This window comes from Cyprinus carpio, chromosome A7, assembly GCF_018340385.1.
Source record: "Cyprinus carpio isolate SPL01 chromosome A7, ASM1834038v1, whole genome shotgun sequence".
Taxonomy (NCBI): Eukaryota; Metazoa; Chordata; class Actinopteri; order Cypriniformes; family Cyprinidae; genus Cyprinus; species Cyprinus carpio.
This window is the reverse complement of record NC_056578.1, coordinates 28,669,890-28,741,978: the sequence shown is the minus strand read 5'-3', so window position 1 is coordinate 28,741,978 and position 72,089 is coordinate 28,669,890. Positions and strand designations below refer to the sequence as shown.

The window sequence follows — 72,089 nt, the reverse complement described above, 5'->3', positions numbered from 1 at the left end:
TACTTGCCTGTCTGTACGAGCTAAAAGCTATTGTCCTTGAATACGCCCTGTAAAGCCCAGCGTTAAGATACAGTCACTTGTTGAATACTTACCTGTCTGTACGAGCTAAAAGCTATTGCCCTTGAATACGCTCTGTAAGCCCAGCGTGAAGATACAGTCACTTTGTTGAATACATACTTGTCTGTATGAGCTAGAAGCTATTGACCTTGAATACGCCCTGTAAAGCCCAGCGTGAAGATACAGTCACTTGTTGAATACTTACCTTGCTACATCCTTACCGTTGTTACTTACCTGTGCCCTCAGGGATTTGTGTGTCGCCTTATACTTACCTAGGAGGTCAATGGGAGTGGAGGAGCTGTCCAGACGCTGGTGAAGTGCAACCCAAAGAGCAAAGAAGCTAGGAACAAGGCATTCTTCTCCGCTTTATCTATTACTCATTGTGTGTTCTGTTGCCTTCAGGAGAAGAGAAGGGCGCCACGGGAAATCAAGCCGCTAAGGAAGGACTTAGGATTAGTCAGGAGACTGGTAGAAGTTCTGGGAAAGGACGAAAGAGCCCTTTGCCCCCCCCTCCCCTTGTGATTACTTACCAAAGACCTCCAGAGTTCTCAGGCTCAGTGCCCTCCTGCCAAGAGACGAAGATCAAAATTTTAGGTTCCCCTTTTCTCCTTTCCTAGATTACCTTTTTAAATAATTTAAATAAAGTTGTTTTAAATTACCCTTTACTTATCTTGTGTGTCTGGTCCTTGGGGTGATCTTGGGACCTCCTCGAGGTGGAAGTCGGGAAGGGGCGTGACTCGCAACACCTGTGGTCCGCTCCGACCTGTGACAGATTTTGGCGCAGTCGGCAGGATTCCACCTCGAGTGGAGCGATCAAGGTCCCCCAATGGCCGACGACGAGCTGCCAGGAGTCCCACCCCGAGTCATGCCTGTGTTTATGGGAAACCCATGGGTCCAGAAATATGGCGGCACCGAATCAGAGGTGAGACTATCTGAATGGAGAGCCCAGATTGAGTATTTGGCCGGGCTTCAAGGGTTGAGTGCAGTCCAACAGCTACAGTTTGTACTGAACTCCTTGGAAGGGGAAGCGCGGCGCGAAGTCCAGGCCGCCCCGGAAGCTGTGCGGGCTACGGCCCAGTCCGTCTTTAACTTCCTGTCCGAGCAATACGGAGATACCACCCCCGTTGCCGTCCTCCGAGCCCAGTTCTTTAGTTGTAAACAAGGACCCCCCGGCAGCCTATACGAGCCTATGCACTACGACTTCGGGAGCAGCTCACCAGATTGCAAAAATGTCCGGATCACGGCCTGGAGGACGGAGAGATCCTTCTGAGGGATCAGTTCCTACTAGGACTGCGGGAAGGCCCAGTGCGGCAGAGCCTACGGGTACAGTTCCGAAGAGATCCTGAACTGACGTTTGAAGATCTGAAGAAGGAGGCAGTTGCCTTAGAGCTCGACCAGGTCGAGGTTAAAGATTCCCCTGTGTGTGCGGCCGTAAGTAGTAGTGCAGCTGCCCCTCCCGAAGTGGATTGGAAACAGACATTAAGGACCGAGCTCATGAAGGATGTCCGTGAACAGATGAAAGATCTGTCTAAAACGCTGTTGGAGGAATTGCGGCAGGGGGCCCCTAGCCAGGAGGTAAGGCACGCCCCTCGAGAGCGAGCGTATTCCGATGGTGGCCGGGACCCGGGGAGACGATTGAGTCGGCCGGCTCGCCCACGCTTTGAATGGGACGAACAGGGGCGACCCATCTGCAACCGTTGTGGGGAGGCCGGACATTATAGCCGACAGTGCGGACCTCGAAGAGGCTCGATGGGGGGGTTTTTAGGACGACCGGCCACAGTGGGTCATGTGGTCGGGCCCCCTTTAGAAGACCCATCTCGAACAACGGATTCGAAGGGCGGATTGATTGGACGGAGTCCGGTGGTGGAAGCGAAGGTATGCGGTGTTAAAATATCCTGTTTGGTGGACACTGGATCCCAGGTCACCTTGTTTTCTGAAAGCCTGTCACGAGAAGTATTTGGCCAACGGAGTATGAAAGGAAGTGACCCCTCATGGCTGACCCTAAAGGGGGCAAATGGATTGGACATCCCGTACATCGGGTATGTTGTGGCTGATGTAGAGATTCGTGGAATCGTTGTACCCCAGAAGGGGATTGTGGTGGTCCAGGATCACTGCTTGGGGACTCATCGAGCCCTGCTGGGGATGAATGTGATCGCCGAGTGCTGGGAAGAATTGTTTCAGGCAAGGCCTGTGAAGACGATCCCCCTGGCAGAACAACAAGAATGGAGGCGAATTGTTGCTGACTGCCGTCGAATTCAGACGGCGAGGGTACGGATGGACCGAGAGGACATTGGTCGAGTGGCCTGCCGATATGTCCTCTCTATACCTGCGAGGAGTGAGGCCCTCGTATGGGTGAGGGTCCCCCAGCAAGATTATGGGCCTGAAGGCTGGGGTGTTAGTTGAGCCCCACCTAGACTGTCAGAATGTGGAGGTGGCCCGGGGATTGGCAGTGGTCCGCCGAGGAAGAGTCCCAGTGAAGGTGCGAAATGAGAGTCCTTACCCAATCCAGCTGCACCGGCATCAACGGTTAGCCAGAGTAACGACGGTCGGCCCCCATCAAGTGCGGGAAGAAAGGGACGTAAGTTTTCGACAGGTCTGCCCCACCTTGGTCGAGGTTGCCTTGACTCAGTCGGATGTACCCCCGAAGAAGGTGGGGGAGGGAATGCCTGGCCATCTCAGGAACGAGTCCTTAAGAGGGGAGGGGTTACAGGAAGCCCAGACTCGGAAGTTGGAGGAGCTTCTGACCCGATGGCAGCATGTGTTTTCAACACATGACGAGGATTACGGATGTACAGACGTAGTGAGGCATCAGATCCCCACTGGGGAGGCCGGACCCAGTCGTGAAAGGTATCGCCCTATTCCACCTACCCTGTATTCGGAAGTTCGTACCTTGCTACAAGGCATGCTGGATCAAGGGATTGTTCGGGAAAGTAGTAGTCCTTGGGCTGCGCCCATTGTGCTGGTCCAGAAGAAGAACGGAGCTTGGAGGTTCTGTGTAGATTATCGTAAGCTGAACCAGGTCACGAAGAAGGATGCCTTTCCCCTGCCCCGAATTGAAGACTCATTGGCCAGCCTAACCCGATCTGCCTGGTATTCAACCTTGGATTTGGCAAGTGGCTATTGGCAAGTGCGAGTGGAAGAGGCAGACCGGGAGAAAACTGCTTTCACCACACCATTAGGTCTATTTGAGTGGGACCGGATGCCCTTCGGGCTTTGCAACGCTCCCGCCACGTTTCCAGCGGCTCATGCAGAGGTGCCTGGGAGGCCGGCTGATGGAGTCAACGTTGGTATACCTTGACGACGTTATAGTTTACTCCCCCGACTTCGAGTCCCATCTACAACACCTCGAGGAGGTATTCCAGGCCATGGAACGGTACGGCCTTAAGCTGCAGCCTGACAAATGCCACCTGCTGAGGAGAGAAGTAAAGTTCCTGGGCCATTGTGTGAGCGCTGCGGGTGTGGCAGTGGACCCCGAGAAGGTCGCAGCGGTACGGGAGTGGAGTGCTCCGAAGACGGTGAGACAGGTCAGGTCCTTTTTAGGGTTCGTAGGATACTATCGTCGCTTCATTAAAGGATTCTCCAAAATCGCGAAGCCCCTTAACCAACTGCTGGCAGGGACAGGACGGCCCCGAGGCCGGGGGTCCCCATCCATCATGTGGGACCCCGAGTGTGAGGCAGCCTTCCAACAACTTAAACAGGAGTTATTGCAAGCACCGATACTGGCTTATGCAGATTTTAATCTACCCTTTATCCTGTATACAGATGCCAGTAATTTGGGTTTGGGAGCAGTATTGGCCCAGCGACAAGAAGGAGCGGAGCGAGTGATCGCCTACGCCAGCAGGAGCCTCCATCCCGCAGAGCGGAACGACGCAAACTATAGCTCATTCAAACTTGAGCTGTTGGCCTTGAAGTGGGCCTTGAGTGAGAAGTTTAAAGACTACCTGTGGGGAGCAAAGGTACAAGTAATTACTGATAATAATCCCCTTGTTCACTTACAGACGGCGAAGTTGGGAGCCGTATAGAGCAACGATGGGTGGCCCAACTAGCAAATTACGATTACCAGCTCCAGTATCGACCCGGAAGGGAGCACGTGAATGCGGACGTCTTGTCTAGGCTCCCGGAGGGACGGAATCGAGAGGAAGAGGTAACGGAGACGGGCCCTGTACAGGACGGAGGTTGCATGGTGGGTGTTGTTGAGGCACCAGGGAGCCAACAGGAGGTAATGCCGTTGAGCTGGGGCTGGGACCCCGACCGCTGGAGAGAGCGACAACAAGGTGACGACCGGGTGAAGGCCGTAAGCCGCTGGCTAGAGCAGGGCCAGGAGCCGACGCCAGCAGAGAGGCAAGCCCAGGGTGGAACGGGCCGCAAGTTGTTGGGACAATGGGGAAAAACTACGATTACGTGAGGGAGTACTGTGCAGGGTCACCCATGATCCTGGGATGGGCGACGAGATCTGCCAGGTCGTAGTGCCTGAAGACCAGGTACAGGCACTACTCGTGGCATATCACAATCAGTTGGGGCACCAGGGACAGGAGAAGACGGTGTCTTTGCTACGCAGACATTTCTACTGGCCTGGTCTGGAGGCTTCGGTGGGTGCCTTTATTCAAGCATGTCCCCGTTGTATGTTGTATAAGGCACGGAGAGAGCCTAAGGCCCCGTTGGTTCCGATAAAGGCTAGAGCCCCCTTGCACATTGTGGCTATGGACTTCCTGACCCTGGGCAGGCCTGCGGATCGGTATCAAAATATTCTGGTAGTCACAGACCTGTTTACGAAGTACTCTTGGGCTATCCCTACACTGGATCAAACTGCAAACACTACAGCGATGGCACTGTGGAGGACTGTCTTTCAGCCCTTTGGGTGTCCGGAATTTCTACACTCCGACCAAGGGCCCAACTTTGAGTCGCGAGTAGTGAAGGAGCTGTGCAACTTGTACGGATGCACCAAGACCCATACTACGTCCTACCACCACCAAGGAAATGGAGGGTGTGAAAGGTTCAATCAGACTCTGTTGGGTCTACTGGGTACTCTGGACCAGGAGCGACAAGGAGATTGGGTGAGTGCTTTACCTGCTTTGACCCAGGCATATAATAACAGTGTGCACAGTACTACGGGGTACGCCCCGACTTTCCTCATGTTTGGCAGGCATGTGAGGCTGCCGGTGGATCTGATGCTGGGGGCACCGACGAGGGGAGAGGAGGTGAGCTTAACGGAGTGGGTGGACCGTCACCACCAACATCTGCAGTTTGCATATGGGCAAGTGACTAAGCGGATACAGGTGGCTGCAGATAAAAGTTAAGAGGATATATGATCGTACTGCCAGGGAAGCTCCTCTACTCCCTGGAGAACGAGTCCTGGTGCGGGATAACCGGCGACAGGGCAAAGGCAAGTTGAGTGACCGATGGGAAGCCGCCCCCTTTGTGGTAGTAGTACAGCAGCGGCCGGGCCAACCAGTCTATACTATTCGGCCCGAGGGGAAGGCAGGACCAGAGCGTACAGTCCATCGGAACATGATTCGACCTTGCCCAAATTATCCCAGACCCAGGGAGGAGACTCCGAGGCAGCCTGTGCCTGTGGCACCATGGGTGAGTGGATGGGCTGTAGTCCCAAGAGAAGGGGCGAATGTGCCTGCCCGGGTTGATCCTGTGTCCCCGCCCCGTCGGTCCCAACGAGAGAACCGGGGACGTCCCCCTGCGAGGTACGGGGACTGGACAGGAGAAGGACGTTCTAGGGACTAGAACGGATTGGCGGGGGAGGATGTCACGAAGTGACTTTGAGGGCGGAACCAAAATGAGAGGAGAAGTTCCGCCCGGACCGGAAATGTGTAAGCCCTTGTCACTTCCGGAAACCCCGAACGCCTCAAATCAAGGGAAATCTGCAGCAGCTGTGTCCAATGATGTGGCGATTGCAGACGGGGCAGTTCATGGGTATAAAAGAGGGCATCGAGGATACAGGAGGGTGTGTTTTTTTTTTGGCCTCCCAAGGAACGCCACGAGTGAGACGGAGTGTTTTGGGCGCTGGAGTAGGGCGAAGCAGATGAGAGTAATTGTGGAGTCGCTAAGCGAATTGGAGGATTTGAAAACGGCCACTGGAACAGGTTTGCCAAAGTGAAGTTTATGGAGAGAAGTCGTACTCACTCGTGTCTGTTGTACGAAGGTGCCGTAGAGAAATAGTGACATTGTGGAACAACGAAGACCTTTCTGGGCGTTTGCACGAAGCTGGGGAGAGAAAGAGAGAGCGGGAGGAGACCAGTATTACGAAGACTGTGAGTACATTGGATTGCTTAGATTGTTGTGTATATCTGGATGAGAAAGAGAGCGGGAGAGGACCAGTATCACGAAGATTGTGAGTACATTGGATTGTTTACATGTTCCTTGCTCATACTTGGATGTGGATAACCAATACCTGTTGGAGTGATTAACAGCTTGTTGAGCGGCCCCATCGTTGGAGGACGAGACGAGTGGGTGAGCCGAAGTAGAGCGTGGGTGAATGGATGTTATTTGGCTGTGGCCACACCGTAAAGTTTGGAACACTTACCGTGACAGCGACTGCAAATTCCTCCAGGACGAAATCCGACCGGGTGTGGAGTACCGACCTTAAAAAATCACTGAAGTGTGTGTAGTGCAGTGGGTGAGTCTGTCTTTGACGTGTGTGCACTAAAGCTTTGCAGTGCTGTGCCGTGTCCCTGTTGTCTGTACTTGCCCTCCAGGCCGAGAAGACAAGGTTCCTGTTGGAAAGAACGTAGGCTGCCGTGGCGGTGCCCACCTATTCCACCTACGCCCGCCTATAACTCCGTTCTCTGGACCCAGCTTGAAGGTGAAGTGCGAAAGCAAACACAAGGTATTGTGCGGATATTGTGGGAAAAGCTATTGTCCTTGAATACGCTTTGTGAAGCCCAGTGTGAAGATACAGTCACTTGTTGAGTACTTACCTGTCTGTACGAGCTAAAAGCTATTGTCCTTGAATACGCCCTGTAAAGCCCAGCGTGAAGATACAGTCACTTGTTGAATACTTGCCTGTCTGTACGAGCTAAAAGCTATTGTCCTTGAATACGCCCTGTAAAGCCCAGCGTGAAGATACAGTCACTTGTTGAATACTTACCTGTCTGTACGAGCTAAAAGCTATTGTCCTTGAATACGCCCTGTAAAGCCCAGCGTGAAGATACAGTCACTTGTTGAATACTTACCTGTCTGTACGAGCTAAAAGCTATTGTCCTTGAATACGCCCTGTAAAGCCCAGCGTGAAGAGTACAGTCACTTGTTGAATACTTACCTTGCTCCATCCTTACCGTTGTTACTTACCTGTGCCCTCAGGGATTTGTGTGTCGCCTTATACTTACCTAGGAGGTCAATGGGAGTGGAGGAGCTGTCCAGACGCTGGTGAAGTGCAACCCAAAGAGCAAAGAAGCTAGGAACAAGGCATTCTTCTCCGCTTTATCTATTACTCATTGTGTGTTCTGTTGCCTTCAGGAGAAGAGAAGGGCGCCACGGGAAATCAAGCCGCTAAGGAAGGACTTAGGATTAGTCAGGAGACTGGTAGAAGTTCTGGGAAAGGACGAAAGAGCCCTTTGCCCCCCCCTCCCCTTGTGATTACTTACCAAAGACCTCCAGAGTTCTCAGGCTCAGTGCCCTCCTGCCAAGAGACGAAGATCAATTTTAGATTCCCCTTTTCTCCTTTCCTAGATTACCTTTTTAAATAATTTAAATAAAGTTGTTTTAAATTACCCTTAACTTATCTTGTGTGTCTGGTCCTTGGGGTGATCTTGGGACCTCCTCGAGGTGGAAGTCGGGAAGGGGCGTGACTCGCAACACCTGTGGTCCGCTCCGACCTGTGACATCAGTATCTTTTTGCTGAGGCAATTAAAACCCAAATGGTACCTCAGCCAAATTTTAATGGAGACTAATTTGAGTTGGGTTTTCAGACTGTAATTCCAGTTTATTATCATTTACTCGACACAATCAGTACCTCAAAACAACAACAACAAAATAAGATTGTGCTTTAAATGATTTTTTACCAGGGACATGCTCATTGGGACGGCTGCTAATTTACCTAAGTATCTTTGGTTATTTCTAAACAAGGACATTTCATGATCCTGCTTTTGTATTTATTATGGTTCTCCCAGTTGGCAAAAAGGTTGGATCTAATTGATCTCATTGGAGCACAAGGTCCTGCCTCCTCTTTGTTGTAAAAAGCAGAGGAAAAAGCATTAAGGCTTACAAGCTTTTATAGGATTAAGCATCATACGCTTTTACCTCTGCTGCTCATATTAAATAGTATTGAACAGTTGAAAGACAGACATTTCAGAGGATTACGCAAAAGAAACAGTAAATGTCCATGTTATTCTCTAAATGGCTGTTTAGCTAGCTGTGTCTAATTGCTTTGCAGAACAGTCAGTTTGGCTCCTCTGATCCAAGGGGGTTTAAACTTTCTGTGTAGGGGTCTAAAAAGTGTTTTTTTTTTTTTATTTTGGAAACAATTTTAGAGTATGTTATATTTTTTGTGTATATAGTATGAGAAAACGTATTTGTCCTATAGGATCTTTAGGTTTAAATGAATTGCAATCTAATTCATTCTTTCAAAGACCTAAAAAAACAACCAAACAAAAAAACAACAACATAATTTTAAACAACAATTAAACTGGAGCTGTTCCAAACTTGCAATAACATTTCAAATGTGTTTTTTTGTAAATCCCATAAACAGAATTTTACCATAGTAACCATAATTTCTGTCTTCAATACCAATGCAACTGCAGTTATTGTATTGTGGAGATGTGAATTTGTAGTTATGTGAAGTTAGTTAGTATGATTTGCTTGCCATTATTCCCACATTCCTAACAGATATTACATGCCAAAAATATGACTCAAACCTTTGCAGTGAACTCTGCAAAAACTTGATTTGCGATCAGTCCTCATCTAAGTTCTTTGCATGGTCAAGATGTATGACTTCAGCTCCAGGTTTCATCAGACTGGTAACAGGCAGAAGAGTGGCAGCTACAGTAATACCCTTGGGGTTTCTCTGCTCATCTCAGGGCACTATTGCTGTCTCTCGCAGAGTTTACCGTGCACAATTCCATTAAACTGTCACATCTTTCCAAATGACTTTCCTCTGTCCAAGGAAAAAGACCCATATCTTCACTGGCACAGTACTGAGCGAGAGCAAAATAAACCTTAGTAGCTCAGTTTTAGCATGATCACAACAAAATAAAATAAAGGTCACCTGATTTGAATGCATGCTTTAAGTATGCAGAATATGCAAAGTGGTTTGACTTCATTTGCCGTTTTTGCATCACTTGTTTTCTTAAAAACTTCAGCCATAAGCCTTGTAACTCCCTGTTATTAGATATTCAGGGACATGATTCTGCAGCTGTTGGAAACACATCCAACTCAATAAATAGGGCTTTTACAAAATGAAGAGAGAGACATCTACAGTTTGTAGCCGACCATGCTGATCTCATTCATATTGAAATGTAGTCATGTGTAAAGTGTATACATGTAATGCACTGACAACATCTTGAACCCTTTTACACATGTACAGCTTTAGAAATGTGCAAATCCTTTCTGATCTCCTGAGGATTTTAAATTGTTAGAACTGGAGCCGCTGTGGATGTTATAGTGGTGTGATTCACTCATTTATTGATTTGTGTGCTGTCACAATAGTTCAACTAGTCGGCATAAATTGCAGAATGAAACTGTATTGATGTCAAATTAGTCTGATGGATTAACTGTGTTAAGTAAATGTGATGCTGTTAAATATATTTTAATATTTAAAATCACATTGGGCAGACAGACGCCAAGGTGACAAGAAGCAGTTGGAGTCCATTATTTTGTCCCTCAAAATGAGTTTACTGTATGACCTAGCAGCTGGAAACACTCCTCATGTGTTGTGTGTTACAGAGGAACAGTCTCTTTTATACAGTCATTTCTGCCAAACAAAATCTTGTAGTAATGACAGTTGGTTGTTACAGCAACAGCTGTTATTTACCATCCTCGAGTCTTGGAAACTTACTAATGTCATGTGGAGCATGAATTAACTGACAGTATCAAGTGAAATATAGTTGTCTTTAGTCAATGGCAAACAGACTGAGTTGATCAAACGCTTAGCTATATTTGGGCATCAGAGCCTGACAATATAAGGATTGCCGCTGTTCAAGCTTTTGACATTTGCTGTAGATGCACTAAAATACTGATTATAGGCAGGGTATTCATGTTTTTCAAACCATGAAATCTTCAAAGATTTAAAAGTACCAAATAGGGCTTGCTTTACTTTTTGCTTGACAGTAAAATTACATTTAGTATTATAATCATGTGTAACAAAATCATTACATTAGACAAGACAATGTCTCGGAAAGTTACAGTTGCCAAAGATAGGCTCAAGTCATATGAGTTTAATTTGCAAAGTACATCTGACTAATCCCATGAAACACTTGCAAAAAAAAAAAAAAAAAAAAAAAAAAAAAATTCAAATAATCGGCATTGTATGAGTCTCTAAAGCACAATTAATATTAACACTCAAGTCAAGGCTACTAGTATAAATTTTGAAGTGCAACCATTTCCCTAATCGCATCTCTTCCTCACAGACATGTTGTTATTGGATAAGCACTGAATATCTAGTTTTACTCAGTCTTTCAAAATAGCTGTAGGGTGAGACATCCAAAGATATTGGTCTCTGTGCCTTGGAGTGGCACTCAAATATTCCAGTTCTACTGTATACTGAAATCAAATAAGTCTACAGATACTGCATGTGTTGTTCATTCTAATGCAAATTAGCATGGAAAGCATGAAAATGAATTTAATTACAGGCAGGGAAACAGTCCAGTGGTCGTATTCAGTTCCAAACAATTCCAAGATAATTGTATTATCATACTGATTTCCATCATAATTTCCAGCCCCATTCATCTCATCTAGTAGAGGATTTCATCTACTTCTGCTGGTCTCTGTTTCTACATATGTAAAGTTTGATGGCCATTTCAGACTTCACGTTATTACGTCATGTTTCCGACAGATAATTGCAACTTTTTATCTCACAGTTCAGACCCCCCCCCCCCCCCCCACAATTCTGAGAATCAAAGTTGGAATCACAAGACATAAACTTACAATTCTGACTTTTTTACAAGATAAAAACTGACTTCTCAGAGTAAATTCTGACTTATTATGAGTTTACATGTTGCAATTCTGACTTTTTCCTCAGAATTGCGAGTTTATGTCTTGCAAAAACTCATATTTGTGAGATTCGTGTCAGAAACAAGCTAGCCTTTCAAAGCACAAATAACTTTATTTGTATATGAGAGCAGTTCTGGCAGCTGACAGGTCATAAAAGTGAACTGTTCCTTCCTTCTCAAATTGCATAGTCTTATTGATGACGGAGATTGTGCTGTTTATCATCTTGTGACCTGGATTTTCTGCTGAGTAAGACTCATTCCACCCTGCACTTCACTGAACACGAATAATACGTAATAGTACCCTTTCCCTTCTTCTATTAAGCTAATATTGAAAAGTGACATCTGTACCACATAAACATTGCACAATGAATACAACATCTGCCCTACTGGATTCATGTCCTATTGAATTAATTCTTGTTTATTTCACTCAAAAGCAAAAGAAAATAAACTCAATGCATATTACGCAGACATAAAATGATGCAGGGTCCTATCAGGCTGGTAAGTGATACATGTCCATTCTCTGTTTTTCATAACTGGATTATGAATCATCATGACACCTACAAAGGAGCATCGTCTTTGCTTGTTCATTTGTTTTGCTCTGGTACATATTTCATATAAATGGAGAGTGATGAGAGTGCAGAATTTCACAATTGAGATATCCATTTCAAATGACAACACTGCACGCTCTGAAGGGCCCTTTAATTTTTCTCTAGCCTCTGCAAACCAATGAAGGGTGAAAATAATAAAGAATTCAGCAGAGGCCCCAGGTCAGTGTGTTGCGGCAGCACAGTTTGCGGGCACATTGTTGACCCACCTTCAAAAGGAGCTGTCAGGCTATTGCTAGCAGACACTGTGAGCGACTAGCTGTTACACTCTTCACTGATAATATTTCATGAGCCAAGGATCATAAACAACTGTAAGCTTCTGTCAAGCAACCAAGGTTAACATAACTTTTTTTTCAATTCAAAATGGTTTAGAGTTGCCATCACCAGATATACAGCTTGACCGTTTTACATAAGAAACAACTGGCCTTTAAAATTATTCTAAAGCATTATTAAAGCATTGTTTCATTCATCATCTTTGGGAGCAAAGGTGTTTAAAATATTAATTCCCTTTAGTTTAATCTAAAGGAATGACTGTTATAGTTAATTTGTTAATCATTAATTATTATTATTTTAAGCTTTGAAACATATTGAGGCTTTTAGATTCTTTGGGGCTTTCAAAAGAATTTTGCTAACTATAAAAGCCCGTTTCTGGCACAAAAAAAAAAAGGAATTGTGACTTTTTTTTTTACTTCAAAAAAAAAAATTCTATTGATTTTATATCTCACAATTCTGAGAAAAAAGTTACAATTTCATGATATAAACTTGCACTTGAGAGAAAAAAGTTCTGAGAAAAAAGTCTGAATTGTCAGATATAAAAAAGTCAGAAATAAAAAGTTCAAGGTACCTTTTAAAACAGAATTGTTAGATGTAAACTAGAAATTGTGAGAAAAAAAAGTCAGAATTCCGAGTTTATATTGAGATATATCTTGCAATCTCTCTCTCTCTCTCTCTCTCTCTCTCTCTCTCTCTCTGTCTGTCTCTCTTTTTAAATTCAGTGACAGAAATGGGCTTCCATACATAACAGATAAAGTAACTCATTTACGGTTTCCACAATGCCCTCCTTTACGGGCCTCTGTATTCATAAAAACTATGAATAGACGTCACTTTAATATTCTTTATTCCTAAAGCCTTTTGTATCTCTCACACATCTCTTTCAAAAGAAATGAAAGCGCCAGTGACACCTCTTGACATGTCCCAGATATTTTTTCAGGCAATGTGTGGCACTGCAGGCGACTCACTCCCCAGCGTTGACAATACTGTCTAAAACTGCCACTTCCATATGTCCATTGGACCCACTGCGAAATGAGGCCTGAGTGTCTTGGCTCACAATGTGGATGTTCACACATTAATGCCAAAAACTCTTAAGAGGTTGTCGAGGGATAGTGTGATGGGGGCTAAGGGTTGAAAAGGAGAAAATGGATGTATGTATTTAAAGGAACCATTTCCAGAGCTCTTTTGACATGACCTGCTTGAGTGGCTGTCATGTTGAGACTGTTTTTGTGTTTTTTTGTTTTTGTTTTTGGACAGCCCACCAAGCCACTTGCAGATCTAGGTCTCTTCTAGTGTGCATGAATTTGCTGCCAATTCTGTGGTTTTTACACAAACTTGGGCACCATTTGAGCCACATCAGCAAAGTCTGTTGATGTTAGAAGATGAGCAGTAATACCATATGTTACAAGACCGATGGGCAGAAAATACAATCACATATTTACCTTCAGCTGGTAGTATCCAGATACTATTCAATTAGGCAATGTACACCATTGATCAAAAGATTCTAATAATTGAGATTTTTTTAAAAGAAGTCTCTTATACTTTCTAAAGATGCATTTATTTGACCAAAAAATGCATTATATTGTGAAATTTAAAAGAACTGGTTTCTATTTGAAAATATTTTACAATGCAATTTATTCTTGTGAATGTGATGGCAAAGCTGAATTTTCAGCAGCTATTTCTCCAGTTTCCAGTGACACGTGATCCTTCAGAAATCATTCTAAAATGCTGATTTGCCGAATCTTCTTATCGATGTTGTGTTGCTTAATGTTTTCTGTGATACACTAGCATTAATGAAGAATCTTTTTAAAAAAGAAATAAATTAAAACTTTTATTAAGCAAGGGAGCATAAAGATAATGTTACAAAAGATTTCTATTTCAAATAAACGCTTTCAAATTTTCCATTATTCAAAGCGTCCTGTAAAAAATTTAGTTGTGCCATTATAGTATAAATTACTTTGTGAAATATATTCAAATAGAAAACAATTATTTTCAATTTTAATGTTCCACAATATTACTGTTTTTAACATATCTACCTTTAATAGTATACACAATCTGTAGGAAAACGAAAAAGCTACTGGTAATTTTCTGCCAGGACATTATCGTTTAAGTTTACAGACCTAACCCTAAAACACAATGCAGTGCAATGCATAATTTAAAATACAGGTAAAAACAACTGTCAAAAATATCTCTGCGGGTGTGTCTAGCAGCATCTGAACTTTGCAAACAACTAAACAGGTTTACAATGTCATGCAGAGTTGGTCTAAAAGATTTCTGCTTAGTAAATCAAAAAGAGATAAAAACAGTAAAAGGTGAGTTATGTGTAAACCATTTAACAAAGATAAATATGACACTGTAAATATGATACTGTTCCTCACTTTAAAAAATCTAATAAAATTAAAAGCTGTTTGTTCAATTTACCTAGCTTAAAATAAACTAATGCAGCAGCTTTTTTTTTACTTAATTTCATTGTGTGCAGTGCAAGTGAATGTGTAACATAAATGTTTAATTACTCCATTTGTGTTGAGACTACATGAATAATTTTGTTGGCATTAACTGAAATTGAGAAGGGTGTTTCCAGTTCCCAGCATGCTTTGCCTGAGACTGGATGTGGTAAATGTGTGAAATAATTGCATTCGTTTGAAAAAGGGGAAACTCAGTTAGTATTTATGCGTGAAATCGATTTTGTGATAGTATTTTCTTCCCTATTGAGGCATATAGATAAGTGAATCAAGAACAAGAAAAATGTAGGGAGTAGGACTTAATATTTTCCATCAGGGATTGATTGGATTGTTGTTTGCTGTGATCTTGTTTGAGTGACAGGTTGCTGGAGGGGATGGATGATTTGAGCCGCCTTCGCTCTGAGAAGAGATGTCATTGTGCTGATGTTAATGAAGATGATGTTTTGATTAAAGATTATGAGGGTGCATTAAAAAACTTAAAAATGAAATGAAATAAAATAAAATAAAGATGTGCATGGATAAATCATTTAAAATAATTGGCAATATTCTATAAAAATTAAAATTGTTAATTTCATGGTGATTTTAATATCCTAGTTATGTTGGCATTTTGAGGGTTACCATGCTGAGCTTGTGCTTAGGCTGAGAGTTATAAAGACTGTACCTAATAATGATTTACTGAGTGAGCAATTACTGTGCAAATGAGTACAATAAAGTACAATAGCCTATTTTTTTCTAGCAATCATACAGATAATCATTGAGTCACTTTAGCATTTCCTATTTTATTGGACTCAATTCAATAGTAAGTTTCTGCTATACATAGTAATTGATTTTACAAGGCAATTTCATGTAACGAAAACTCACTTTCAGCATGTGGAACCACGGTGCACAATTAAATTCAGTTCATCCAAAGACTAATTTCTGTTGCTTCTGTGAAAAACAGAAGAGATTAAGCCACTGTACAGGTGTACAAGCACTGTACAAGTGCTCTGTACTAGTACTAAACTCGCTTGGTGAAGCAGAACAATCACCCACTCAGTGAGATAGTTATTTTGGCTCAGTATGAGCCAAATAAATATATGGAAGGAAATCAAAAATGTATTTAGAGAAAGTCTGTCTGCACGGCACAGTGCATCGTTTACAGTGTACCTTTTTTGTCTGCAGTCATAAAGCAAAAATATATTGGCTGAGCTGACTGAATTTATGCTACTTGGGGAATCCAAAAATGTAAGTTATATTTTGTATGTACAGGTGAATCTCAATAAATTTGAATGTTTTGGAAAAGTTCATTTATTTCAGTAATTCAACTCAAATTGTGAAACTTGTGTATTAAGTAAATTCAATGCACACAGACTGAAGTAGTTTAAGTCTTTGGTTCTTTTAATTGTGATGATTTTGGCTCACATTTAACAAAAACACACCAATTCACTATCTCAACAAATTAGAATATGGTGACATGCCAATCGGATAATCAACTTAAAACACCTGCAAAGGTTTCCTGAGCCTTCAAGATGGTCTCTCAGTTTGGTTCACTAGGTTACACAATCATGGGGAAGACTGCTGATCTGACAGTTGTCCAGAAGACAATCATTGACATCCTTCACAAGGAGGGTAAGCCACAAACATTCATTGCCAAAGAAGCTAGCTGTTCACAGAGTGCTGTATCAAAGCATGTTAACAGAATGTTGAGTGGAAGGAAAAAGTGTGGAAGAAAAAGATGCACAACCAACCGAGAGAACCGCAGCCTTATGAGGATTGTCAAGCAAAATCGATTCAAGAATTTGAGTGAACTTCACAAGGAATGGACTGAGGCTGGGGTCAAGGCATCAAGAGCCACCACACACAGACGTGTCATGGAATTTGGCTACAGTTGTCGTATTCCTCTTGTTAAGCCACTCCTGAACCACAGATAACATCAGAGGCGTCTTACTTGGGCTAAGGAGAAGAAGAACTGGACTGTTGCCCAGTGGTCCAAAGTCCTCTTTTCAGATGAGAGCAAGTTTTGTATTTCATTTGGAAACCAAGGTCCTAGAGTCTGGAGGAAGGGTGGAGAAGATCATAGCCCAAGTTGCATGAAGTCCAGTGTTAAGTTTCTACAGTCTGTAATGATTTGGGGTGCAATGTCGTCTGCTGGTGTTGGTCCATTGTGTTTTTTGAAAACCAACGTCACTGCACCTGTTTACCAAAAAATTTTGGAGCACTTCATGCTTCCTTCTGTTGACCAGCTTTTTGAAGATGCTGATTTCATTTTCCAGCAGGATTTGGCACCTGCCCACACTGCCAAAAGCACCAAAAGTTGGTTAAATGACCATGGTGTTGGTGTGCTTGACTGGCCAGAAAACTCACCAGACCTGAACTGAATTGTCAAGAGGAAAATGAGAAACAAGAGACCAAAAAATGCAGATGAGCTGAAGGCCACTGTCAAAGAAACCTGGGCTTCCATACCACCTCAGCAGTGCCACGAATTGATCACCTCCATGCTATGCCGAATTGAGGCAGTAATTAAAGCAAAAGGAGCCTCTACCAGGTATTGAGTACATGTACAGTAAATGAACATAATTTCCAGAAGGCCAACAATTCACTAAAAAGTTTCACAATTTGAGTTGAATTACTGAAATAAATGAACTTTTCCACGACTTTCTAATTTATTGAGATGCACCTGTAGATTAAAGGGATAGTTTACCCCAAACTGAAAATTCTGTCATAATTCACTTACCCTCCACTTGTTCCAAACCTGTATATGTTTTTTTTCTTCTTCTGCTAAACACAAAAGAAAATATTTTGAAGAATGTTGGTAACCAAACAGTAGCGGTAGCCATAGACTTTTTATAGTATGAAAAAAAAAATGTTGGTTACCCACATTCTTCAAAACATCTTCTCATACAGAGTAAGTAAATGATGACAGAATTGTAATTTTTTTTGGGGTGAAAATTGACATTTTATCTTCAAACGTGTAATCGACAATGTTTTGAGACTGCTGTTGTTTATTCTTGTCCATTAGCATTTGATGAATGATATGCATTGTTAATTATTTCTCATAGGGTGCAAGCTTGTTTTATGTTTCATTCAACAGAAGAGGGTTGGTCAAGGCTGTTGATCTGAATATCATAATGACTGCCATGCACTGTGGGAGTAAGCAAACTTCTATAAAAGGCTGAAGCCAACAAACGACTGCCTGGGGCTTGAGAATTTTCACTCTGTAAAATGGCCTTTTTCTCAGATCTCAGAGGGCATTTGTATGTTCTCTTTTTGTAACATGTAGCCACAGGCGAGTTGAACTGTGAACCCAAGAAGAGATATTTATGATCTTTCAACATGGAATGTAAAAAATGGACAAGACAGAAAAAAAAGAAGAAAAAAAACTATAAAAACAAGATTCCACAAAAGACGAGGAATTGCAAAGCATAATGCAGATTAGATGTCAATGATATTGAACATTTTTGGTTCTTTGGTGTCATGAGGCAGGTGAATGAGAAATGACAGCTACTGTGGAGGGGTGGATTTTTAAATTTCCATTTATGTTGTGATTCATTATGAGTCACAAATCAATGTAAATGACAGTAGCAGGTGCCAGAATCTCAGCATGGTTAAAATACTGTTTGAACAGAGATTAATGACATGCAGTACCTAATATCAGCCTCGCCCTGTACTCCACAAACAAGCATGGGTGACAAATGCTCAGAGCACAAACCTTCATTTCTCATTCCAGTATCACATGTCCATTTCTTCCACAGTAAGAGATGTCATTGTGACAGCGCCACCATTGTTTCTGTGACAGACACCTCTCTTTGAACCTCCCAATCTTAGTGCTGAGGTGGATCTGTCCCACTCTTCTCTTGTTCAAATTGGATTTCTTCCCCCACTTTGTTCCTATGTAAGCTACAGGGGGTGATGTCTCAGGCCTGCTTTTGAAATAAATTCCTTGTCAGCTAAGCTTTTACACCCTGCCATTTTCAAGGACTGAAACGGAAGCTGTTTTGTTGTATGATACACACATTTCTTTTCTGTAGCAGGGCACTTAGTGCTTGAGCTCTTGCATATTTTATGTAGCGCATGTGTTTGGCTCCTCATTTGCAAATGTCACATGGAGACTGGATTTTTCATAGAATAGAATAGAATATATTATCAATAGCAATATCAAATAAGCTATTCTGCTGTTGTTATTTTAAATATCGACATATAAGTATATGATTTAGCCATGCTGGTATTCAGAACAACTGCCCGATTGGAAGTTTGATATTGTTTTTGTATAAAAGTTCCTGATAAACCGGCCCTAAATATTAAAATGGATAAAAAAAGGAAGTTGCTGCAACAGTCACTGTTTTTTTTTTCTTCATATATAATAAATTACTTGCACCTCACAGCATGCAGACGAAACGAAATTAACGCGGCCATGTTATCTTATGCTCTGATGTCTGATGTTTGGTAACGCAATTGTGTGAGATCTGTGAGGCAATTATAACAAATATTTTTGATGGTGGGCCTTGGCTCAGGCATTTCCAGAGCTCAGGCATTTGTATGAATACTGCATTTCTAAACACTTTTTTTTCAGTATGCGCCTCCTCTTTTTTTCTTTCATGTTACTGTAGCATTATTTATTTATTGTAGTAAAGTGCCAAGCCTTTGCACTCAACTAAATATCTGTTCCACATGAATGTGGTTTTATAATAAATTCTTCATTATCTTAGAAAAACCTGAACTAAAGTATGTAGTGCATAATTTTATTGACTGAAGACGTTTTCCTGCAACTACCCAGTTTTTACAGCTCTCATAAGTTCACAGTGTGATATTCCCAGCAAAGTGGATGAGGCAATCAAAAGCAGAAATGGAAGCCTAAATTATATTATATCCATACCTGACATTTACAAATGAATGCAATGGAGAAGTTCTTCTGTAATCTGGAGAGCACAGCAGGGGTTTCTATCTACACAGATGGCAAACACCCACTGTTGTCTCTGTAGTAAGCCTGGAACAAAAACACTCACAAAGAATGCCAATTCTGGGGGCAACACATCTTCAAGAATGCTTAAAGATTGCTTAAAGACACCACAAAGTGCCAGATAGTTTTCAACTCACTGTCTTATAACATCAAGTTGAATATGGTACAGAGCTATATTCATTACTCCATGCCTTGTGATCTCTCTTTTAATGAAGAAAGTCCCATATACAGTACACTGAGCTGAGGCTGTGAGTTGATGTTTGCCATCTGTGACCAAGAAAAAGTGATTACACTAAGATGCAATTAGAGGAGTGAAACAATGAATTAAGCAAGAACCCAGGCTCATGCAGAGTACAAAACAGGTAAACAGAAAAATAAACATATCAGTCAGTGGTGGAGTCTAGACAGTTTCCTGCTCCATGGGTCTGAGGAGTGATTCATAAATTATTATATTTCAAATAATCATACATTAAAATCAACTGTGTAAGAAAGTACAGATACTGAAGTTTCACAGCTTGTAAAAAGAATAGCAAATTATGGTAATTATTTGCTCTCTGTATTAAAAAAAATTAAAAATTAAAATATCAGTTTTATTTTCTTCAAACCAAAGCTCTTAACCTCTCAGGATCCTAGTAAATTAGCAAGGACTGTCAATGACTAAGCCTTTTCTTCTACTGTAGCTTTTGTCCCATAAATTGTAACTTTCCTCTCTGAAGAAGAGGATAGTTAAGAGGATAGTCACTGCATTTTGTGTAGGAGTGGCTTTGGTGCGTAATTCGGTTTGGATCAAAGTTGGTAAACGTCAAGCAAATTTCCCCTTAATGTCTTGGTGGTGCAATAGTTTGCGTACATCTGATGTGTTATATCAGAATGTAACACCATCAAACTGACTGAAATGCTCTCATCTTACTTTTCAGACCGCTGTATGAGAAATGCTAATTGCTTTGAATGCCCCCCTTGGAGTAATGGGAGTTGTAATTACAGTTTAGCACTAGACAGACTCTTCGTGCTAGCTGTTAATTACTCTCTGCTAAAGATGAAGAGACTGAAGATAAGCATCATAATCATAGCCGCTGTTTGAAGAAGGATGTTGTGACTTCAGAGAGCAGGGAACATCAGTTGCCCCATCCACCCCCCCGGGTCGCAGAGCAATCTCTGTGGATGTTCCAGGATGACCCTGGCCTCAAAACCCCCAAGCGCTCAACTAGAAGCTGCTCAGCATGGGACCTGTACAAATTACTCACATCAAATAATACGCAAATTGCTATGTCTGTTACTTAATCAAAGAGGTGGAAAACAGACCTTTGAATTTATGCAGCTGCAACAGCTTCAACTCTGAACAACAGAGTTTGTTCTCTGGCACTGAGGCAGCTTTTCGTCATTAAATAATAATGTCAAATAAATAAAAACAAAGCATTCAGAAAGTTGCCTACAGCAGTAATATCAGCATGGAGTTCTGTGGTATTTGAGCCAGTAAACTGATTTATTTATTTACTTTGGAATACTTGATTCTGATTGGTCATTTGCAGCATTCTGTGTCTTGAAATTTCCTAGAATTTGCTGTTGTCGTGGCAACAAAGTATATCAGCCCACTCTTCAGGGGGCGTATTACAGAAACTTCTTAAGTCTTAATTTAAAATATGATAATTTTAGGATTTTTCACAAAATGTGTATTACAGAAGCAAATATTAACTTGATTTAGGATTCTTCTCTTATTTGTCACAATTTTATGTCTAGTTAGGAAATCATAAACTGCTGCATCGAGTTCCATAATCAACTGTCAGGTCTGTTACCAAGCAACTACGCCCAAGATGCACACCACTATTTTATTTTTCTTCTAAGGCTACTTAGATGTCCTAATTGAATTATGGCTTAATCCTTAATCTATGCCCTGTCTGTGAAACCAGCCCTATATATATATATGCACACTACTGTATATATAGGCTATATCTATGCAGTTAATTTTTATAGGATTATATCTGTCTGTCTATGTAGCACTGTGGTCCTACAAGGCATGACATTTCATTCCTTTGTATGTTTTCACATAAAGCAGAATGACAAGAAACCTCACTTGAACTAACTGAAAAATCTGTAATTATTTATGAATATTTTATCATCACCTCATTTGGGCCCTAAATGTAATGCTATTCTTAAAAAATATAATGTGTTTTTTACAGTTGTAAAAGTTTTGAAGTTAGCACACCACTGTGGTTATCCTAAAGTTAAGACTATTAGACAAGATTATGCACTTTGGAAATGTTATTTTGTAATAGCTTTTGTCCTAAATTAGGTCCTAACTGAAATTGCCATGGTTATTTAACAGATAATATACTGTAGGATTCTAAAGTTAAGATCTCTCTGTAATATGCCCCCAGGTCACCGAAACTGGCTCTATTTTCATGTCTCTCATGTGTTAAACTGTGGTCTCATTCTCTCCCATTTCATTTAAATGGAATCTTACAACTCAGTTAGTGATTGTAGTGATAATGACTGCAGAGGGCTTATTGCTGTACATGGAACATTGTTGTGGTGTTTGTCTTTTTGCATCACTGATTGCTTTGTACATTGTAATGGACTATTTCTTTTGATAGCAAAAGCTTTAAAGGAATAATCCACCCAAAATTGAAAAATTGCTGAAAATGTTCTTGCCCTCAGGTCATCCAAGATGTATATGAATTAGCTGTATATGAATTAGAAATCTGAACAGATTTGGAGAAATTGAGCATTACATCACTTGCTCACCAGTGGATCCTCTGCAGTGAATGGGTGCCGTCAGAATGAGAGTCCGGACAGTGTCAGGGTTCTGCCACTTTGGTCTCATTTTCTTGTGGTTTACATGTGTCTTGAGTTGTTGCACGAAGCTTGTGTGCTTTCATGTTGTCATGTGTTGTGTGAACACGTGGCTTATGAGTATTCTCATTAGCTGTGTGTTCGTGTCTTGTTTGGTACATGGCTGGTGATTTTGTTTTGCTGGCCATATGCTTGTGTTTTTATTTTGTGTGAGCACATGGCTTATGTCTTTGTTTTCTGCATGCCATGTTCATTCATGTCAATTATCTTGACCCCACCCATCTTGTTACCTGGTTACTGGTTAATTTGCCCAACCTGTGCTCCCCCGTTTCCCTCCTCATTTGCTCCCTATTTATTGTCCTTGTGTTTGCAGTCCTGTGCCAGTTCGTCAACGATTGTTTTCTGTCATGTGCCTTGTCCTGCCAGCCGGTCAAGTTGCCAGCTGTGTTTCCTCCTATGGGGTAGTTTTTGTTTTGTTTTGTTTTATTGTAAAGAAGCTCATTCTTTCAGCATTATTGTGTCCTTGCTCCATCCTTCACCCCTAACCCTGACAGAAAACTGAAAAAAAATTACAATAATCCACACAACTCCACCAATCAGTCCATCAATTAGTCTAAACAGCTGTTAAATGCTAAATGAATTTATTTAAGTTTTTAGAGTATTGTAACCCATACTCGAAATTGGTGCTCTGCATTTAACCCATCCAAGTGCACACACACAGCAGTGAGAAGTGAACACACCGTGAAACACACACCCGGAGCAGTGGGCAGCTATATATCCAGCGCCCGGGGAGCAACTGGGGGTTCAGTGCCTTGCTCAAGGGCACTTCAGCCATGGGTATTGAGGGTGGAAGAGAGCGCTGTTCATTCACTCCCTCCCACCTACAACTCCTGCCAGCACCGAGACTCGAACCTGCAACATTCTGGTTACAAGTCCAAATCTCTAACCATTAGGCCACAGCTGCCCCAAAACAGTTGTGGGATATTGTGATGTTAAAAACATCACAATATCCCACAAGTAATTCACATGACTCCAGTCCATCAATTAACATCTTGTGAAGTCAAAAGCTGCTTATTTTTTAAGAAACAAATCATCATTAAGATTCTTTTATCTTTAAACCATTGCTTTTGGCTAAAATATGAGCCCTCTGTGCTTAATTCTCCAGTCAAAAAGTCATCTCATTGGAATCTGGAGAGAAATATGCACAGATCAAGCACTGTTTACAGAATAGCACTGTCCAGGGGCCTGATGTATAAACATTGTGTACGCACAAAATGGGCATGGAAATGTGCATACGCAATTTTCCACGCACATATCGGGATTTATAAAAAATTAACTAGGTGTAAATATGTGCACCATCGTATGGACAGTCTGTGTACCAACTCTTTAACTCGAGTGAGTAAAATAAGGAAGCAATCAGAATGATTTTAAAGTCTGTTTTATATTTGATATAGGCCTACACATTTAGATTAAATATGACACTCTGAATAATGAAATTAAGCACTGAAATTTCATGAAATTATAACATTTGTATATGAATTTAAACAGGAATTTTTGCAGTGGATGTACTGCTATTGAACAATTTTCCTGTGGTATGTGATTCAATGTTTTAATCACAGCGAGGATTGCTTGGTGTTTGACAAATCCGCTTTAAATTTTGTTCTAAATAGCAAAACTCATGTTCTGAGAAAATACTTTTGAACGAATAATGATCACGATGTGAACTTGACTTCGTCTGATGGCTTTGGAACATAGGCGGTAACGACAGACCTAAGGATGTGCTCGTTGATCAAACAGTCCATTGGCTGGTTTGTTTGATGACAGTATTATCTCTTTTCACAGGTGTTGCACACAGACAGTAGCCTAATGATAACCCCTTTTGTGCTCTTCCCAATATTGTGACAAACACCATATTTAAAAGATAGAATTTGAAGGAAACTGTAAAATATGCACGTTTTAGTTTTAAAATGTTGTTATTGATGCGGTGAGTCAGACAACTATTTACACTGCAAAAAATAAGGCCTATCTCTTTCCATAAAAATATATGCTATAAACATTCTAAAATTACCTTTTAAGCAAATTGCATAAATTAGAATAGTGATGTCCCAAAATGCATTTATAGTCCGTATCTCATATTTTCTTAACATATTGTAGGCTACTCTTAACTGCGTTAAAGAATTACTCCACCCCAAAATGAAAATTTTGTCATTAATCACTTACACCCATGTTATTCTAAACCCATAAAAGCTTAGTTCATCTTTGGAACACAATTTAAGATATTTTGGATGAAGACTTGTGACTGTCCCATAAATTAAGTTTATGGGACGGGAATACTTTTTGTACACGAAGAAAACAAAAATAATGACTTTATTCAACAATTCGTCTCCTCTGTGTCTCTCCATATCACCTTAGTGCCATTTTGGAGAATATGAGCTGAACGCAGGCAGCGTATGCTCTTCTGTGTCAGCCCCGCCACAAGGATACATTTTGTATGTGTAGTTATGGTTTGATTTGAAAGAAAACAACGCACCCTTGTATGGCGGTTGACACAGAAGAGCGTAAGCAGCCTGCGTTCAGCTCATATTCTCCAAAATGGCGCTAAGGTGATGCGGAGAGACACAGAGGAGACAAATTGTTGAATAAAGTCTTATTTTTGTTTTCTTGGCATACAAAATGTATTCTCATCGCTTCATAACATTACGGTTGAACCACTGATGGCAGATGGAATATTCTGGCGATGCTTTTCATACTTTTCTGGACCTTGAGTGTAATTTACTTGGCAGTCTATGGGATAGTCTCAAGCCTCCCAGTTTTCATCCAAAATATATTAAATTGTGTTCCAAAGATTAACAAAGCTTTTACGGGTTTGGAATGACATGGGGGTAAGTGATTAATGACAAAATTTTCATTTTGGGGTGGAGTATCCCTTTAAACATGGTGTCACGTGGATGGGAATATGCAAGGAAATGATATGCAGATGATGTTATGCATATTAAAACTAGGCGTTGTAAGCTCCATAAATGGCTATTTTGGGGAGGAGACGGGTGGATATTTATGTACGCATAATCTTCCACTGACAGGGTATTACAAAGGGAATTTTGCACTGGTTCTGGTGTACGTATGGCTTTATAAATCTGAACATTTTTGTATGTACGCAAAATCTAGCTTTCGTGTGAACGCACACATTTAGGATGAAATCTACATAAAGTTTTATACATGAGGCCCCCGAACAGTTCTAAACAAATATGTCAGTGGATTTTGATGTGAGAGGACAACAAGGGATGACCTTTTTCACTGCAGGAAGTGTTATGGATAATGGACTCAGATCCAGATCCATGGTCAGAAGTGTCGGTTTAAAGTTAAATGGCCTTAACAATGGATTTGTTCCTTTCAAAAATGCAGCTTTTCACTTCATAAGATGTTAATTTATGAACTACGTAGAGTCATGTGGATTACTTGTGAAGTATTGCAATGTTTTTTTCAGCTGTTTGGACTCTCATTCTGACGGCACCCATTTATTGCAGAGCAAATGATTGAATGAGCAAATGATGGAATGCAAAATTTCTCCAAATCTGTACTGATGAAGAGACAAACACATTGACGTCTTGGATGGCCTGAGGATGAGTACATTTTCAGCAAATTTTCATTTTTGGGAGAACTATTCTTTTGTGATAATGCATAAAGGTAAAATTATAAAAAATGTCAGCTCAAATATTTAATGTTCACATATATATTTATTTATTTGTTTGTTCGGTCAGTAGCTGTGCAATAGGCTAAGTATGAGTCCTGATCTCATTGTCAGTGTTTTGTGTTAATTATTGTACAGTACATTACCACTTATAAGCCATGAGATGTTTTTATTTTATTTTACATTCATAATTAGTTTTTGCCAGATTCTTCTATTCATATATCTTCTCCTCCAGCAGCCTAAAAATATGAGATGAAGATGAATTGATGTGATGCCTAAATGTTTCTGCTGAGAAAGGAGTAAGTGGACTTCCTGGCAGAGGCAAAGCTTTCCGTATTTCATCGCCTCTTCACTGCCAGTCGACCAGAATAGATCATAACTGCAGATAACTATATCAGCACTACTTAAAAGATAAAGATGCCAAAGTCTGCACAGTTTCTTTTTAAAGGAACCAGTCATTGCTCAAATGATATGTTGTTGTTGTAATTGATTCCTTCCATATCACAATAATTGCAGTGATGGGAGATACTGCTACCTGTAAATGTGAGGAGGGCTGCTGACAGCATGTGTGAATCACTGAAGAGATTAATTATTACAGGCGGCGCTGTGGGCTGGGACAGGCAGACACACAGACTGCACCTGTATTCTATTCCAACACACACACGTCCTCTTCCTGTGTGGCTAATGGCATTGTCCGGGCAAAATTAATTAACTGATGTACTTCCGTCTGTCAGGAGGCCCCTGTGCAATTAATCACGTGAGGAATGAGACAATGCAGGGCACCTATAAATTCAATACACAAGTTTCAAGCACTGCAAAGACCTCAGTCTAAACCTTATGGATTAGATGTCAAGTGGCTCATAACTCAACAGAAGGTGCTGTAAAATCAAGTTCATCTTAAACCTAAATATGCCTCTGGATGTCCCGGGGTCACTCGTCTCTCAATTTGATGTCGAGGCTATAAAGTGTTCAGTGTGAACCTGTGGCTTTGCTTCATGCAGGCTTCCTCATTTACATGAATTAATGCATGAAGACTTCTTAGCATGAAAACTATGTCCAAATGGGTTTGTGGATCCACGGGTGTTTCAAAATCATCCCATATGCGTATAAGTAACAACTTAAAATACACTTTCTATTTTTATTTTTATAAAATATACATTATTATTCTTAATATGTTTGCACGTCAATGGATATAATATCCAAACTTAAGGGGATAGTTCTCCCAAAAATGAAAAAAACAACCTCATTTACTAAACGCAGTGCTGTCCCTGATGTATATGACCTTTTTTTCTTCACACATCTTTTTGAACACATTTAATACAAATGTATGGGATCCCCAAAACTGATTCTTCCAAAATCACACAAAAGTGAACATGACAGTAATCCATACAAACAGTGTCTTCTGAAGCAATATGAAAGGTGTAAGAAAAATACTAACTAACTAATACCCACTGTTCTCTATTATAGATCAGTGCTAATACCACATTTTGAACTTTGAAAAATAAAATAATAATAATTTATGGCCAACTGTCCTAGACGACTTTGTTTCGGTTCAGAAGACATTGATTCATCAGGTGGGGTCATACAGATTACCATTGTGTTCCCTTTGTGTGGTTTTTGAAGCGTGAACTTTCATATGCTCAAAAACATGGATTTTATTTTCTAAAAATCTTTCTTTGTTCAACTGAAGAAAGAAAGTCATACACATCTTGAGGGTAATGTTGAAATGATGAGCTAATTTTCATTTATGGTTGGAGTATTCCTTCAAGTGCTTTTCAGAAGAAATAACTGATATTTTGCACCCAACTGCCTTCACCTCGTTTCCACAGATTCCACAGAACATAAATCTTTACCATAGACATGTGCTAAGATTTTATTATTAACATCTTTGACACCCCACCCACATACTGTACTGCCACTAGTTTCTAAACCTGTGTCTAATCTTTAAATGGAAATGCATTTATAGAGGACCAGGTATCAGCTATTGTGACCTTATTGTGGAAAAGTATATTTGTGATTGCACGTTTTAAATAGTCTAGGATTAACACAGGAAATCATGAACACATGGCTTTCTCCAAAGTCCCGCTATAACATGTCAGCTCACTTAGCAGCCATACTCTTAATGTCCACTGGCAGCTATTTCCAGCTTTGCAAGTTTAGCTAATATTTACTTGAATTGAAAAGGCAGAGAAATCTCTGCAATATTTTGTTGAAATCACATTTAAATAACATATTTCAAATCAGGAATCAAATCTAACAACATCATAAAATGTGCTTAAGAATTATTTCATTCATATTGTACAAGTGGACTGTCTCTGCTTTCTCAAACAGACAGGGCATCAATTAATTTTCTAGCTTGAAAGTTATTTATGAAAATTCGAAATCTGTTTAACACAGCAGCATTATTTAATGAATATTAATTTATTATATAGGGTTTAAAATGTAGTTCAAGGCTTAGACAAGGTTAACATCAACCCTAGAGACCGAATTACATTCTATTGCTGTTCTGAGTGTGAATGTTCTCCAGCTGTTATTGGTCTCAAATGATTTTTCCTTTGTATATAATATAGAAATATAGGAATTATACGTTTTGTGGAAATGAGCATTAACCCAAAACAAATAACGTAAATTACTGAAAAGCACAGTGTAAAACTCCCCACACTTCAGTTTAGAAAAAAAACCCAAACATTTTATTTACATTTTACAGCAGGTACTGTATGAACTACAATCTTGGGTATTTTATATATTCTTTCATGGTTAACGCTTAGTTAGCTGTATCCTCATATTGATCAGCAAATGTGTAGTTTGACAGAAATATTATTGACTATTTTTCAATAACAGTTCTTGTAGAAACATGTCAGTAAAGAGACATTCTCTTGCCAAAAAATCACTTCAGTTCAGCATAGAAATCTAAAATGAGTTACCAATAACAAACAAATCACCAGAAGAAAACAAAAGGGAATCCGCTTAGTCCAACACCACAGATTTTCTATGTAGGCCATGTAGGTATCAATCTAGTCATAGTAGCTTCTGTAACTGATGCAGTGCTCAGGAACACTGAAGCAGATAGCAGCAAGCTAGCATTCATATAGAGACCCTCTGAAAACAGAGACATTGTCATATTTTTTTTCAACAGCACAATGCTGTTTTTTTTTTTTTTTTTTTTTTTTTTTTTTTTTTTTTTTCTAGTGTCCCAATTTATCCCACCTATTATGTAAAATAAAAATAAAAATGGTAGGAACATTTTTGGTTTGAAATGGATACAAAAATTAATTATTAATAATAATAATAATAAAAATGATGGGAAGCTAATGTTTATCCTTTATGAAATGCTTGACATGTGGTTATAATTCATCTTCCATGTATGATTGGCAATAAGGGTGAAAGTAAAATGAAACATCAAATTAAATATAAAATTAATCATGTCAGATGAAATATGTCTTATCAAAATTTGTCACATTCAGTAGACAATTCTGTTAATTCAATGCTAAAATGTAAGATTAAAACCTTACATACACAATGTTGTGTGATGAATTCCCTGCTGGCAAACACATCTATTTAAAATGAAACTTGTCAGCACATGTGATGAATTAGAGATATATACTTTATGAACCGTTCTGATGCCTTTGACATATGAACCTATTAGGTTTACTTCAGCAGTTAACTGGGGAGACCAGTATCACATCTTCTTATCATGCTGTCCAAAATGATCAAAAAGGGGGGAGAGAGACATCACACATCAGCTTTTATGCCGACAAACATTTTGAGAAAGCAATACACAAGCTGATGAAAAACAGAGTTTCATGGCAGAGCATACAAACACGCAACCCTTTGCACATATGGACGCACAAATTCACACACTCATCATCATCATGTTAGGTGAGGTATGCAGTTGCCAGTCAAATAAACCATTCCAGAAAAAAAAGTGATTTTAAAATACATGACAGAATGAATGTAAAATTCTATAGACAACGGTAAAAATAATTACTCACATGGCCGATACAACACAAACATACAAAAGCACTGGGCTGCACTCTGATTTTGTCCAGTGTGTTTTTTTTTGTTTTTTTTTCAGTAGGTCATTGGTTTCCATAGTGACATTAGCTGGTTATTTTTTTATTTCATTATTTATTTCCTCATAGCCAATTTTGTCTGAAACTCGCACAGCAAAAGATCTTAGAAATCATATTCCCTTTTCCTCAGCCACTATAGGGGCTATAATTGTACTAGCCTGATGTTCACTGATGTATAGAATTCATTTTTAGATTCATAGGTTGTTGACATTTACAGTTGATTTAGTGGAAAATAGATTTTGTGAAAAAATGCTGAATTTCCAAAACCACATTTTAGATACTACCTTGACTTGAGGACTGCGATTCAAGGCAATTATGCAAACCTATTTTCTGAATTGAAGTTAATCGATGTGTGTTCAGAAAACTGGCTTCTATAAATACTAGAAATATTTCCTATCCCACAAGGTGCATTTGCAGAAGAATCCAGTCCCTTACAATGAAAGCTTTCCCTTTTTTTGTTTAGTAACAGGATTTTTCATAGGGAAATGTAACCGTTTATACACCTCTCTAGAGTCACTGCGTCCATCAGGCCCACCATTCATATCTAAGTGCTCCATGCGATATAAAGTCTGCCATTCATTCCCCCAGTTTACCTAGTTTAAAAATGTAGAAATGAAAAAGAAAAAAGAAGATATTAACTTTTTTTTTGTCTTGTGATTTTATGATTCAGTCACTTCACATATCTTTAAATAAATAAGATTTGTAAAGACACTTGTTAAAATAATTATACATACACCCTGGCTCTCACTGACATTGCTGAAGGTCTTAAAGCACACTGTCATCTTCATTATGACAGCATGTCCCAACCAAAATTTAAACAGCATTAGCAGAGTTCAATTCGTCCAACATTGTCAAATTTGCGTCTCCTGCACGTTATCCTTTGAGCTGGCTTGGATTAGTAAAGGTTCATGCACTGAACTATGCAGCGAGTTGAGAGCCGACATATGGTTATAAGCAGTTTTGTAGGAGGTATAGGAGGTATAGGAGTCAAAATGCTCATGCTCCAAGGGCGGAAGAGTCAGGTGACTCTCCATGGCCGGAACCCTCGTCAGCTCCTCGTGTACACTGATGATCTCGATGGAGCGGGTCGGCCCATCATGATCCTGCTGGTGGTGCTGCTTGCGCATCTTGTAGAAAATGATGAGCATGACGGCAGCCATGAGCGTGATGGCCACAAAGCAGCCAATGATGATCTTGGTGGTTTTCATCACCTCCTCCAAACCATTGAGAGCCCCATCAATGTCTATGTCAGTCACAGGAATGGTGTACGCTCTCTCTGTGGCAATAGGTGTTCCCCTTGTGGTTGAAGAGGAGGCCCAGCCAAAAGAAGGCTGCCCCAGTGTCCTACTCTCCCCATCGATAGAGGTTTCAACTGTCTCTACGGTGACCGTAGTGAAGTAACTAAAGCCAGTGTTGTCAACCGATGTCACGTTGAGGACAGCAGAGGCTGAAATGTTGCCTAGAGTGTTGCTTACCATGCAAGTGTAGGTTCCTGTGTCCTGTATGGTGACATTGGTGAAGTATAATGTTCCGTCGTTTTGGACAGAGATGCGCATCTTGAGAGCCCCATGTGTTATGATGGAGCCATTTGGAGTTAGCCAGCTGACTGAGGTCACCGAATTCGTCCGACATTTCAGCTTTGCCGTCATTCCTTCAGTCAAATTGAGGTCGGCAGGTGGCTCAGCAATAACGGGCGCGTAGCACTGAAAGTAGCTCTGGTCTAGCTCGCCGATGTAGCGCCCCTTGAGGCTGAGAGGGGAATTGCAGCGGGCGCAGCAGCTGGTGTTCGTAGGTACGGTCTCTCTCAGCCACCAGCTCAGCCAAAGAACATCACAGTTGCAATTCCAGGGATTGTGATGCAAATGCACTCGCTGCAGGTGGTGCAAAGGCGTGAAGAGATCATGGGGCAAAAAGGTAAGGTTATTGTGAGCCAGGTTGAGCTCTCGTAAAGAGTGCAGGTCATCAAAGGAGTTCCGCTCTATGGTTTGGACTTGGGCGTGCATCATCCACAGCTTCTGAAGATGAACGAGACCCTTAAAAGAACTGGGCTGAATGACGGTGAGCTGGTTTCCGGACATCTCGAGCTCATCCAAGCGAATCAAGGGCTGAATATTGGGGACCTCTTTGAGGTTACACATGCCCAGATTCAGGTACCGAAGGTTACTTAAGCCCTGAAATGCTCCACTCGAAATGTAGGAGAGACGCTTTAGCTCTCCCAAGTCCAACCGCCGCAGGGAGGGCAAGCGACTGAAGGCATCAGACGGTATGCTCTCAATAGGGTTATTCCTAAGCCACAGCTCTTTCAGTTTTGATAGATACTCAAAGGCGCCATTTGGGATGGTCGTGAGGCGATTGTCAAAAAGCTCCAGAGTGTTAAGGCTGGTCAGCCCATTGAAGGCGCCAATTTCAATGTTGCGGATGTGGTTTCTGCTAAGCTGAAGAATCTCAAGGTGTCGTAGATGCTTGAAACTGTCTACTTTGATGACTTGGATCTGATTGTCCTGAAGGTTTAGATACCGTGTATTGGTGGAGATGCCATCAGGGACATCCTTTAGCCCTCTGCGTGTGCAGATGACCTTACTAAATTGGTTACTGCAGGAACATACGGAAGGACAGGTTTGGGCTCGTACCAATCCAGCAACTACAAGCAACTGCAGGGCTAAAAGCAGGAGAAACAGGGGGTCAAACCAAGCCCCTTTCCATCTAGGACCTCTCAACATCTGGCGTGGATGGTAAGAGGTCATCTTGTTCAACATTCATAATTTAATGCCTGCTGATTTTCTCTTCCCAAAAATGTATTGGCAGTCTGAAAGAGAGGAAAGAGGAAAACAAATTTGTTAGCAGAGTATGTCATGTTGAATTGTCAGTGTAGCATGATGGCAGTCAAACAGAACATCAATTTTTGCTGATGTTCTGCAATTTATCAAGAAGAACATTCTTCTGTCAGATGGAAATGCATGTACATTTCTGATATTCTGATGATGTCAAAGAAAAACAAATATTGCTGTTAAGGCAATGCACATGCAAAATAGTTTTCCAATGTGATTGATGAATTGAGCATCATTACTGTCACAGCTGTTAAATGAGCCTGCACACAGAAGCCATTTCTTGGTTTCTTTTTGTTTTTGCACTGTATATAGCAGACCTGAGCTTAGTAGTTCACTTTGGTCTAACTATTTTCTGTCCCCACTTTCAAGACTTCCTGCAGTTAACATGGGAAAAAACTGTTTTAAAAGTTAATAATAATGTCAGTTTATTAGGAACATAATTTTCAAAGGAAAAACTAACCACACCGAGTAAAGAAAAACGTATGAGTGACGTTACTGTAATACTTAAGAACATGATATTTTTTTTGTACACTTATTTCATTAACATTATTAAGAGCCTTGAATTTGAAATTTACTAAACCACTCCTGAATCTTTTATGCTATGCACTAAAATAAGATATATGGGAACCCTGTCACAGCAAGCTGTCAGGGGAATGGATTAAGCTGCAGACAGGCCCATCACTAAGCATATCTAGGAGATAAGGTTGTGTAGTTGGCTTGTATATTCCACACAATGTGCTTGCACATGCTATGAAGATACATGGCAACCGAATTGTCAAAACCCACAAGAAATGTACCACTGCTACAGCACACACTAAATTTAAAATCCCTTCACCCTGCCAGTCTCTGCTCTCATTACCTGCTCAAGTGTTCTTATGAAAAATACGATGGCTTATTACCTACACTGTTTGCAAATAGGTTACTATAATCAGTATTGTTATAAATTATAGAGGGAAATAAAAGGATAGAGATATTCAGGACCCCTGAAACTCACTTTGACAAGCTAAATTGAATTTCAGTATATTATGAAGTGAAGCAATTGAGTATCCTGAAATACATAGAAATGCTTTCATTTATTAGATCAAGCAAACTATGTTATAATTACAGAATCTCTTAACACAGTAGGAAATGAAATAAAGTTTGAGACAGAGAGCTTTCCGATCAGCATGGCAACAGGCACTGTGGATTGAAGTTGCATGACACCAATAATTACAACAACCTCAATGCATGACTGGGATACATGTTGGTTGATATACAGTATTATACAGTTAAAAAAAAAGTTGCAGATAATTGTGAACAGCTCTTGTCAGTATTAGATTAGTCTGTTGTTAGACTGCTAGAAGTCTTTCACATATCTCAGTCTCCTTAGACTAAAATTAATAATTCAATTTTAATTATTTGTCTTTCTTGTCTGTCATATCCTATTATACTATGAAAAGTCTCAGATGGTCTCACTGTGCATCTGTGCTGCTGATCATCTTATAAAAATGATTAAAACTGATGACAGATTGATTTAGTTACAGTGGCTATGTTTACATGCACAATTTTTGGCTCAATCGGACTGAATTAATTCCGATTGATGAATCTGAATGTAGGGTTTACATGAATGCTAAATAAAGTGATCGGGTTGATGTGCGCATTTATATGTCACAAGCTTCGAATTGGAATTGTTTTTTTTTTTTTTGACATGCTCACACTGCACAAATATAGTTTCTCACACTGTTTGCACATAATAACCACTGTCCTACACAGTTTCTTTATTTGTTTTTAAAAGCAGAATTAATATTTATCCATTTATGGACGCATTTTTGGTGGGATTGAAGGCTCAGTCGGACTGAAAAGCCTTCATGTAATCACCTTAATTGATCCGATTGTGCTCGATCGGAATGAAATTTCGATCAAGCTCAATCGGATCAATTAATGTGTTTACATAAAGGCTTTTCAGTCCGATTGAGCCGTCAATCCGATTGCAAACTGATTATTTGGTTGCATGTAAATGTAGCCAGTGAGACATTAATCTTGCTTGTAGGCAATGAATGTTAGTTAGCAGCAGCATAATTGACAGCTTACTGTGAGAAGATTCCAATGAACACACATTTAATGGGATGCGTAAGGTAATCAGGGCATGTCCTAGCAGGAGCCTCTTTTTTTTCATTACCAAAAATAACCAAGGAATTTACAGAGAAAGCACACTCATCTCTCAGGCAGAGTGATTGGCTCGAGGCCTGCATCAAAAAAAAAAAAAAAAAAAACTATAAAAAGTAAAAATTAACATTTTTATCTTATTAATTATATAATAGTGATCCAAACATCTCAAATCAAATCAAATGTCTCTACTAATGAGCTAATGAGTGGAATCAGGTGTGTTAGATGAAGGAGACATTTAAAACATGCAGGGCTGGGGGTCCTCCAGGACACGTTTGAAAACCCTTGTTCTGACACAGACTTAAGATGACATTTTTTACAATTGTCACATTCAAACTCGCACGTATATGACATTTCAAACCAGTCTCCATCTTTCTGATTGTGGCCTCATTATACACTCAGAAAAAAAAGGTACATAATTGTCTCTGGGGACGAACCCTTTCAAATAGTACTAATATGTACACTGTAGGTATTAATATGAACCATTCAGGGTTAAACCATTTTTAAAGTACTAACATGTTCCTTATTGTGAGTGTATGTTGTTATATACTTAATATTTTTAGCAGAAGTTATATAATTAAGATATAAATAATGCTGCAGGGAAAAATTCAAAATGATGATTTTGCATAATATTCTGTTTCTTTGAAAACTGCTGCAATTTCCTATAGGAATCAATACTTTTTTAATCACAAGCAATAACAGCATTTTAATAATCTTAAACAATTTCATAATTGTTTGAATGGATATACAAGGCTGAATTTTTCCCTGCAGTACACTTTCCAAAGCCTGCATATTCCTTGAGGTCTCTTATGCCAATCAAATTAATTACTTAAGTGCTCCACAGATAAAACTTTAACACATAAATAATAACACACACGCACATGCGTGTGGCCAGGCGCACACACAAACACACATAAATAAATAAATAAAAAAGACAAATGTATTTTAATATTGTCTCAAACAGACAACCAAGTCTTGCTCAAACATTATGTTCACAGTGTTCACATGAGTGCTACAGTCTAAGCTCATTCGCAATCAAAAAGCACATCTGAAAGAGTCCTGTAAGTTCACTGGTGTCTATAACTTGCTCTCAGACATCCTCTGCATAACGATAATTTGTTCTCCATCAATCTGATAACTCTTTGAAATGCTAAGACATCAGCGAGGTTAAATAAGTGGACTGGCTAATGATGAATGTTTCTTTATTTAACAGCTCCTATAGGACACTAGGAGGGACATTATTTAAAGTCATTATACCAGCGGCACTCAATTGCACTATTGCTCATTATCATTTTATGTTGTTTATTCCCAAATTACAAAATAAATATTTTAAAAATAAATAAAAACATAGCTCATAAATAACTGAGATCTTTTTTTTTTTTAGCAGGGTTATGTATTTGGGGTTTAATCAGCCAATTAATATTCACAGAATCTTATAGCTCATCCTTGGACACAATCCTTCGGAGCACTGTGCTTCTCTGTTTGTTATCTCAGTAAAACTCAGTTTCATACATTAAGAATGCCAAGGGTCTCCACAAGGGCAACGATCGATTCAGTGTTATAGAATAATATACATCCAAATGCAGTCAAGCCATGGTTGTGTCGTGAGTACACAGCAGTGAACATCTAACAAATGTGCACCTAATAAAATGTGTGTGAAATATTTAATGCTCTTAACGGTAAATGGTATGTGCATAATTTCCCTTTTGCGTTTTCATTGTTTGGGTTAGAGGCAACATAAAATTACATAAGCAGTTATTAACTAAATCTAAATATTATGTAAAAACACTAAAATACACAGTACAATGTCCTGTAGTGTGCTCTGCTTATTTGCCCTAGAAGTATGAAAGGACAAACCAAACAACAAGCTAAAGTGAGTTCTCAGGAGACACTGTGTTGGCTCCTCAAGACTTGGAAACAATGGCTTACAGAAAGGATTTTGCTTACGGGATGCCTGCCAAGGTCTTTACTTAAATGGGGAGACTGTGTTGAAGCCAAAGAAGCTTTACAAATGGAAGCCCTCCATTTAAATGTACAAAGACTGAAGTGCACAATAAGTGCATGTCATGTTCACCTTGAGTAGACAATAATACCAAACAATGGGATAAAACTGACATTTTATTTTGCAAGAGTGTGATTTCAAAGTAACTGTGAAAAGTATGATCCTTCTGCAATTTATTTCACGCTCATTAAAATTATTGCAATGTCCCAGGTCAACGAAATACAACCAAAATCCTTTACTGCATTAAACAACAGAGTAATACAATTATTAGTAATAAAGCATCTGAACATCAGTATATTCATGAGCATCTAAACGGCAGTATATTCTAAAAAGAGTGATGCATATCTTTCAAATGATCGAAGCCCTATCCTACCGGTGTTTAAAACAAGTCAAAAATCAATACCTTACTTGCCTCTTAGAAGGGCTTTTCAAGCAGTTTAGTCAGAGAAAATAGATATAAAACGAGGGAGTAATGCAAATTACTCCCACATAGATCTTCCTCAGATTCCTCTGCGCATCCAGTAGGAGTCTAAGCCTGTAAAGTCATTTAGAATGAAGCATCTATAGCCAGGTATAATCGCCATAATCATTGGATTGTGCCAAAATAACTTATGCTGCCTTCATTATCATAATGACACTGATAAATAATCAGATGAAATGGCCGTAATCACTCTTTTTTTTTCTTCTCGCACTTCTCTGGTTGTGTGGGTGGATCAGGCTGCAGGGAGATGTTGTCCATAGATCTAATGTTCCCACCAAATATGTCTAAAGCCAAAATTTTATAATGTTAGTAATAGTGTTGTAGTACTCAAGACCAGTCTTGGTCTCAAGAAGTTTTCTGTCTTGTCACGGTATCGGTCACATTTGTTCATGGTCTTGTCTTGGTCTCAGATTAATGGCACCCATACACTACACAATTTTCAAAGTCGTCGGATCGCTGTTCCTTTCACAATACACAACTGTTCTTGAAGCTTCTCTGTTTGCATATTACATTATGGATTGGCAGCAAGGGGTTGCACATTACACAATATTATACTATAGGAAGAATCCTAGATTAGCATGAGCTAGAAGAAACTTGCAGTCTAGTTTTTCTGTGTGCTGATTTCTATCGTACAAAAGGTAAAAAAATTTTTTGCCTTGTATCCTGCACTCTCATTGGCTGTATGTCATAGCTGGTGTCATTTCCAGTCATAACACATTTTACACTGAAATGCTCAGAGACAGATGAATAGCCTGCTAATTATTTCCTAGGCACCTGCCATGCATTGCGCTTCTCTTAGATCACCTTTTTGATAATTCAAGTGATCTTCACTGATGTTAACCAGCACCGATTTGCCAAAGGTTTCGTGCGTTTATTTTCAGAAAACTGTAAGAGAGTGAAAAGCAACCTTAAATTGGGTAGTGTACACTCGGCTTAAGAGGACTTAGTATTTTATTTCAAATCACTAAATTGCTGGTGCATTGTCTGATTCATTTGTTTACATCATTACAGTGATTGGATGTAAAATTTACTTTAAATGCAGTCAACATGTTGTAAATAAATATATACAATTTGATTTCTTTTGTTACTGTTGTGCCAAATAAAAAAATTTCACCAAATTAATACAAATGGCCACAAAATTCAAGAAACGATGACCAAAAGTACTTGTATGAGATCTTTTTTTCTCTAACATATGATGTAATTAGGCAATATCATAAGAGGCAGAGAGCTGCTTTCGCACACCATCATGACTGCAACGTTTAGTAAGCAAGGACAAAACAAGTTTTTGCGCAGTTTTAAACCAATCCATAGTAGAACTGTGCTTTTCTGAGCGACACGCAGCAGTTTTGTTACTGAATGAATCCGCTCCTTTGAACAAATCGGTTGAATATATGTTTCTGTGACTCACTCATTAAGTGATTTGCCACCACCTATGTTGCTTTTAGTTACATATTATTTAGTAATACTTAGCTTTATATTCAAAATATTAATATCATAATATTGTTTACGCAGTTGTAATTGTGAAAATGTACAAAATGACATTATATTATTTTTTCAAGACCAGAAGTAAATGTGGATCTTTCAGATTAATTTAATGAGTGCTGGTCTGGTCTTGGTCTTGACCCGGTCTCACTCTGTCTTGGTCTTGTCTTGGTCTCGGTTAAGGTGGTCTTGACTACAAAACTAGTTAGTACTGGGATCTCCTTAAGGTATCCTACTAACATTCATCTACAATTATAGCCTTTAGTAATATGTTCATTGCTATTGACATTTGATCATTCTATTAGTCTTGCAGCTTTTAATATCACTACTAAGTAGCATCAATCTGATGAACTTGTTAAAGAAACCATCTCGGAATTATCATTAGCTCAGCCCAGATACCCTTGGGCTTTCAGATGAGAGCTCAAACTTTCAAAAGTTTAAATCTGTGAAGATAAACACAGGCACAAACAGAGAGAATCACTTGCAATTTAATTGTTTTTCCTCTGGCCTATTAAATCAAGAAAATGAAATTGCAATCATTACTTGTAAGCATGTTAGCAACCCTCACTTGGGAAATCATGACCTTCCACAGTTAATTTAGTCGCCTATTTATATTCACGGTAAAGAGAGTACTTGCATTCTCTAATGAGCAACACTCAACTGTGCAATACTACAGGGAAACTCACAGTTATAGAGGAGTAACAGATATTGACTTAAATCAAATTCGTTGTCTATATTTATGGCCAGTTGCTAAATCATTAGAGGACCTCATGCCGATGTGCAGTGCTGTATTAAACATGTGACTGCAAAATTCAGGCAGAGGCAGAAACCGTGGGGTAATTCATTGGCTGTGGGATGGTGCACCCCCATGTTTCCTGATGTCGTGAGGGCCTTGTTAGCAAAAATATTGGTGCACTTTTAAACTGTCAGGAATTCTGCCAAAACCACCTCCCACAGCACTGCAGCAGGTTAGTGAAAAAAAGCGTGTTAGTGAAGATTTAATCTCCATCTTGATCATATTCTTGTGCTGAAACCATAATGCCGCAGGAAATGAAACTAAAGCACGTATAGCACTGTTGCGCCAGTTAACGTGGTTACTGAAAGCAGCTCTCGACAAACTGATGTCTCTGCGGCACCTAACATTTCTGTGTAGCTATTCTGAACACACTACGTGGGAACATCAGGACCTTATCAGATTTGCTCATATAATGACATTAGTCATCTTCATCACTATAGACCCTAGCCGATAATCTTTCAGAGCTGAAGTGCTCGAACAACTCGTATGTGGTTCTCCAACCACATCCCTGGGAGAAAATCCATATTGTAATGGGCTAAGTTGTTGAGTAAGGATACAATTACTAGACTAAAAGAGTCTTGGCAGGAGTCTGCCTTGGTGGAAATACACAGCTGGAGGGATGAGGATCTCGCATATTTTCATTGTGTTTCAGAATTTTTTGAGTGAGATGTTCAGACCTTAATTGTCTGTGTGCGAAAACACAAAAATACATTACAAAAAAAAAAAGTCCAGAGAAAGGTTGAAGAAAAATTTGTTACACTAACACCTGATTAGTTATACACTTACTGTCCCAGCTGTTTCCCCCTGTGGTTAAGTCAAAGTACTTGTAATATCTGTAAGGGCAGAGCACAAGATGCTCTTCTTCCAGACTATGCGAGTGATAACTCCTGGGCCTGGCCCCTTCAGTTTACTTCAGTGTTCAAATTGAAAATCAGGGAGGCAGAGTGCTGACCATGCTAAAACACAGCAGACAGCAATCTTTAAAAGCACACTGCACTGATCCCTGAATGCAATATACAGTAAACGAATCCAGAATCACAGGTAATGTACCTCATGAAATATGAAATGTAAAATCAAGAGTCACCTTTCAACCTGCACCTGCAGTATTTTAGACCTCACACTATGCCCATGTACACAAAATATGCTGTACAATGAGAATTTTTAAATGTGGAAAATTTTTGCACCGAAATATCTAAAACAAAACAAAAAAGGAACTTTTTATAAAATGCATTAAAAGAAAATCTTTTTTTTTTTTTTAACTCCAATTGTAATGCAGCCAATCGATTTTTAATAATGAAAAAAAAAAACACTACAAAAATATATTTTTGTACCTGCTAGGCAGACAGTATACACTAATACTGGTTGGACCAGTCGTCTTTCATGCTTCCTTTTTTCTAAAAATTGTACTGTTCATATTCAATAGATTGATATGAAAACAACCATCTCTTAAAGCAGCGTGAGACTGTTTTGACAGTTCATCAATATCTAAATAAACAGAATAGCTTTAAATACTGTATTATGGCCTTAAATGGTATGTAGCAAGCTCTTTCTGTAATCTTGTTTCTGTGAAGAGGTGTTTTTACACATTATAAACGTGTTTAGTGATGAAGCGAAAATGGTTGCTGTGGTAACAAATGATGATACCTGCTTGTAGTAGTGAGGGAAAATAGAAAGTTTAAAACCGAATTGCTTACACTATTGTGTAGGCAACTACACAGAAAAATTTCCTAATGTCAAACCAGCACTAATACCAGTATAATCCATCCAAAGTGTGGAATCTGTTGTTGTTATATGTGTGGTTGAGGGTAAGCTGTAGCTTATCCCAGATTCTTGGGCCGAAGGTAACTTTATAGTTGTCTAGTATAATTGCAAAAGTCTAGTAACTGTAATACTAATGCCATGTATTACTGTGCTCTCAGTGGCGATATCTAGCTATGTATGCATATGTACAGTAGCATTTAGAGACTCATCTAAGAGTACGTTTAATAGCATCCTAGCTTAACCAACTGAATTTTCATTGGCCTAACTTAGATATTTTGGATGATATTTTGGATGAAAACCGGGAGGCTTGTGATAGTCCATTTACTGCCAAGTAAATTACCCTGTATGGAAGACATCGTTAGAATAATCCATCTGCCATCAGTGGTTCAACCGTAATGTAATGAAGCGACAAAAATACTTTTTGTATGCGAAGAAAACAAAAATAATGACTTTATTCAACAATTTGTCTCCTCTGTGTCTCTCTGCATCACTGTGGCACCATTTTGGAGAATATCTGCTGAATGCAGGCAGCGTACGCTGTTCTGTGTCAGCCTCTCTGCGCTGTTTTCACATCATATCCTTGTGGCGTGGCTGACACAGAAGAGTGTACGCTGCCTGCTTTCGGCGAATATTCTCCAAAATGGTATTACGGTGATGCAGATAGACACAGAGGAGACAAATTGTTAAATAAAGTCGTGGAAGGTGGAGTATCCCTTTAACGCCAGGCTGCCAGGCTTAGCTGCCAGGGCCAAGCATATCCACAAAGAAAATAACCAAAACAATCCAAGGTTTTTATTTAGCACAGTGGCTAGATTAATGAATAACCAGACACCAACCGATCTAAATATTCCCTCACAGTTTAATAGTAATGACTTTATGAATTTCTTCACTGATAAAATAGATAACATCAGAAATAATAACAAATAACAAATGCAGATTCTACAGCATCTAATACTTAAAACTGCAGAGCTTTACAAATATAGGGCAGGAAGAGCTAAATAAACTTATCACTGTATCTAAACCAACAACATGTTTATTAAATCCTGTACCCACTAAATTACTGAAAGAGTTATTACCTGTAGAAGAAGAACCGCTTCTCAATATTGTTAACTCGTTATCTCTAAGTCACATCCCAGAAGCATTCAAGCTGGCGGTTCTTAAGCCTCTTATTAAGAAACCACAACTAGATCCTAGTGAACTGGTAAATTACAGACCCATTTCAAATCTTCTGTTTATGTCTACAATTTTAGAAAAAGTTGTGTCTGCTCAACTGTGCTCCTTCCTGCAAAAAATTGATCTCTATGAAGAATTCCAGTCAGGTTTCAGACCCCACCATAGGACAGAAACTGCACTTGTTAAAATTACAAATGACTTGCTTCTTGCGTCAGACCAAGGCTGCATCTCATTGCTAGTTTTACTTGATCTTAGTGCTGCGTTTGACTCCATAGATCATGACATACTCATAGATCGATTACAAAACTATACAGGTATCCAAGGACAGGCTCTAAGATGGTTTAGATCCTACCTGTCCAATCGCTACCACTTTGTTTATTTAAATGGGGAGCCATCTCAATTATCACCAGTAAAGTATGGAGTGCCACAAGGATCTGTCCTAGGTCCTCTGCTATTTTCAATATGCATGTTGCCCCTTGATAATATTATTAGAAAATACGGGATTAGTTTCCACTGTTATGCTCATGATACTCAACTATATATCTCAACAAGACCACACTATTAAAAATCGCTGTAAAAAAACGGCCAAATTTTGACAGTAACATGCTGTTTTTCATTAAAACAATGCATTCTGGGTAATATTTGTCATTTTCGAGAAAGTAGCCTGCTGATATATATTGTGAATTAACAGCGTTTAAAGTTAACACTCAGACGCTGTGTTTCAAATCACACCCTACACCCTCATTCACTATTCCCTACATGAATTTACTAATATAGTCCACCTGACAGAGAGAATGAAAACTAATGAGTGAATTCAGACACTGATGAACACCTGCTGTTAACGAGCAGAATTAACACAAACAAGAAACAAGACACACACAAGAACTACAACTGACTTCAGCCACAGCCTTGGATGAAATCAACTGAAGATTTAAACAACTCAACAAACAGGTTTACTAGCTCATTACTAATCAGACTGACTTTATTTCTGTCAGATGTCTACAGAAGATCTCATTGGGAGTTACAGTGATTTAGATGATGATGTTTTATTGTTTCATTTGACGTTTCCATTGTGGAGATAAGTATTTGCTTTAGTTGGGCTCCTGACCCTTGACTTTTGAACATTAGCTTTTGTTTGGTTGCTATAACTGTTTCTTTAAGATGTATCTGTCATAGCAAAATTGTTGTGGTTGGCCAAATGTTGCTGGCTGTTTCTAATAGCCATCATCTACTAGGCTGACTTAGTGTGTTGCTGGATTCATTCAGAGTCTAGTTATATGAGTGTCTTATATATGTTTTTTTTTTTCTTGTGACTTTACAGTATAAGATTGATCAGTGATGTGACAACCAGAGCATAAGGATTTAAAACCAGCTTAGGTTTAAAACATTTTGAACTACCATATAATTGGCACTCAAAGAGTGACATCAACAATCAGCATATGAATCTCAACAATGGTAACAATCAAAAGCTTCGTGATGCAATGCATGCTGGGACCAGCACAGGACAAAACTCATCCATGACTCCCAGCATGCATTGTGGCATGAATAAATTATGCCACTGAATTGTCCACTTATTTTCTTGAATTCTAACCATGTGCTTGTATTTTTGCTTTTGTCTTGAGTTTTAGTAGCTTGTTTTGTGATGTACAGAACTGATCTGTTTATTTATTTTGTGGATTGTCACCATTGTTGTGATTCATACACTGATTCTTGATGTGTCTGTCTAAATGACATTGAAGCTTTTTTTTTAAATGAGTTAAATAACCTTGACAGTTATTTAATAACTGATAGCTCAGCAGTGTGTTCTTTTGCTCTAGTATCAATTTTCAGTGAGAGAAGAGACACTGGATAAAGTCAATGAATCAAAAATAAGAGAGTGATTGTTCTTCTCAATCTTTGAACTACAATAACAGATTTTTATTTCTTTGACTCTTTTTTTTTTTTTTTTTTTTTTGCTATAACAAACAAGTTTCAAAAACACATTGTTACAAAAAACCATGAATGTTAAAAAGTCATGGTTCAAGGGCAAAGTAAACACTGATCTCCATCATGGTAGTGAAAAAAATAAAAATAAAAAAACATCTTAACCTCTGCAACTCTCAATAAGATCTTCTGTAGACATCTGACAGAAATAAAGTCAGTCTGGTTAGTAATTGGTGAAGCTGTTTTAGGAGCTGTTTAATCAGATCTTGATAGATTTAATGACTTCTTTTATTTCAGTTGATTTCATCTAAGGCTGTGGCTGAAGTCAGTTGTAGTTCTTGTGTTTCTCTTTACTTCAGTGATTCTGCTTGTTAATAGCAGGTGTTCATCACTAATGCTCAATCATCAATTAATCACAGAATTATCTCATTAACGTCACTGATTCAGCGTTACTCTAACACTCTGTAGTGTGCATCCAAGTTTTCTTTTAAAACTGAGGATTTTGGTGTGGGGTTTAAAGGGTTAAAGATTTAAGATGAAGAAAAAACAGCATGAAATGTTATTTAACAGTAATAAACTTTCATTAATTTACGGCAAAAAATCTGTAGAAAAACAGTTATTTACTGGCAGCACGGTTGCCAGTAAATAACTGTTCTTCTACAGTTTGTTGCTATTAAGTCAAGGAAAAAAACAACAATATACTGTAAAATGTAAGAGCCAGATTTACCAAATGAAAAAAATAATAATTTGACTGAAATATTTGTGAATATCCATAGGAAAAAAGTTATGCAGGGTCATACACTGATAAGGAGAGTAAATACTGAACTCAACTGTATTAATGTGTTTTTGCACAAGAGAAATCTGTTAGTTTAATGTAGTTTTGTGGTTCACCATTGTGCTGGAGAGTAGAGCCTGTGCTTCAGTCTATGATGAGACACAAATACTGATTTATTTAAAGACAGTACTGTAACTGTGGAGTTGCTGATACAGTGATTATCTTTGTGTTAAATACTTCAGCACATACATGTGTGCTATAGCTAACAATGAACTGTAATGATTTGAGTAAAAGTCATGTTTTTAGTTACTTTATTATTACACATTAAGTGTTTGCAGTTTTATATTAATAAATATTCCTTCTTAGTGGATTCAAATGAAATAAGTTCACAGTACTAACGTTGTATGAATGCTAGTTTTTAAACTCTAACTGTTTGAAGCAGTGGGAGCGGAGTTAATTTCCATGGTAGAATTACGGTAAAACACTGTAAAAATTAAGAGTTGTAAATTAACGGTTGAGAGCTGTAAATTAACAGTACCTTACTGGCAACCCTACTGCCAGTAAATTACTATTATTTAACGGCACAATTTTTTTTTTACAGTGAGATGAAACTTCTAAGCTAACAAAGTGTGTTAAAAATGTAAAAGATTGGATGACCAATAGAGATATTACTTGATGGACCAAAAAACAGTACACAGAATCTCATGGATTACAATTTGCAACTAGACGGATGTACTGTAACATCCTTTACAGTCAGAAATCTGGGTGTTATAGTAGACAGCAACTTGTCTTTTGAAAATCATATTTCCCATGTTACAAAAATAGCATTCTTCCATCTTAGAAACATTGCCAAGCTACGAAGCATGTTAACGTTTCTGATGCAGAAAAGCTAGTTCATGTATTCATGACCTCTAGACTGGATTATTGTAATGCACTGCTAGGTGGTTGTCCTGCATGCATCCTCAATAAACAAGCTACAAGTAGTCCAAAATGCGGCAGCTAGAATCCTTACCAGGTCAAGAAAATATGATCTTATTACCCCAATTTTACAGTCTCTGCACTGGGTACCTAATAAGTTCTGTATCTGTTACAAAATATTATTACTAACCTATAAGACCCTTAAAGGGTTAGCACCCATGTACCTAACTAAACTTCTACCCTGCTACAATCCCTCACACTCCCTAAGGTCGCAAAACTCTGCACTTTTGGTAGTACCTTGGATAGCAAAGTCCAATAAAGGAGGTAGAGCTTTTTCGCATTTGGCTCCCAAACTCTGGAATAGCCTTCCTGATAACATTTGGGGTTCGGACACACTTCCTCTGTTTAAATCTAGATTAAAGACACATCTCTTTGGTCAAGCATTCAAATAATGCATCTCATAATCTTGTACTGCAGTTATATCTGATCAAATGCACATTACTATTATTTAGCTTGGGTTAAACCAATACATTTTGCTTGGTTGGAACAGCAGCTACTCTAATTATGTCTCTGTTTGTTTCTTTGTTTCTCTGCCATGGGATTGACATCCCTTCACAATAACAGCTTCATTCTGGATCCAGAATACCTGAGAAGAGATGATGCCAACCCCTCGGAGGACCTCAGATGATGCCAAACTTGAAACAACATACAAAAAAAAAAATTTTGCTATAAGTTTGATTGCAACATATAATAATTTGTGTTAAGTGTTCATAGTCTGTTTGATTACGTCTTTAATTGATTTTTCCATACATTTCTGCCATATGTACATTTACTGACATAGTCACCGCTGATAAGCTACTACTAAATATACAGTAGAAAAACATATTTTGTACAGCTGCTTTGCAACGATTTGTATCGTGAAAAGCACTATACAAATGAACTTGAATTGAATTAACTCCAGGACAAAAGTTTTGTAGGCATAGTTACATAGCATTGTAGCATGTAGCATTGTAGCATGTGGCATAAAAATATGTAGTGTCATATGCTAAAATCTTTGAGTATTAGTTGTAACAAATGAAGTCCATTTACAAAAATACTCCTAACAAGTCCCATAGAACAAAGATAAGCTTAAAATCTAAAAAAAAAAGACATCTAAAACCGGGGCTAAAATGTCTGACCAGCTCTGCTCTGCTGTGGCTCCTGTTTGACGCTGGTATGATTTAAGAACAAGGGGGTGAGTAGAGAGAAACACACTATGTATCATGGTTTTTCAGAGAACTGTGCCATGTTTTGCTGCAGTGAATGCAGGCTTTCCTTTTTCAAGTTGCTGTGATTTTAATTCAATGATTGGACCCCACATTGTGTCCAGGCTGTTGCACAGCAGTTGTGAGTCAGAGCTTACTCGCAATGTCTCTCTCTGTCTGTCTATTTCTTTCTGTCTCCCCTTTTCTCACACAGACAGCTTGCTAAGGAATAATTTATGGCTCTGCATTAGAGCCTCTACAGTCACTACTAAACAATTTCAAAAGCAAATTGATACCGTTGTTTACAGTTTTTATGGTCTGTATCTTCGAAACTGGTGTTTTAATAATGGCTGAGATCAACCAAGTTCAATTTCACTTTGAAGTGCTTGTCATTGTTTCCTGTTAAATCTATTGCAAAGCCAGTCCATAAAACATTGCTCTGGCAATGAGAAAGAGATACTGCCAAGTGTATACAGCATGACTGTTTTCATCTCACATCAAACGGAATGGGAATTTGCAATGCTGCATGGCACACTGTTATGTAAACACTTGGGGTCCTTCTCCTCCATTTGTGCAAGGTACCTCTCATATTTATTGTTCCTTTAAGACAAGTTACTCTGCGACCGTCTTAGTGATGCTCCCGGGCAGCTATTTTCAATCTGGGCAATGGGCATACAAGTACAGCTACTATCTCCCTGAATGGGGAAAGACTGAAACCTCTAATAACTGTAATAAAATCTCACAACAATGGTACTATGAGTTTTACTTCTTTAGCTCAAATCATACAGTTTATCTAGCTGGATCAGGTAATATGCATGCTAGGAAATACCAGTTTACAGGGCTCCAGTCAGAAAAATCTACAGTATTAAGGAGCCAACACTGGAGCGAGCTCTGGGGCTGGAGCCGACACTGGAGCGAGCTCTGGGGCTGGAGCTGGAGCCGACACTGGAGCGAGCTCTGGGGCTGGAGACGACACTGGAGCGAGCTCTGGGGCTGGAGCCGACACTGGATCGAGCTCTGGGGCTGGAGCCGACACTGGAGCGAGCTCTGGGGCTGGAGACGACACTGGAGCGAGCTCTGGGGCTGGAGACGACACTGGAGCGAGCTCTGGGGCTGGAGACGACACTGGAGCGAGCTCTGGGGCTGGAGACGACACTGGAGCGAGCTCTGGGGCTGGAGCCCTCCCGGGTCTTAACTGGAGATCCAGAGCCCTCCCGGGGCTTAACTGGAAATCAGGAGCCCTCACTGCACTTAACTGGGGGTCAGGGAAGCACTTACGAGGTCCCGGCACTGGAGGACTCTCTGGGGGAGCAGGCACAGCAAGGTGCTTTCGAGGAGCTGGCACTGGAGTGAGCTTTGGGGCTGGCGGGGTTGACTGAGGAACTGCCAGCAGGCTTGCCACATGATCTGCCGGCGGGCTTGACCGGGAACGGCTGGCAGATGGGTCCCGGATCGGAGACTCTCCAGACACCGGATGACTGCCTCTTTCCAGCCGAGGTTGGTGGTGTCTGGGAGCTCCGTGGGACGATGGTAAGTTGTCCCGATCCGGAACAGTGTCACAAGGGTTTCGCCCACGAGGGAACTGGAGAGGGCGAGCGACACAAACGCCCTCGCGAAGACAATCGGGTCGTTACTCACCTGAGCTATGGCAAGGAAGTTTGCTTGTTCCTCCATTTGAGGTGGGTAGGAACGAATGGGAGAAACAAAACACTTTTAAAAAACAGGGGGTAAAATGGGGAGAAAAGGCGCTGCTTACTTTCAGTTTGTGGTTGGCTGTTCTGTCACGATTCACTCAGGCAGGAAGGAGCGAGGAGACACAGAATTCAAACATGGACTTTAATCAGCAACAGGGCAAATACAGGAACTCAGAAGACATTTAACAGCCAACAGAAAACACTGGGAAACACAGGGTTTAAATGCTCAAACTAATGGGACACATCTGGGAACAATACAAACTAAACGGGGAACACCTGGACTGAAATAACCAATTCACACAACGAGGACAGGAACAGGAAAAACCATATAAGAAAAACAGGAACTCAATGGGAACATACATGTGACAGTAAAATTATGCCTGAGGTATTTATTAACAATTGTATGCTTTTCTTTTTAATTTATAAATGTTGCAATTTATTGGACATCCTTGAGACAGTCACACCATAGGATAATTTTGAGATTTAGCTTAAACATTTAAAAATAAATAAAAAAATAATAATAAATCTAATAACAAAGCTTTTTATTATTTTATCAAAGTTTTCATAACTATGGGTCCATGTCAGACAAAGAAATTTTAAATGACAATATTTAATTTTTTTAATCTTGTGTGACAGTGAAAATACCATGTCATGTCAACAACGGATTTAAGCAAACTTAAGCAAAGAGTTAACAATTTTAAATTAAAGAGTTTAACGATTGTTTAAGAGAAATGTATCAAAATTCAGTGAGATTAATGCTTAAAGCAAAAACACCTGGTTATGAAAATTACATTAGAGAACATAATAACAATAATAATAATAATAAAAGAATAATAATAATAATAATAATAGAATAATAATTATATAATTCATTTAAAATTATAATGCAAAAATAATCAAATATAAGTGTAAACATGTTGAAACAGATTTAAGCAACATCAAAGTAAAGGCAAAAACTGAGATGAGACACGAGATAGGGTTCACAAGAATGAGACTAGACAAGATTTTTACACTATTTTAAGAAATCTTCAATGATGAAAAATATGCCTGGAAAAATAGTCTGCAGGTGCATTTGAAATGTTTTAACTAATCTTGCAATAAATGCCATCTCAGTTCTGCTTTCTGAGTATGAATTATTATATGCAATAACAGGCAATACGCAAGCACTGTAAAATATTTTGCCAAAGACTCAACTGACTGACTTCTCTTTTGCATGATTCCATGAGTGTCTTCAGGCCTATAGAATTGTATTTGCAGGCTATGGGTTTTTAGATTGTTGACCTCCTATCCAAACTTTTTACCACAAATTGATCATAGAAATAAATAAATAAATAAATAAATAATAAAGAACAGTTATTTCTTAGTCTTATTAAGTGCCACCATAATCAAAGTAGACTACTCTCTCAATATTCAAATCAAAGCGCAAACAGAAACCACAGTTTTCTTCAAGCATATGATACAGAGCTAGGAGATGGTTATAAGTACACATCCTATTATAGTGTGCATACTAATTACAACCTAGATATTGTATGCAGCCTAATTTGCATGCATCAGGGAGCCGCAGCCGCTCTCAAACTGCTGGTATAGAATTGCATTTGAATGCGCGCACACATCCTTTTTAGTTTTGCTTTCGATTTCGCGATCGGGACCGGAGGTGCTTACCGTGCAGTGCATTCTACAAAATTTGTCAGAAACTTACAGTGAGTGTCCACGAATGTTTTTAATTAATTCCAATGGAAGTAGCTTCAGAGAAGGCTCCAGCTCAGCTCTGCCTGTTGCCATCTCCACCATCGTCTCGCCTTACTCCCGTGATTGCTGTCTGAACTCCTGACACGGGGCCCCCTGGTGGCCACGGGGGCCCTATACAGCCGCTTATATCGCTTATTAGGTAGGGCCGGCACTAAGAGAAATTATGATGGGTTCACGTGCCACTTGAACTGAGGCACTGAAGTGAGCGCTCATGCCACATTAAAGAGCGCCAAAACGGTATTTATTGTCTGATTTTCATGATGAATTTGGCAGAATTTTAAACCTGATACTTTGTTGATTAAAATGTAATAAAGCTTAAAGCTTATTGCGATTATTCGACGGCAAGTACGTTTCAAAATATGAAGTTCACGCATTAACAGAACACAGCATAACTAAAGAAAGATTTTGATAACAAGAACCATAGTAGGCTATCGATTACAAACAAATTGTTTACTTTATTGCTATATAATGTCCATACAGCTGACAGCTTTTCCTGTTGTAGTCTGTTCAAGTTGTGCACGAAATAGACACTGCTTTTCTGAACGCACTTCGCATGTCTCCGATCTCTCATGCTGCACAACTGCTGCTGCTCTGATTTTCCACTAAAACTTGCGCATGCACTCCATTTATTATGTCAACATAACAAAAGGTTTGATCGCAAAACAATCAGAAAAAAAGTAATTACACGCAATTTCTGAAATCATGTACATTTCAACATGTAAATTTCTGTAGTCGCCGGTGGTGACCTCAGCAAAAACGTCACTTGCAAATCCGACTAAATATTTTTAGTTGCAAATGAGACCATTTTAGTCACAGTCTGGAGCCCTGGTTTATATTCGTAAACATTTATTTTGCCATTAATTGGAATAATCCAGTGAGATTTGTTTGCACAAGGAGTCTGAAAACAGCCAGTGCTCCACACAGAGATCTGATCTCACTATCATCCAGTCCATCTGGGATTAGATGAAGAGAAACAGAAAAAACTGAGGCAAACTAAATCCAGAAGAACTGTCAACGTCTCCAAGACACTTCAAGAATCCAACCTCCAAAGCTACCTGAAAAACTATGCACAAGTGCACCTATAGTTTTTTTAAATGCAAAGGTTGGTCACACCAAATGTTGATTTTATTTAGTAAATAATTCTTAATTGATAATTAAAATCTATTCATGACAATATTTTTGAAAGCATCCTCCCTTGACAGCATTTTTAAACAAGTGCCTAAAACTTTTCACAGTATTGTATCTTTGCAGGTAGGTTTCTTGGAGACATTGACAGTTCTTCTGAATTTATTTTGTCTCAGTTTTTTTCTGTTTCTTCATGTAATTCCAGACGGACTGGATGATGGTGAAATCAGTTCTCTGTGTGAAGCTGGCTGTTGTCAGACTCGTTGTGCATACAAAAATCTCACTGCATTATTCCAATTAATGGCAAAAGAAATGTTTAGAAATGTAAACTGATATTTCCTACTGACACACTACAGAAAAATATAGAAATAATTGGCTTAAAACCATTTTCTTTTCAAGACATTTACATATATAAACAATAAACAAGGCGTTTTTTTTAACTAAGAGTCGGGACTATCCATCTCTATACTGCAGCTGCTAAATTTCTATGTGTGGCCCATTTCCATCCTCTATACTGTCTATGTGGACACATAAATACTGTACTTACAGACCTTGAGAGTCACAAAACTTAACTGTCATTAGGGATAAGCTTCAACATGTTCACTACTTCTGTCTAGGGCATTTCATAAGGGAAACATCACTCTAGCAACATTTATACAAATGAATTGTAATGGTTCTTGAGGCAGAAACTTTTGAATATTTAAATAAGTGTGGGATTTGAGTGTTGTGGTAGAGGGAAAGATTTTCAGTGAATATCAGCTTAAAGATTATTATTGTTATCATTTACTCACCCTCGTGTATGACCTGTAGATTTATTTATTTATTTATTCCTGTGGAACAAAAAATTAAGATATTATGAAGAATGTTTTACTTAACCCATACAATGAATGTGAATGGGGTCCAGTATTGTTTTGGACACTATAGACTTTCAAAATATTTCATTGGAATTGTTCAGTAGAAGATCATACACAAATAGAATAGCCTACTTTATGATACTCCTTTTTGTTACACTCAAAACAGAAAATAAAAAGTATGACAAAGTAATTCGTAAACAATTACAGAATTTTCATGTTTTAACTTTTTCAACAGTTTGAGTAATGGAATCCTGCCAAACAAATTTAATCTACAATTCCATTTCCAAATTTTAGTTTATTTAATTTTGGAAAGAAAATTGTTGACAAATATTTAAAAAATGCTGTTCTTTTGAAATTTATGAAGGATCATGTGACACTGAAGACTGGAGTAATGGCTGCTTAAAATTCTTGCAATTACAGAAATGAATTCTATTTTAAAATATATTGAAATAGAAGAGATTTGTTTTGTTCAAAATATAACTGTTTCATACTGTATACTTGATTACATAAATGCAGCTTTGGGGAGCACAGGAGACCTCTTTTCAAAAACATAAAAAAAATCATACCAACCATTAAATTTTGAACTGGTAGCATATTTCAAATTCAAGAGTTGGTGGTGCAACATAAAAGTTGCTAGAGTGAAATTTAATAATGAGTTTGTTACTCTACCCACAATCAGAAAGAGTCGTTAGCTTTGCTTCACTTTCCTTTCAATTTCTCTTAAATCCAATTTTTTTTTTTTTTTTTTTTGGCAAGCTGATGTGAAGATACATCCAGTCTATCTGCCTCTTAAACTGAACTCAAGAGTCTGAGGAAGATAGAGCAGAATAGAGCGAGTCAGGAGACTGAGGAAAAGCGTGATAGTGGTGCATTAAAAGGCAGAGCACATACAGTGCAGAGCCACATTCATTATTCATTAGCTAAGTTACCGTGTGTAGTAATTAAAACACAAAATCTATGTCTAAAACAGAAATTGCTGTAGTAGATATTTCTACACTGAACTCTAAAAATCATTTCTGGCATTAGATTCATACTTAGATTGTCTGAATGTAGACCAGGCATTCAAAAGTATCGTCTGATGGTGATGTGGGTCACTGTACAGATACTACAGATGTGGAAGGTTCGGTGTTGCCATGGTGTTTTGCTTTGTGCATCAGCTTAAATTAAACTTGACGATTTTGGAAGGCAAAAAAATAGAGCAGCCAAGAAGAGTGAGGAAAAAGACAACAATGGCCTGACCCTCCTGGTTGGGCACAAATGAAGGAGCCACAGCTAGCATGGTGCTCACCCCGTGCATACAGATTGCATCACACAGCCAATCCACTCAAAGAGCCTTTGCTCCTCTAATGCACTGACATGCCTTAGTGTGAGGAAGCGGTCATTTTCACTCAGTTAAGTGGTCCCCCAAGGTCGATTAATACAAGGGAGACTGTTTTACTCATCAACCACCAAGCTCAATATCGATGAAGGCCCCGTTAGCAAGACACTAGTCTTGGTCATTATCACACCTACCACTGTTGCTCTCTGAAAACTAGGACATATAGTGGCTGACGCTTCTTATATTGACTCGTGGTGGATAAAGCAAGGCCTGTGTTTAAGTCTTCAAATGAGATGGGTGGTTTGTGATGGTAATCTGCTCGATTAATTTAGCGACGTATGGAATGCCCTCATTTGTTTGCACTCCTGTCAGCAGAGGGATTATCCAGCTGGACACTCGGCATCCATTTGCGGGAATGAGATGTGGCTGAAGTGCCTCTACCAAGGTATCTATCACACAGACATGGTGTTGTCACATACAAAAAACATGAAATACAATGTGAGCTTCTGCTGCATGTGCGTTCGAGCGGCAGAGAATGTGAACGTGCTACAGCAGCCCAGCATCTTACTTCTGGTGGAGAACCATGGTGTGAAAGCAGCACACTGCCCCAGATCTCATTCAGCACACTTACATGTTCCTGTGAGCTATGTTTTTCATTGTTCAAAACAAATATTTCCACCTAGTCATTAACCTTAATGACTGCACAACACAGACAATGCAGAAGAGAACAGGGGAGGCAAACAGTGGTAACCATTACTTTCTCTGCTTGAGATGACAATAGGAGCAGCTGAGGGCCTCTAAGCTATAATCTGACTGTGGCCATATAGTCTCCTCTGTCATTAGTATTGACTCTGCATGAAGCATGGCCAATTAAAGCACTCAGCTGCGAGCATGCAGGCACACATAAATCCAATGTGTTTCAAAACCCTGAGTGGCTCTCTGAGGAGGCAGGCACATTACCTCAATTCATTTTGTTTTCCAATTTCATAAAACAACTGGAATATTTGGATAGTGTGGTAAAATCTCCAACAGACACCAAATGAAGTGGCTTAGGATGAAATCAATTATGATGCAAGAATTTTCTAACCTTTTTAGGAATATTTTAAAGAACAACCATGAAACAGAACTGCCTTTAAAATCTGACTAGATGCGCAAAGTTTGAAGCCTATGACCACACATCAACTGCAATTTATATTACTGTTTTTCTTAATCGCTTTGGCTCATTTTTTTTGAAACAGTCTTACCATTCTCTCTCTCTCATCTTTTCATCTTTTTTTTTTTTACACTGACTGTCCATTTTGTCTAGCTGGAGGCTATTGTGTATCACACTGAGATTTCAACAGTAGGTAAAAGTTTACAGGGTGAAGTCAATAATGTAGTACTCTGAAATATAATATGCTCATTTGTATGTAAGCACTTTTTTTTTTTTTTGCAGCAATGTGTTACATGTAAACAGAAAATATTCAGTGTCCTAGATATTTATGGAATATGCAGGTATGTCTGACAAATTTTGATAAATGATTGAATCATTCTGCATTTGATGACTTAGACAATTACAGTATTTGCTACTGAACCACTCTGTTTAGATGCTGTCTCATGGATAGCAGTATGTGTCAGTATGTGTCTGCCGAGATACCAAGCTGTTTCGATCTATATCCACCTCTGCCATCATATTAGGAGATTCTGTTGGTTGGCAAATGTCTTTATTGTGGAACAAGCTTCGATCCAGGACACTGTCACAACAGTATGTATTCTAGGAAGTCTGTGATTTATCAGCCTCAAAGACACAGATCTCTTTGACACACTTCTGTTTGTGAATCCAGGCCAACTGATCTGAGAGGCTTGAAAAAACCAACTGCCTTCAACTTCCTCTCCCATATCTGAAATATGCTGAGAGTGGGAGAAGATATCCTCTAGGGGAGGGGACGGTGGCTGTTTGAAAAGGGGTTCCAATATAATGAGCAACCCAGATTTGTACTGTGCTTTCCATGGTGGTGATGACAAACATACAGTGCAATCAAGGTAAAGTGATATTTATAAGCTTAGCTGAGCTGAGAACACCTCCCTCTCTGTCTCCACTGACTAATCTCACTGAACAGTACAATTTATACCATTTGGCTCGTCTGTAGGATATAGTGTTGACAAAGGATTTCTGAATTAACAATCAACACAGAGGCTGTCACTATTGTGTGACAGCACAATCTCTAAGGCGGCTCTGACTGAACCGCAAAGCCTTAGTATTTCAAGTGCACAGACATTTATTACCGTTACCGAGGCCTGAGGGCATGGGAGTCAATTTTCATTTTCACTGAAATGAGAGGTTTGCTTAATAAGCTGCTCAAAGACCTAGCTCCATATATTCAAAACGCACAAACTCTAACCCCTCTGTTCCTATGCATCTGTGCCTGGCTCCTCTCCAATGCGCCAAATGTCTTTCAGAAAGGGTTTTTGCATCCGCGTATGGCATTAGACATCTGCTGCAGAACTAAAACCAGTGCAGCATGTTCGCTCCATCATTTATCTGTAGCCATTTGGGCTGCATCCTGTTCCCCAAGACCTACATCTTTTTCTTACGTAATTCACATTAGGTGATCTGCTCCTTGGAATGACCACAGGCAGACTAATTATAAAACCACAGACTGATGTCTACATCAACAAAACACCACATAATAAAAGAGACGATGAAGGATCTAAAATGTGTTTGAGCAAAAAACATCAATAGTGTGCGCTTATATATCAGTTCTCACAGTTTCACGACTCTATAAAAGAAGCCATTTTGGATGGATCTAATTGTTAGCTTGTGTCACTATGCAGGGTAGCTTAATACATATATGCTTGATGAATTTTGCTATGGCTCCAAGTGGGATTTGAACCCATGACCCCAATATTACTCGGCAGGCAAGTAGGCAATGAGCAAGGAAACCAGGTTAAGACATTCCAGGAGCACATTCACCTCAGCGCAGTCTAAATTGTTAAGGGGGATCTACTGCAACAACCAACATACTGCAGGTAATAAACCAAGATATCTTCGCTCCAGTACAAATTCACAGAAGAGTACTGCAACAGGCATTCACAGAGACCACATGACCCAGCAACAGCCTTTGGTGATTCCAGAATTATCATCAGCAAGAATTTGCCACTGGAGACCTTATTAAACATGAACATAAAGCCTGAATAAAACACATAAAAACCAGAGGGTTTCTTCATCCTGGGTACTAGATCAGATATAGGTGCCTTGTAGTCTTGTTTCCAGTATTTTTTTAGGAAAATGATTCATTAATTCATTGGCGGAAAGACGTAATTCAAAAAAAAAAAAAAAAAATTCTCTTTTCATTAAGCTGATTGACTACTGACAAAAATATGGTGCAAGATTTAACACTTTTTTATAGTGTATCGTTGCTAATATGGTATTTTGGGATATGTAGTGTAGATGATATTTTCTTCAAACACAACAGATAAATGTAATCAATAACCATAAAGCAATTAAGTGTTTATTGTTGCCATTTCACAATGGCAGACATAAACATGAATGCATCTACTGCAACAAGTTTTATCGATTCTACAGTAATGGTCCAAAGGTCAAACATTTTAGCTAAAGAGGAAGTCAGGATTTATCTATTAATATTCCATCTTTGTACTATTGTTACTTTAAATTCTGCTGGGACAGAGTAATAATGACACCGCACGATTAATAAAACACCAGTTTTAAAGAGAAAGTCAGTGTGGTTGTGTGTTTGGCAGAAGCAGGGCTCACTGCTGGCTGGTTTATATCTTGTCTAACAGCACTTCCTCTGACCCGAGAACAGTACACCGGCGGTGCGGTCATTCATTCGGCCTCATTACATTAACACTCCAGTACTGAGAGAAAAAAAAAATGACACTTACAAAACTGCCACAGCGCAATCCTTATCATTTTTAGTACATCCTTTGCATCTTTAGAAGAAGCTAGTCTATACAATCACTTTTTTCATTTTGCACAGCCTGACCCACATCAGAAATGGTCTTTATGAAGCATCAGGGTGGGCAGAAGCATTTCAACTGCTTCATTTTTCTCTAAATGGCAGGGATAACAGAGGTTAATGTGTGTGATATTGGCTAAATGCTCTCGTTTACAGGCTCCTCCTTGCCTTGGGGGAACTGAATGATATCTGGCTTTTTTTTTTTTTTTTGCTCAGCAGACAGATTCAGTTAACTTCATTAATAATTATCTTCATGACAGCACGCCAGTGCCTGCATTACACATTGAACCTTGTTTCTTTAAACTGCTTGTGACATATTATCAATCAAAAAAGAACCTGGGAATAAGTAATGTCCAGGCCAAGAATTAATTTCAGGTCACAATCTTAGAAAAGAGAGAAAGAAGAAAGGTGTGATTTTCAGGAGATGCTTTATTGGAAACAGTAGCACTCGATTCTTGCAAACTGCAAATATGATTTTTTTTTTTTTTATTTTTTTTTTTTTGTGACCCCAATGGATATGTGATTATAATCACACATTTAATTTTATAGAATTCATTTTCCCTAAAATACTGTAATTGAGCTATTTGATGCTTTCATTTAAGCTGGCTAAAATGATTATAGTCCACAGTGGACTGAAAATGCTCAGAACATCTGTCATGGATTATTTTCAGTGAAAGGGAAAGTTAAAGCCCATTTAGTATATTAATCTAACACAAAGAGAATCTTTATTATATCTGCAAGCATTAACTTGTCAAATATTGTTGCTGCTCTGTAACGCTTTCATTTTAGGAGCTTAAGAATGTTTGAAGGAAAGTATGCATTAAGGACATCCATGAAAAGCATGAATTGGCACATTTAAATCTTATTTGATTTAACTTTTTATACAACAAAATTAACCAATACTTTTGCTTGCATAGATTAGTACATAACATAATAAAATGATAATTATTGCAACCCTTTTTTTTTTTTTTTTACATTCTCATAATGTTCTTTCCTACCATAAACAGTAATAGTTTTCAGCACCTTCCCAAAAGAGACAGCTCCTCAAACCTCAACACCACTGGTAAAGCAACAACCCACGGAGCCATGAATCATCCATCATAAATTACATAAGCTCTTTAAAAAAACAATACATGGCACAGAAGCTTTTCCAATTAATAAGACTTGCTTATGGTGTCCATTACAGCACCTCTCTATATTAGTGAAGTTCTGCCAGCCTTCCTGGAACTTCCTGTTTTTCCCCCCACTGAAAAAATAATTATAAAATGTTATGATGCAGTTTGTTAACTAAAAACATTTGCTTATTTGGTAGCCTATTCAGGAAGCCTCAAAAGTCACTGGGGGTCTATTAGAAGCAATGAGAAACAGTTGTGTCGACCATCATGGATACACTGCCTCTTTCCCCTTGTCTCTTTAGAGCATAGCAATGCACATGTGAACAGAATATGAATGACCCAACGCCATATTCTAGCAAAAGTAATGGTAAGTAGAGCAACAGAAAAGCCTAAGACAGCTGAAAAAAAGATATATATCCCCAAATTTACCACATTACAGCCACAGAAATAAAGCAAATCATAACCCCCTGCAGCATAAAAAGATGATAGATAGATAGATAGATAGATAGATAGATAGATAGATAGATAGATAGATAGATAGATAGATAGATAGATAGATAGAAATCAAAAGATGAAATGCATCCATTCAACGTCAACTTATTAAGAAAACAGGTTCGCTTTAAAATAGGTCTGCACAGACTGGTTAGATTGGGCTACGATTCCTTACCCATTTCTGTCAGGAAATGCGAGCTGTGAGGCGATATCAGTAAACGGGAACATCACTGCAGCCCTCACAAAACCCCCAGTTCATGTAGAATCCATGCACGATGTACGGAGATGCAAGTAAGAGCAGCGCGCTCTAAAGCGCTCGGTAAGCTTTGACAACGCAAAGCAGGTGCAAAAAATGGGGAGGGGGCTGGAAGAGAACAAATCTTCTAAAAAAATCTGTAAAGAAATGGAGGATAAATCTATCACCGTTGATATGTTGTGCTGGACACATGAAATAAGCTTTGTATCCACATCCGGGAAGGAAATGTCTAAACCACATGGGTTTTCAACAGCCTCCCTTTGGGTAAAATCCAATAGAGTTACTACATGGTAGGTTTCTCTGATCGAGATCTGCCCTTTAAAACCACTGCCATACACCGCCGTTCTTCAACGCATACTGGCCCCACGCTCCTCAGATCGCTCACACCCACCACCGCAGTCCATAGATGTAACACAACGTGCTGACTCCGCTGAATGCTGTTGTTACAGCATCACCTCACAGCCTCCTTGAGTCTGCACTCCTTCCTCTCGCCTTCATCATTTCTCGCGAGCGATGTCCACTGCAGAGCCTCCTCAAAGTTGAACCATCGGCTCGACTGAATACTTGAGTCTCAGCATCCAGCAAAAACGGTTTAGTTCGTGTTGCTAAGGGATCTTCTTGTTAATTCTGTCGTTTAATGTCAGCGTACTAAACTTCATTCCTTCCCTTCGTGAATCTCAGCTCTGCTCGTCTGGGCTCATTTAAAGCGACGTTTGTTTGGCGCTGCAGTTCTGCTCCTTTCATATTGCTTACAAATCGCTTGCGCCGGCCAGCTCTATGTTTCGTCAGAAATTTTAAATATAAAGTGTAAGCACACGGAAAGAGGCACCGTCTGTGAAAATGTGACTAAGGAGAAAGGAATATTTGCAGCGACTGACGGATGATATATTAAACCTGACAGTGCGCTTTTGAAATGCATCTGTTGCTGAATGATGCGCATCATTGCGTGTGCGCGCGCAGTCTTTAGTTACTCATTTCGTTTAAAAGCCAAAAAGAGCAGCGTGATATCTGTTTAAACTTGGCTTTATTAATATGTATTTCTCCTTAATGTTTTTTTTTTTCTTCTTTTTTTGGCACAAATTGATGTGGGATTGCCACCTACTGGCATGCATTGCCCTCTCGATATTTCTGTTCTATGCCAACCATCAGCAGGATAACACTATACCTCTACATTTTATATGCAGGGAAGCATTATAGTTCCTTTAACACAGTACCTTAATGAAAACGTTAACTCTTTACAATACTGATGCACTAATAAGCATTAATTCATTCTTAACTAATGCACAGATAATCATACGTTAATGCACTAAATCATTCACTAATGATTACTACATCAGCAACTAATAAAGAGTTATAAAGATAAAGATGTGATTATTAGATTAAGTATTATATGAATTGCTATTAATTAAAAGTGTCATCATGTATTAATTCCTCAATAACATATATTAACTAATTATGTAAATGAATGTGTTAATTACCACAATGGCTCAAAGCTATGCATTTCAACGTCCAGCTGTCTGCTTTAATTAATCATTAGCTAATGATTTGCAAATATATCATTATGTTATGACTTGTTGAGGCACATGAAAAATAACTCATTAAGTAATATATCATTATGGTTAGGGGTTTTTCTATCCCCACCAAAGTTTGAGGTCTGTGTGACTGTTTGCACAGTTGCACAGTGAATGTAATGTCAGAGAATATTTTTTTAAAAATGGGTAAGTTGAGCTGCATACGAATATTAACGCAACAGAATCTGAATTACTGGACATGATAGACCATTCCAAATTCATTCGTCCTTTGTATTGGAAGTAACGCAAGCGCTTGGAGAGAGTCAGAATTAGAAATGGGCATCAGTTTAATGTCAGGGATTTATTGTGCCGCATAGCGTCATGCCAAAAATCAGTGTAGACAATATCACTGATTAAAAAATTTTATTGTCTTTAGTTGTGTCCCGCTGCTTGCATCCGATGTAGACAAGGTGTTACGAAATACCAGTACCTGGCCACATGTTCTCAGTGTCCTGCCTTTGAATTCCAGAACTCAAGCTTCAACCAGATATATTCCTGTGCCATAAACAACAAGGCACTGGATGCCAGTTCATCTTGTACAGTGGAATCCTGGTTAAAGATGGCTGGAAATTGAAATCCATAGCTTAGAGTGGATGTCAAAACCAAAATGTCATCTTACTTAACAATGAGTTAATTGTCATGTGCCTCAACAAGTAAAGTCATAACATAATGCTATCTTTGCAAATCATTAGTTAATGATTAATTAAAGCAGACAACTGGAAGTTGAAATGCATATCTTTGACTCATTGTGATAATTAACACATTAAGTTACACTATTAGTCTTGCATTAACTCATGATTATTTGTTTATTTGTGCATTAGTTAAGAATGAAATTAATTAATGCTTATCTCTTCACCCAGATATATATATATATATATATATATATATATATATATATATATATATATATATATATATATATTTGTTTTTTTTTCTTTTTTTTTCTTTACTTTTCATACTTGTTTTTATTTTTTCAATGAGACTAAAAGCCCACTGGGATGAAAGGCCCCTTGGATGTAATTTTCTTTTAAATCGCTGCATGGCAACAAACAACACTAAAGCTCTTTTCTAACCATTTGTGTATCAGTAGTGGTTGGGACCAAAATATTTGCAAAGATTGTGCAAAGCAGATCCATATTGACTGATAATCACAATGATTTATTTCTGAAGTACACACATGAACTAAAATTATTCTTTCACAACCAGCTTAAATAATACAGAATACAAAAAAAATAATTAAGTTTTGATAAAATATGAGATATTATGAAATGACAAAGCGATTGAAAGTAACTAAGAAAGGGAATGCCTTGATGAAGCTGTATCCTAAAGTTCTTTTAACATTTCTTAAATTACTAATGTATATGATCAAACTTCAACATCTCATCACAAATTCAACAGCAAATGTGAATGCTCTTAATCATAAGCTTCTATAAATAATACAAAGTGGAACTCATTAATCATCATGCTATTATGAGATAGAATGTCATACAAGTTAGAGCCTGGATATTTCCTAATATGCTTTAATAGCTTAATTGTATAGCAGTGCTAAAGCTCATTTGTGTCACCCCTTCTGGAAATACGGTTTATGATGGCAACTGGTGTGACTTTGAGCACGTCGCTCATTTATTGTAATTTGTTTGTCTTGATGATTAATCAATTGAATAATCAGGGCTGACATTAACCTGGTCTGATAGAGTCTATCATACCAAGTCAATGTCAGTCCTGTTAGTCCAACCGATCAATCATTTAGACAAAATTACCAGCAAAAACCCCAAACAAATCTGCTATAAACCAGTCCAGCTTTTTCAGAAAACCAGTTAAATGCAGCTTTAATTTGTTCAAAATTATATGATTAGCATATTACAATAATATTAATTGTTGTTTCGATACATTTATTTTTAGAGGGGATGTGGTAGCATAAACTTGACAGACTGAGAATATAAAGCTTATTTTTAGTGCTCCATTGTAACTCTACCAAAAAACTGTCCTTTTGCATTGATCACCTTATGTTAAATTGTAACTGCAGTCTTTTGTAGTGACACGGTCCATTAGATCAGCCTTCAGTTTAATCAGTGCAATATACTGTTCACCCTATTCCACTATTTTGTGATCTAATGAAAAGAGAGTTACTGATAACATGCTCCTTATCACCATTAGGGCTTAGAGTAAGACACTCAACCATAGCTAACTTGGGGGGACTGTCGTGGCAATTAATGTAAATAGAAAAGGCGTAATACCATCAAACTTTTAAAACAAAGCTTACATCAGTCACATATGCATAGATGTATATAATGTGATCCTCTGAGTTTGAACATGGGTGAAAAACCTTGCATTGTTGGTATATATTTCTAGTACATTTTGTATTCCAGAATACATAAAACCAGGGGTGGGTGAGTGAGAACTTTTTCATGCAGGTAATGTCATTCCCTTTTTCCATGATGCAACAAAACAAAGATAAACACTGTAAACTGAGGCGCATCAGCATGTTGGCTTAAAACAAGTTCAAAGACACAGATCAAAATTACAGATAAAAAATAAGAAATTTAAAATTAAATTTTAAAGTATACTCATTCTCTTGCCTTATTTGTAGATGAAACCATTCTCTGATCTTTCTTTGTGATTTAACTCCACTAAGAACTTTGTGAACTATATTTGAAGTGTGCTATAATAGGCAACATACATAAAGTAACAATTATATATAAAAAAAAACATTATTTTTGTTTGAGAAAAATGTTAGTATACAGTTATGATTTACTTTTAGTATAATTAACACTTCAAATAAGTAATACAATATTTATATTCTAGTAGCTACTAATAACTAACAACAAACTCCAATTAATGAACAAGTAAGTAATAGCAGTTTATGTGTTAATTCGCTGTTAGCTAATCAGTAACTGCTATTTTCTCTGAGAACTAAGAAACTGCATACCATTTCATAATGCATGAAAAGCACTTGTAATGTCTTAAGTCACTAAGCTTTTGAGGCTTTTGTAAGGTTTTGGATAGCAGTTCCTACTGATGGATTTGGTAACACTTAAGTCAATACCAGGATCTTTACTTTATAATACTTTTACAAATAGCTAGTAATTCCTTTAGAAGGATCTAGTAACAGTTGAGTCATCACTAGTGAGTTAATATCATTCTTATAATAGATAAGAAAACCCAATCTTAAATATTCTAACCATTCATAATGGTTAGGAAATATATCCCCACCCCCTGTCGTTTTATAGGTTACATTTCTTTTTAGCATTTGAGGTATGGCTCAACATGTTCCAGTAGTCTCTCCATGACTTTCTAGTTATTTAGTGAAAAGTGTGGATCTAAGCTGCATTCTCTTTGTTTAAGTATAGCAATAATAATGTGAAATAGATTGATACAATCTTCAGCTTGAAGTTCAGAGGGATGCGGAAAAATTGACCACAGGCGTAAGGCCTAAAAACTTCAATTAAATATCCATTTCTTTAAAATTATCCATTGTCAGTGAATAGTTCTGTAAGAAGACTGATAAAATGTACTTATTATTAACACATCAAATTGATTCTGTAATTGGTTAAATGTTAAAGTAGTGGATCAAATCAAAATGAAAATTAAAAATTATTTCCACTTATATTTTCTACTTATATTCCCAAATATATTTTATTTACATTAATGTTAACATTAATAATTAAATCCCTGTGGTAATTCTCCTAATTCTTCCAGTATTCAGAATATTTGCAGCTTCTATTTTAAACAAACAACTGATATTGTATTTGTAACCAGGCCTTTCAATGATTTCTCAAGGTCTGGGGTATTTTTTGTGTGTTTGTGTGTGCCTCTCCCTCTCTCTCTCTCTCTCTCTCTCTCTTCTCTCTCTTTCTCTCTCTCTCTCTCTCTCTCTCTCTCTCTCTAAAAAGACTTGCTGTTGGTTTAACCAGTTATATGTGTGTATTCTTATGCTTCGCTGGACTTGATTTCATGTGGTACATTTCAAATGGCACATGTGTCGCGACAATTTAAAAATGGATGAGGCGCTCTTAAAAAAAGTTTAAACCACTGATATACATTTTAGATAAGGCCATGCCTATGCCATCTAGTGACTTTGACTTCTATTTTGTTTTTGGAAATACATAGGCTACTGATCTAAAAATGATTTTATAATTCTATGGTATAGTAGACCTTGCCCAACACTGCTGTCAGTATACATCAAACCTCATTACCTCAACTACTGTGGTTCATCTGCTTTGCAAATAAACAGATTTATTTATTTATTTATTTATTCATTTTTTACTCTTTGTGGGGGTGGGAGTTAGGCTCTAATACCTGTAGTACAGGGAAAAGACTATGCTGAATGAAAAAAGCAACCGTTAAGACTGTAATTTGAATTGATAACACTTTAATATCCAAAATGCAGAGTTATTTTGATTTCTTTGAATTTTTCTGAAGCTCAGCAGTTTTTGCATATGTTGACAAAATTAATGAATTAATTTTCTGATAAACTGTGAGAATATTCTCCAGCAGGTATGGACTTTATGATTTTAATTTGCTATGGTGCAATGCAGTTTGTCAGATGTGGCTGAAGAGCTGCATGGACTGACAGGTTGTAAAATCTGTCATTTGCCAGCAGTTGTTTGTTTGATTGAACTCTCTAGTATTCTTGTACCCCATGCATTAATTCTTAAGATGTTGTTGTTTTGTTTTTTTGCTACATCCACACATCTGCAGTTCAGAGCTAGCTAGCTTGTATTTAGAAATCTGTCAGCTTTCTGGGACAGACTTCAAAAATTTGACAGAAAGACGAGAGGAGAGGAGAGGAGAGGAGAGGAGAGAGCTGCTAAGGTTATAGCTTTAAATTATTAATACTGCTGTCAAGTCAAGTCAAGTCTGCTTTATTGTCAATTCTTCCACATGTACAGTACATACATACAGAGAATTGAGATTGCGTTACTCTCAGACCCGTGGTGCATACATATAACACTAACAGTAGAGCCTTAATATCCAGATAGATACAGATCAAATATAATATCAAATACAACTATACAAATAAGGGCATGTAAAAAAAAATAATAAAAATAAAGTTAAATAAAGCAGTGCAAGGCACATGGCAGATAGAGTGCAAACCAGTGAAGTGAACAAACAGTGCAGATAAAAAGATTGTAGTGCAAAAAAGCTTATTCAGTCTGATTAAAATGACAAAGGGCTCAAAGAGCGGTTCTTTTATGTAACTGACTGAAGAGGTAGTAGAATGACGTCAGTTCTATGCTGAATGAGGTAGTGCGCAGACCAATGCTGCACAAAGTGACTGGTGCATGTAGAAGCTTTGTGACGGGTGAGTGGGATCACCTGCAATGCAGAGGGCTTTGCGAGTAAGACAGGTTCCGTAAATGTCCTGGAGGGAGGGGAGAGAGACACCAATGATCTTCTCAGCTGCTCTCACTATGCGTTGAAGGGTCTTCCGGCAGGACGTGTTGATGCTCAGAGGAGCATGCTGAGCGTGCACTTTCCTAAAGTCAACAACAATCTCCTTCGTCTTCTCCACGTTCAGAGAGCGATTGTTGTCACTGCACCACCCGACCAGGAGGCTCACCTCGCTCCTGTAGTTTGTCTTGTGTCTGTTGCTAATGAGACCCACCACAGTCGTGTCATCTGCAAACTTAATAAAGAGGTTGGAGATGTGTGATGGTGTGCAGTTGTAGGTCAGCAGAGTGAAGAGGAGGGGGCTCAGCACACATCCTTGGGGGGCCCCAGTGTTCAGTGTGATGGTGCTGGATGTGTTGCTGCCGACCTGTACTGCCTGAGGTCTTCCAGTCAGAAAGTCCAATAGCCAGTTGCACAGCAAAGTGTTGAGTCCCAGCTGGGCCAGTTTGTAAATGAGCTGTTGAGGTATGATTATGTTGAATGCTGAACTGAAGTATATGAACAGCATTCTGACATATGAGTCCGTTTTGTCTATATGTGTGAGTGCTGAGTGGAGGGCAGTTGCTATGGCGTCATTGGTTGAGCGGTTGGACCGATATGCAAACTGGAAGGGGTCCAGGGAGACTAGATATGGTGCATGACTAGCCATTCAAAGCACTTCATGAGTATAGAAGTAAGTGCAACTGGATGGTAGTCATTGAAGCAGGATGGAGAAGGCTTCTTCGGACTGGAATGATGGTGGTAGCTTTGAATGTGGGATGTGGGAACAACAGCCTGTTTAAGCGAGATGAAAATGTCTGTGAAGACATCAGTGAGTTTCGCTGCACAGTCTCTCAGTACAAGCCCAGGAATGTTGTCAGGACCTGGAGCTTTGCGTGCATTGATCCTGCTGATGTATCTCCTCACGCTGTCTGGGGTCAGCGCCATCACCTGCTCACCGGGAGGAGGTGGAGTCTTCTGTGCAGTGGTGCTGTTTTGTTCCTCAAAGCGAGCGAAGAAGGCGTTCAGCTCGTTCAGCAGGGAGATGTTGCTGTCACAGGTCTGCGGTGGGGTCTTGTAGTCCATGGTCTGTATCCCCTGCCACAGACTCCGAGTGTCTCTGCTGTCATTGAAACGATGGGCTATCCTTCTGGAGTACTGTCTCTTAGCCTGTCTGATGCCACGGGGTATGTTTTGGCTAGCTGTCCTCAGGCCCACCTCATCTCCAGCTCTGAAGGCAGCATTCCGTGTCTTCAGGAATCTGTAGACCTCCCCTGTCATCCACGGCCTCTGGTTGGCCCCGGACAGTGATGGTCTTTGTGACTGTTACATCATCAATACACTTGGTGATGTAGCCAGTGACAGTCTCTGAGTACTCTTGGAGGTCTGTGGAGTTATTGTATGTGGCACCCTGCTTAAACATATTCCAGTCAGTGGTGTCAAAACAGTCTTGAAGACTTACAAAGCCCTCCCCCTCCCCCACCCTGGTGCCTCAGACCACATCACTGTCATGCTAATGCCTGCATACAGACCACTTGTTAAAGTCGCCAAACCAGTTCACAAACAAATTCAAGTGTGGCCGGTCTTGAAGAGTGGTGTGGTGTAAACAAAGTCTGAAATGTTATTACCTCGTGTTGGAAAGTTAATGTGTTGGTGTATTTTTGGGAACACACTCTTTAAGTCTGCATGGTTGAAATCCCCAGCTATGATGAGAAAAGCATCAGGGTGGGCTGTCTGCTGCTCACTGATGTGCTGGTACAGTTCATTTAGTGCATTGTTCCTATTACTGTTGTTGGAGTTCGGAGGAATGTATACAGCAACGAGCAGAATGGCTGTATATACCCTCTGTAGATAGAACGGCCGGCACTTAATAATCATAAACTCCACCAGGGGTGAGTAGTGTTGGCAGACCACAACAGCATCGCAGTACCACACGTCATTGATGTAAACACAAAGCCCGCCGCCATGGGTTTTACCTTCCGCGACGAGAGCGATGTCTGAAACGGTGTTGCTAAGCCATGTTTCCGTGAACACAAAAACACAACAGTCTCTTACAGTCCTCTGAGTTGAGCGTAGTAATCGGATGTAATCCCATTTATTGTCCAAAGAGCATACGTTAACCAGTACGATAATGGGGATAGCTGGCTTGTGTGGGTTAGCCGTTAGCCTAGCCCGGATACCTCCGCGCTTACCCCTCTTTTGCTTCCTCTCATGCCGCTTGTGGTGCCTCTGCTGTGGGCGAGATGCAGTAGTGGGGGAAGGTGATGGTGTAGGCCTCCGGAGCAGACCGTGGTCCCGCAGCTCTTCCGCTTACACGGAGTTTAACTCTAAAAATGTGGTTCTGCCAACATCCAGCAGAAACTCACGACTGTATGTGCACTTAAAGACAGGTAGACGCGATGAAGACGTACAAAAACACTGCGACTCACAAGACAAAAAACATGAAAACACCGTTCTGATGGGAGCGAGAGAATCCACTGCGTGTGAACGCGCTGCCATCTTTGGATGTATCCCAGTCACACTGCACTTGTTTTTTTCCTGTCTCACTTCAATATTAAATGGCTTATACCTCAATGTAGAACATCCATATGATAAGGACCAAGCAGAGATGATGTGTACATATGGAAACAGGGGAAGAAACTGTTAATTGATGGTGTATTGATGGTGCGGCTATGCTAATTTTTTCTCTATTTCCTTCTCTATTGGCATCCCGTGGTAACTAGGAAATACACTTCAGTCTGGATCCAGCCTTTACAGAGACTTGAGATGACCGAACACCTAAGAAGAGATGATGCCAACCCTTCAGAAGAGCTCAGATGATGCCAACCCTAAGGCACCATAAAAAAGTACCAAATTTTCTGTAAAGCTGTTGTGCAAGAATTTGCATCCTGAAAAGCGCTATACAAATAAACTTGAATTGAATTGAATTATTTAGTTTTATTCTTAATTTGACTCCATAAAATTACCATTCGTGTAATAATTCTTTGGGTTAAATAGGAAAATGGTTCTCCTAAATACAGTGTGAGAAATGATAGGACTTCATCCAATGCTTAATAATGACGTGGTGCAGTTTTGGCCAGGAGCCTAAAAGGCTAAATAATGAGCAGGTCAAATAATGAATCACAGTAACTTACATAAACCAGCAGGGATTTGTGTAATGGGAAAAAATGTAAATCATTCTAGTTTTCTAATAGAAGAATTTAAAATAATTAATTGAATAAATAAATAAATAAACACTTAACTTGGTAAAACTTAATTTTGACAGTCCACTCCACATTCTCCTAACTATAAGTAACTTTGCAACTACATGTCAACTACCCATCATTGGAGTAGTTAGTAGACGATCTGCTTATTTTGATGGTCCCCCAACACATTCTATGACTAGAACTTTGCTAGTACATGTCAGCTTACTCTACTAAACCTAACCCTTACTTAACAGTTTACTAATGCTCTAATGAGAGTTAGTTTACATGTAGTTGATAAATAGATACTTCATGTGGGAAAACGGTATAATACTGACAAATAAAAGTCCAAATAAAAACAGTTAACCTGCTCTTACACTCAAAAAGAGTTGTTCACTCATAGTTCTCTGCTTTTTTGGCATGCTATTATTAATGCTAGATCTAGACAACTAGAAATTGGCATGCTGGCTTTGCAAGTATTGTGTGCTGTGTAGTTGTCACATGTCATTCAGTTTGGACATTGTTTTCCTCATGCACATTTCCCGTGTGTTGGATTAAAGACACTATAAACCTTCTTCAACTTTGTGCATTTGTGAACAGCGTAGCGGTGACAGTAGTATGTTTATTGCACAACAAAAGAAAATTAACTCAAAGCACACGATTAAGGTGACCAAATCACCATGATGTGCATATGGTGTGCAGTTTAGGAGTATTAGGATATAAAAGTATTAGGATCAAGAGTCTATAATTTACCTTTTTAGGAACTGAACTGCATCCCGAAAATTACTATGGTACTTATTTTTCACCTGAATCAATGATTTTGACTCTTTGATAAAGCTAAAAGAATCCATCAGCTTAACGCTTAGACAAGGAGGGGGGAGAAATTGTGGCATTTTTACACAGCTTCTTATTCCTCATGTTCTAAAACACCAAGCCAAATTTATAATTCTACTTCAAAAAGAAACAATGAATTGTTTAATGTGTCATTAACCTATTGCTTGAGGACATAGTTTAATTTATTGCTTTCATTTTAGTAATTAATTTATTCTAATGCAATACATTTAATGAATTGAAATGGCATTATTTTTTTTTCACTGTAGAAAGATTCCACTTGCCTCTGAGGCATGTTAAATCAGTGTGCTAATACACCTAAATAAGGAAACAAACAATTAAACAGTGCACATCTTTGAGTTTAATGCAGGTACTTCATTCAAGAAAATTGATTCATTTCACACTGCTATGTACCAGCAAAATAGATAGGTTAGGATTAATTATTTTTAAAAATGCTTTTTACATATTCTCTAATTCATCATAATCACACAGGTTATAAGTAACATAAAAATGGGCTAAAAAAAATCCCACATAAAAATAATACTGCAGTACAGACATAGACATTTCACTTACAGATGCAGTGAAAGATTGGCCACTGGCCCTGACATTAAAAATAATCACCTGGGTAACAGAGAAAGGTCTTAATCCACTGCAGATTCCTTAGAACTCTAATAATGCACTCATCTAAGTAAAAATAATTTATGCTGAGTAACACTATGTAAGCTTCAGCTGTTTTACTTGTCTTATTTTTTATTTATTTATTTATTTTTTAACAAATGTTCTGATGTAATGCCCCAAATGAGTTACTTTGGAAATTAGCTGTGACCCATGTTAAGCTGAAGTTGGTTGAAGTAGATAAGCTCAAAATTAATTACATTCCCTACTAGATTTGGCTGACTTTTCAGTGGAGAATGAAACCCTCTTCCCTTTGTATGTCTCCTTAATAATAAGCTATTAACTCATCAGAAGTGCTCTTATGATTAAGCAACACTAATACGTCAGCCA

General features: G+C 38.9%; 1 protein-coding gene and 1 long non-coding RNA gene across 3 annotated transcripts; one reads left to right on the top strand and one right to left on the bottom strand.

The window, feature by feature from the left end:
- The first annotated feature begins 6,782 nt into the window (after nucleotides 1–6,782).
- On the top strand, nucleotides 6,783–7,675 carry LOC122145467. The gene is made up of 3 exons (XR_006160350.1): nucleotides 6,783–6,871; nucleotides 7,369–7,434; nucleotides 7,525–7,675. It is a non-coding gene; the product is annotated as an uncharacterized LOC122145467 (long non-coding RNA).
- A 20,956-nt stretch (nucleotides 7,676–28,631) lies between these two features.
- LOC109062752 (leucine-rich repeat-containing protein 4C-like) lies at nucleotides 28,632–61,068 on the bottom strand. 2 transcript variants are annotated; one of them, XM_042760682.1, is made up of 2 exons: nucleotides 60,047–61,068; nucleotides 28,632–32,843 (listed from the first exon to the last, which is right to left on the bottom strand). In XM_042760682.1, the coding sequence occupies exon 2, from the start codon at nucleotides 32,791–32,793 to the stop codon at nucleotides 30,889–30,891; it is 1,905 nt and encodes a 634-aa protein (XP_042616616.1). In that variant the 5' UTR covers nucleotides 32,794–32,843; nucleotides 60,047–61,068; the 3' UTR covers nucleotides 28,632–30,888. The 2 variants fall into 2 exon arrangements, with proteins under 2 accessions (XP_042616616.1, XP_042616617.1); XM_042760683.1 differs by lacking the exon at nucleotides 60,047–61,068 and adding an exon at nucleotides 49,322–49,717.
- Nucleotides 61,069–72,089: the final 11,021 nt, after the last annotated feature.

Excerpts from the sequence above, each read along its gene's own strand:
- LOC109062752 (XM_042760682.1), bottom strand. The coding sequence starts at position 32,793 with ATGTTGAACAAGATGACCTCTTACCATCCACGCCAGATGTTGAGAGGT.